At 30.2% G+C, this 72,089-nt stretch overlaps 1 pseudogene; it reads left to right on the top strand.

The window, feature by feature from the left end:
- Nucleotides 1-19,406: 19,406 nt before the first annotated feature.
- Nucleotides 19,407-59,297, top strand: LOC119612570 (annotated as a pseudogene).
- Nucleotides 59,298-72,089: the final 12,792 nt, after the last annotated feature.

The raw sequence follows: 72,089 nt of genomic DNA, 5'->3' as shown, positions 1-72,089 counted from the left end.
AAAAGAGTCCATTTTGGAAAAAAAAGTCAAAAAAGTTTTTGATTTTTCAAAAAAAAAGTAAAAAATTGTATGTCTTGAGTTACAAAACATTTTTTTTATAGATATCCCACTCGCATCCCACTAAGCGACAAAAAGGGTGTTAAAGGAAAACACATAAGCTTTCTTCTGAGCAAAAAAAATTAAAAAATGGGTCCATTTTTTTTAAAAAAGTCAACAAAGTTTTTGATTTTGCAAAAAAAATCAAAAATTTTAAATCTTGAGTTACAAAATATTTTTTTTATAGATATCCCACTCGCATCCCACTAAGCGACCAAAAGGTTTTAAAGGAAAAGACCTAAGCTTTCTTTTGAGAAAAAAAAAAATAATAAAAAAAGAGTCCATTTTGGAAAAAAAGTCAAAAAAGTTTTTGATTTTTCAAAAAAAAAGTAAAAAATAGTATGTCTTGAGTTACAAAACATTTTTTTTTATAGATATCACACTCGCATCCCACTAAGCGACCATATAGGTCGCTTAGGAAAAGACTTAAGCTTTCTAAAAAAAAAGTCAAAAATGTTTTTGATTTAAAAAAAAAAATCAAAAATATTTTATTAAATTTTTTTAATTTTTTTTTCGAAAGATTGCATGAATAGCTATCTTATTTGGGACACATTTTGCTAAGAACAATAGGTAATAGGTTAAATGGATGAGAAAAAAACACCTGCATGGCCAAAATGTCAAATTTTGACCGCCTCTAACTTAGAAAGTTCACGAGCGATCTTGTTGAAAAATTGTGTCTGAATTACTATCCAATAGAACTAACTATGGTGCAAATTTCATCGCGATCGGAAGACATCGATTTCAAAAGTTGGTTCACTTGACGTGAAATGCCCGATATGTATTAATTTTTATTTTATTGTTTAAATAAATATATTACATATACATATGTATATTCTTTTATATATAAATTCTACACATACATATGTATGTGTATTTATATTGAAATCAATAAAAAATATATAAAACTCTTAATATATATTAATTTTTACAAAAAGAAATTATTTGGTGAAAATGTAAGTATTTTGTCGCCCAAATTGTCGTCGATGATCATGTTATTGTTGTTTCCACTATACTGTCACCGACGATACTATGGAAGGATACTGTTGCTAATCAGTCGTCAATGACAAGGTAGCAAAACATTCGTTTATATATTCGTCGATGACAAGTTTATCCACATTGTTACTTATCTGTTCGTCAACGACAATATGCAGGTAATGTCGCTCATATTGTCGGACACGACAAAAGTGCCCTTTGTTCGAAAAAGTCGTCAGTGATTTGCTCCGGCTGTCGCCAACAAGTCATATATGATTTAACACTGTCCTGTACGCAACATCGATGATGTCTTGAAGACATGGCCAACAGGGAGCATATCTTAAGGCGCTATAAAAAAAATAAAAGAAAATGGGGTTTGTAATGTTCAATAAATCTTGGAATTGCAACAGATTTAAGCTGTTTAAATCTTGGGGTTTTTCTATTTAAGACATGAGAAAACTTATTTCTACTAATATTTGATCAATTAGAAAAGTATTAATATAAAAGTAGCTGGTGGAGGGTATTTAAGATTCGGCTCAGCCGAATATAGCACTCTAACTTGTTTGTTAATAACTTCCGTCAGAGTGTTGATATCTTCACAAAATTTTACAAATTAAAATCTTATGTGAATTGAATTCTTTGAGAAAAAAAATTTTCTGGATCGGTCCATAATTGGACATAGCTCCCATACAAGGTCCCCTCCCGAAAATCACTGAAACGCGCATAACTCATTACTAAATTAAGATATCCATATAAAATTTGTAATAAGTATTGCTCATATGCACAAAACTATTACTGTGAAAATTTTTTGCGATCGGTCCATAATTGGTCATAGCTCCCATACAAGGTCCCCTCCCGAAAATCACTTAAACGCATATAACTCATTACTAAATTAAGATATCCATATAAAATTTGGTACAATTATTGCTCTTGCATACCGAAACATTACTATGAAATATTACTACTAAATTAAGATATCCATATAAAATTTGGTACAAGTATTGCTCATATGCACAGAAATATTACTCTGAAAATTTTTTCCGATCGGTCCATAATTGGTCATAGCTCCCATACAAGGACCTCTCCCGAAAATCACTTAAACGCACATAACTCATTACTAAATCAACATATCCATATAAAATTTGGTGTAATTATTGCTCACATATGCAGAAATATTACTATGAAATTTTTTTCCGATCGGTCCATGATTGGTCATAGCTCCCATACAAGGTCCCCTCCCGAAAATCACTTAAACACACATAACTCATTACTAAATTAAAATATCCATATAAAGTTTGGTACAAGTATAGCTCTCACATATAGAAATATTACTACGAATTTTTTTTCCGATCGGTCCATAATTGGTCATAGCTCCCATACAAGGTCCCCTCCCGAAAATCACTTAAACGCACATAACTCATTACAAAATATTGATATCCATACATTTAGCACAAATATTGCTCTTATATATATAAATTACACTATAAAATTGTTTTGCAATCGGTCCATATTTGGTCATAGCTCTCATACTAGCTCCCCTCCAGAAAATCACTTAAATGCACAATATTCATTGCCAAATAATGATATAGATACAGAATTTTGAAATTTTGTCTTTATATACATAATTGGTCATAGCTCCCATACAAGGTCCTTTTATGAAAATCTCTTAAACGCACATTACTCATTACCAAATAAAGCTATTGATACAAAATTTTGAACAAATATTAGTTTGGTATACAAAAATTATATTTCAAGATTTTTTCACGATCGGTCCATAACATGGTGCGGTCGGTCCCATGCAAGTGTCCCTTCAGAAAATCACTTGAACACTCATTACTTATTACTAAATTACGATACAGATACAAAATTTGACTGAAACATAGCTTTTATGCACAGAAATTTTGCTTAAAGAATTTTTTACGATCGGTCTATAATTGGTCATATCTCCCATACTAGGTCCTGCCCCTAAAAGCAATTTAACCGTATTTAACTAGTTGCATTATCAATTTGTGTAGAACAAAATTATATATACATATGTATTTTGAAAATCCTTAAATCTTTCACACACATGCACATTATTAAATACCGTTAAAGCATATCTAAGGGCGCTATAAAAATATAAAAGAAAATGGGGTTTGTAATGTTCAACAAATCATGGAATTGTAATTTAAGACATGAGAAAACTTATTTCTACAAATATTTGATCAATTAAAAAAGTATTAATATAAAAGTAGCTGGTGGAGGGTAGTTAAGATTCGGCTCAGCCGAATATAGCACTCTAACTTGTTGCTACTTAAAATTGTCAAAATGACGATAAATTGTTAAATCTGGCAACAGTGACTGCCACATCGGACTCATACATAAATGTACATAAATTTTCAAAATTTAAATTTGGCTCTATTAGCTTTGCATTAAAGAACCGTACATAGAAGAGAATTTGAATACGAATGAATAAATTTAAAATATCCTTGCAGACTACCTATATAGACTATAGAAGGGCTCTACTTTAATAAGTTCGTCAAAAATGAGTTGACATAGGCAAGCTCGATAATGATTCAAAACTTGTCAATTCAAACTTGTCTTCTAATTTTCGAAGATAATCTACAAATATCTGGGAAACTCGGGTTTAAATGAGTTACATTTGGTGAGTATGTATATTGTGAATAAAAAAAGTCATCTGAACATGTAAGCATTTTATAGATTTTTAGGTGAAAATACCTAGAAACGTTCACAAAGGCACTTCTGTCTAAAAATTTGTGTTTATTTATGGAAAAGTCGATTATAGAATCGTTGGGCGAAACATTTTCGCATTTTCCGTTGACAACGAAGCAAACATAGTGGAGACCAGCGTTTTTGGAAAGAACTAGAAAAATTTCGGCCCATAATTGAAACTGTTTTCCCTGATCCGTTGCGAATTTGGTCAAATGTTCGATGTGATCCTTTGAGATATTCATTAGTCACGCATTAATAATCATAAATATATGTACCTGTGACAGCTGATCCCTTCTCATTAATTATTATTATTGATTTTAAAAATTTTATATAATTGCTCATCAGAACAGTCGAAAACTTTTAAGAGCTTTATAGTTACATACATAGTGGGATGCAAGGGGCTTATGTAAAAAAAATATATTTTAACTCAAAAACTTTTCTTTTCAGTTAAAATATTTTTTTTATAGATATCCCACTAAGTAACCAGAAAGCTCTTAAAGAAAATGGTCTAAGCTTTCTTTTAAGCAAAAAAATACCACAAAAAGTCAATTTGGAAAAAAATAGGGAGAATTAAGTGCCAAATATTAAAAAAATCTAATTCTTGAGTTAAAAAATTTTTTTTTTTACAGATATCCCACTCGCATCCCGTTATGGGACTATAAAGCTCTTAAAGGAAATTGTCTAAGCTTTCTTTTGAGCAAAAAAGGGAGTTTAAAAAAAAAAAAATACATAAGTTAAAAAAAAACACAGAAATAGCTATATGAACTCCTTTGAGAAACTTGACGCGAAATTACCCATACATATATTTTTGAAATTCAGATAACTATTATAGACAAAGAATTATGAAATTGCCTGCGACCAACATCTATGCAGGTCGATCGATTTTCATCGCCGAAATCCTAAAGGCCAATAATATAATCCTGGTTGATACCATAAGTGAAAGTGAACTTTTAACGTCTCCCTCTAAACTTCTCTCTAAATTTCCAGTTGTTTTGGGTAAATTTTCTGCAAACCTATTTGTGGCCAGTCAAACATTGGAGCCAAATACCTATAAACTACTGGCGACATTAACAAAACACCTAAACATCTTATCTTTGTAGCCTGATCATAATGATATGTCTTCGGATCTCTATCATGGTTTTTTAAACACTTATTAAGACATACTAACATTGTCTTCCAGATCTTTGAAGAAACTTCATTTTTGATATTTAAAGCTTTTTCTAAACTTACTTTCTTACACTTATTTTAACATGGTTTTAAGTTTTTTTTCTGCTAAATCTAAACTTCGGAAACGGTCAACTACACTTGTCAACGTTTTCAATCGTATATTCATTTTTGATGAACTACTTGATAAACTTTTTCCGTTTCCATTAGTTTTAAAGCATAGTCATCTAATAATACCCCCAGTTACCAGTTGAAGGACGTAAAATCAGAATGTTTAATTTCATGTTTCTCCATTCAATATCATGGAAAACGAAAAAAGTATCAGCTAATTAACGAAAAGGTTCCAGAAATCTTTTCTTATAGATAATATACATATATTATTAGAAAAAGCAAAAAGTACCAGTAAGTGTTGGACTCACAAGGAAACTCTTGCGCTTGTATTTATAAAAAAATCTTATTTTGCTTTTAATGCACTCAATAGTTAAAGCACACTTTAGCCTTAAAAACCAATTATAAAATTGTGATATTCATAAACAAATAATAAACGTATATTAACTATTGTGCTGATTTATGTTTAAGTTGGCAGCACTGTACAATATGGCTGTCATTTTATGTGTTAGTGTTGCGTACAATTAGGATAAAATATTCGTTGATTCGGTTTTCTTAATTTCATATTTTTGTTTATAATAGATTTTTGACAATAAAAACAAACTTTTAAGAAAAATAAATATATATATATATATATATGGCTTTAATAAATGTCTATTTAATTCAGATGTATAAATATAACATATAATTTCTAATTATTATTAAAAGTATCCGAATAACGGATATTTTGCGACAAAATATACGTCACTATGACACATTTTCTTATTTTTACTTATTTTCCTTGTAATTTTTGATAAATTTTTGCAAATATTGATAAATTTCTTTGATATTTGACTAATTTTAATGCCGGCGAATATATTTTGCATTAGTATAACACTAATCAATATAATTTACATGGTTAATTACTTTATGGCATTATATTTAACCAACAAACTTTGAAAAAGCCAAATCAAATGATTTTGTCCATCATTTGGTTGACAGACGGGCACTTCCAAATTGCCTAAAAATAGTGCTGGACAATTGGAATATTGTCAAATATTCATGCATTAATCCAATAATGCCTAGATTTGAGTTTTTTCCTCAAAATATAATCGTTTAAAAATTTTCTGGGATTTTATTTACAAATTTGTAAACGTTAAAATTAGAATTTTTAGATTTTATTTTAAAAGAAACCATAATTAGTTTTCGCAATCAACCTAAAATTACCGGAAAAATCTTTATCTGAGAAAAAAATTGTTAAAAATCAACTTATTGTTGGCTTAAAGAAGGGTCGAGCCTACAATAAAATTCTTCTAATTGTCAATGGTTTATTGAAGGTGTTTTAAGCTATTTCACGTTTATAAATACGATTTTCCTGAATTTTGCCTAAAATTGTTTAATAAACCTAAAATAAGTTTTTATAAATACAGCCGTTGATTTTTTGTGTGAGAGAAAGAGAAAGAAATATCATTCATCTCTTTCGCGGTACGGAGTTTATCGTACTCGGAAACTGGTTTTGTTTTGTTATTCTTCTCATTCGTACAAATCAATGCAATTAACACGTAGTTGCTGAAACAAAAGTTTTTATGTGTAGACATTAACAGTTGTATTCATAAAAAAATGCTTATTTTAGATTTAAATCACACAATAGTTAAAGTACACTTTAGACCAGTCACGAGCAAAACTGAAATTCTAATGCACGCGTGCATAGGCCAAGAAATTCTGCTGACGCTTTGTTGACACACCTACACTATAAGCTTGTGTGTATTAGTGTGTCTGTGTTTTACTAAAATGACCACTTGTTTGTTGCTTTGTTACGATCTCAGAGATCAAAATCAAATCAGTTGCTGTTCAGCTTTTGTAGAAGCAAGATCACGTTGCGGATTTTTTTATGCTTATGATTTTTTCTCTTTTATTACACCTAGCAAAATGTTTGATATAAATTGGGAAAATGATTTCTTTTTTATAGAAAACATGGACGGTGAGGCACAATGCGTCGTATGTTATAAAATTATATGTAGAAAAGCTTTATTTTTTTTGAAAAGGCATTATGAAACTTGCCATGGACCCTTAAATGACCTTAGGGGACATGACAGAAAAGTAAAGTTGTTGCAATTAAAAGGTTAACCGATCAACACATTGGTGACTTATTGCGTATTAAGGAATATAAAGGAAACATTGATTTGGATAGATTAGTTGAACTTTAAATTAAGTTCAGTTAATATCTCGGTAATATCCCTTAAAAGTTCGAAATCGAATAGAAAGTCGTGATTTTCTTAATGATATTTCAGTAGTTTTATTTAATACTACTTTTTAAAAATACTACTACTTTTCTTAAATGAAAAACTCTTTCCCTTTATTCCATTTTTGTTTAAAATGCCCAAAAGTTCATGAGTTTTTCTCGTCGTAAAAAGTATTTGCAATAGAAAACAAATTTCAAAACTTTTCTCAGTGTACCACCATTTTGTTATAACGTGCAGTCATCTCTCTGCTGCTTAACGCACACAAATATACACATGGTGGTATGTGTTTGCCCATGACTGCTTTAGACTTAAAAGCCATTAATAAAATTGTGGTATTCATAAACAAATAATAATCCAACATTAACTATTGTGTTGTTTATTGTTTAACTTGGCAGCACTGTACAATTTGGCTGTCATTTTCTGTGTTAGTGTTGCGTACAATTAGGATAAAATATTCGTTGATTCGGTTTTCTTAATTTTATATTTTTGGTTATAACACATTTTTGAAAATAAAAACGAACTTTTAAGAAAAATAAATATATACATGGCTACAATAAATATATATTTAGTTCAGATGAATGAATATAACATATATTTTTTTAATTATAATTAAAAGTATTCGAATAACGAATATTTTGTGACAAAATAAACATCACTATGCACATATTGTTATTTTTACTTATTTTTATAGCAATTTTTAATAAATTTTTGCAAATACTGATAAATTTCTTTGATAAAAGACTACATTTTATTGCCGGAGAAGATATTTTGCATTGATAGAATACTAATCAATATAATTTACACTCTTAATTACTTCATGGCTTTTTATTTAGCGAATAAACTATGAAAAAAAACAAATAAAATGATTGTGGCCATGATTTGATTGACAGGCGGGCATTTCCAAATTGCCAAAAATAGTATTGACCAACTATAATATTGTTAAATATTCATCTATTAATCCAATAATGTCTAGATTTTAGTTTTTCCACCAAAATAGAAACTTTTAAAATTTATCTGGAATTTTATTTACATATCAGAATAAAACATGATTAGTTTTCGTCTTCAACCTAAAATTAATGAAAAAAGCTTAATCGGGGACAAAATTTGTAAAAAATCAACTTATTGTTGGCTTAAAGTAGGGGCGAGCGTACAATAAATTTTTTCTATTTGTCATTGGTTTATTGAAAGTATTTTAAGCTATCTGACGTTTATGAATACCATTTTCGTGGATTTTGCCTAATAATGTTTAATAAACCTAAAACAACTTTTTATGAATACAACCCTAAGACTTCAAAAGAGAATTAAGAAAAAGTTTCTCTAAAGGAAACTAAAGTTTCCTTATGTAGACCAAAACTTAAAGAACGAAAAAGTACCAATAAAATAGATTCTCATTGAAATTACACGTTCCGTTGTATTCTCGTGTAGAAATTTCAGCGTTTAAGATTTAAGCGATTAGACTGTGTAATGATGATTCAATCAGTCTGTCAGTGAATCAGCTAGTAACGTTAGAATTCTATGTATGTACACACAAATCTCGTTTTATGCGAATTTTAATTTATGCGGATCGGATTTGCATTAACGCAAGACTGAGAGCTTAATTATTCAAATCCTTTCAAAATTGATAAAATTCCTCATCGTTCCGTCTTTTTAAAGGATGTTGTTTCTTATGACATACATACATACATACATACGTACGTACGTACGTACATATACATACATACATACATACATACATACATACATACATACATACATACATACATACATACATACATACATACATACATACATACATACATACATACATACATACATACATACATACATACATACATACATACATACATACATACATACATACATACATACATACATACATACATACATACATACATACATACATACATACATACATACATACATACATACATACATACATACATACATACATACATACATACATACATACATACATACATACATACATACATACACACATACACACATACACACATAGACACAATACATACAACACATACAATACTTACATTATATACAATTTCTACAACACATTCAATATATACTATACATACAATATTATAATATATAATATAAAGGGGCAGATGTGCATTGAACTGGAGCCTCCGAAGAGGAACATTATTTTCGAAGTCTCAGCTTTCACTGCATCAAATAATCATTTTTTTCTACCTTTGGGTGCAGATTTGTCCCTTGAAGCTTATTCAGCATGAAGCTGAGATATCGCTTCCAACCGCCGTCGACTTCAACAGCTGCAGAGAAGTCTGGCTCCTTCCAAACCAATGTAGTTATTGGTGGCGAAGGAGTCATAGTAGAAATTGACGAATCAAAAATCGGCAGGAGGAAGTACCAAAGGGGACACCATGTCGAAGGACAGTGGATTTTTGTTGGCGTGGAGAGAGAGTCTGGGAAATGTTTTATGGTATCCGTTGAAGATCGCAGTCGGGAGACATTAATGGCCATTATTCATAAATACATTAGGCCAAATTCAGTCATCATCTCCGACTTCTGGAAGGTATTATTTTATTATGTAACTAGCTTTACCCAGTGTGCTTTGCTACCCTAAAAGCAATATAAATAAAAAACCCACTTAAGGATTTTGAAGATTCTAACTGCAATAGTTCTCTAGATTTACAATATGTTACATATTAGAGATGCCAAGCAAATTACTGAAAGTTCGCCAATTTCTATCTATCTATGAAAAATTTGAATAATATAATAGTCTCCAAGATATACGAAATTTTGTATTTAATTCATTTATGTAGTGCCAAGCCCCCAATTGAAAGCTCGCCCGTTATTCTCTAAATGTTCACATGAATGTCAGAGTTTTTTATGTAAAATTTGAAGATTCTAGCTCTAGTAGTTTCCAGATATACAATTATTCTATTTCATTCATGTGGGGGCTTCAAGCTCCCCAGATGAAAGTCCGATCTTTGTCCTCCAAAATATTCAGATGATTATTGAAGTAATTTCTGCAAAATTTGAAGAATCTAGTTCTATTAGTTTCCCAGATAAACGAAATTTTATATTTAAGTCATATGGGAGTTGTCAAGCTCCCCATTGAAAGTCCGCCCGTTATACTCTAATTGTTCAGATGAATGTCAAAGTTTTTCAAGTAAAATTTGAAGATTCTAGCTCTAATAGTTTCTAAGATATACGATTTTTTCTAATTAATTCATATGGGGGATCCACGCCTCCCATATGAAAGTCCGCTCGTTTTCCCCCAAAATGTTCAGTTGAATATTAAAGTAATTTATGCAAAATTTGAAGAATCTAGTTCTATTAGTTTCCCAGATAAATGAATTTTTGTATTTAATTAATATGGGAAGTTATACTCTAATTGTTCAGATGAATGTGAAAGTTCTTCCAGTAAAATTTGAAGATTCTAGGTCTAATAGATTCTCAGATATACGAATTTTTTTATTTAATTCATATGGGGGCTCCAAGCCCCCCCCCCAGATGGAAGTCCGATATTTTTCATCCAAAATGTTCAGACGAATATTTAAGTTCTTAGTGCAAAAGTTGAAGAATTTAGTTCTATTAGTTTCCCAGATAAACGAATTTTTGCATTTAATTAATATGGGACGTGCCGCTCCCCTCATGGGTAGTCCGCCAATTTATTTCCCAAAATGTTAACATGGATGTTAAAGTTATTTGTGCAAAATTTTAAAATTCTAACTGTAGTTGTTTCTAAGATAAACGAATTTTTGTTTTTAATTTATATGGGAGATGCCACGCCCCCTAATGTTAGTTCTAAATAATCATATTGACACTAAAGTGGCTCCGACAAAATTTGAGGACTCTAACTGTTATATTATCTCAAATATACGGATTTAATATTTTCTAATATGAGCGTGGCACCTCGCCCACTTGAAATTTCAAAATAAAAAGTAGCCTATTACCTATTCCAGACATACAGGAATACGCTGTGAAAATTTCAAGAAAATCGGTTCAGCAGTTTTGTAGTCTATAACGTTCAAACATACAAACAAACAAACACACATTCATTTTTATATATATAGATATAAAAATGTATATACTAAAAAAAAATATTTCAGTCCTACGAATGCCTGACTGAGAAAGGATATACCCGTTATACCGTTAACCATTCAGAGGCATTTGTAGACCCCGTATCGCGTCAACATACAAACACTAATGAGGGGTTGTGAAGACACTTAAAAGTTTCCGTACCCCAATATAATAGAAGAAAGGCTTTCTTCAACGGGTATGTCCAGAAATTTATTTTCCTGCGTTGTGTAAAGCAAACAATGTCGACTAATTCCTGGAATTTTGGAAATTTGCGGGGATAATGGATAACTCCATAAATAAAGAGGAGGTCAGAAGAATCAATTACTCGCAAATGGTGATGAAGACATTGATATGTCTTCTGACATTCAAGATTCTTATGACTCCGAAGATGATGTCCCGCCCTTCAATGTTGACGACTCTGGCCACGATACTTACGTAATAGATCCCACCGAACACGAACCCGACCTAAGCGAGGAAATGGCCATAAACTACCACACTATCGGCAATGAACAAGATCCTGGCAATGAAACGGACCCTCTTTAAATTGAAAATTATTTATTGGAGCCGGAAAATATCCCCTGAACAATCCACAGAAGACCCACTTTTGTAGATAAACTAGCTATACCCAGTGTGCTTTGTTACCCTAAAAGCAATGTAAATAAGATTTTGAAAATTCTAACTATAATAGTTTTCAGATATAAATTTTTTACATATTGGGGATGCCATGCAAATTATTGCAAGTTCGCCAATTTCTACAAATGTTAATTTAGATTTTAATGAAACCTATGAAAAATTTTAATAATATGATAATTTCCCAGATATACGAAAATTTTTATTTAATTCATATGGGAGATGCCAAAGTCCCATTGAAAGTCTGCCCATTTTTCTCTAAATGTTTGAATGAATGTCAAAGTTTTTCATGTAAAATTTGAATTTTCTAGCTCTAATAGTTTCTCAGATATACCAATTTTTATATTTAATTCATATGGGAGGTTTCAATTTGCTAGTCCGTCTAGTTATTACCCAAATGTCTAATAGTTTCCCAGACATATGTACGATTTTTCTATTTAATTCATATGGGAAGTTCCAACCACCCCTAATGAAAGTCCGCCCATTTTCCCCAAAATTTTGAAATAAATGTTAAATTTCTTCGTGCAAAATTTGAAGATTTTAGGACTGTTAGTTTGCACGACAAACGACAAATCCAATTTATTACCCAAATGTTCACATGGATGTCAAAATTGTTCTTGCAAAATTTGAGGATTTTAGCACTAATAGTTTCTTAGATATAAGAAATTTTCTATTTAATTCATATGGGGGGTTCCAAGCCTACTAATGAAAGTCCGCCCTCTCAGATATACTTATTTAATGTATTCTTCATATGGAAGGTGCCACGCTCACTATAGCCCACTATATGGATGTCAAAGATGTCCATACAAAATTTAAAGTCTCTAACTGTTGTACTTTCTGAGATATGCGACTTTTAATAGGCACCCCTCCCACTTGAAATTTCGAAATAAAAAGTTGCCTATAGTTCCTTCCAGACATACAGGAAGACACTGTCAAAATTTACATACATACATACATACATACATACATACATACATACATACATACATACATACATAAATACATACATACACACCCTTCAAACATTTAAAAGAGAAAACTATTGCGCATCACCCCCGACGCCACGTCAGAAACACTTCTGGACGATTGTCAGACGAGAACGCACATTTTACAAAAACAAAATACATTGATTTCGAATTTTCGTCTTCTAGAAATATACTTTTAAGTTACTTCCGGATGATAGTTAGAAGAGTGCATACATTTTGCTTAAACAAAAAACCATGTCTGTTAAATTTTTTTCATCTGGAAGTATACGTTTTAGTGACTTCTGTATGAGAGTTGGGTGAGAACACACATTTTACAATAACAAAATACATTGTTTCCTAATTTGTATCTTCTTGATTTGTATGTTTATGTCACTTCTGAAAGTTTGAAGAGTGTTCACATTAATGTTGTATTTTATTCATCTGGAAGTGTGGATTGTAGTCACTTCTGTACAATTGTCAGACGAGAGCACACATTTTACAAAAACAAAATACATTGATTTCTAGTTTTCGCCGTCTGGAAGTATACTTTTAGGTTACTTCCGGATGATAGTAAGAAGAGTACAAAAACAAAAAAATATAAATACTCCATTTTTTAGCGTGAAAAAAAAATAAAAATAAATAATGCAGAAATTTTGCTAAGTTCAGTGATGTTTTGTGTTTTGTTCAGTCATGTTCAGTTTTAATTATTCATCGTAAAACTTAAATGAGTTATTGAATTTAATGTTCATAGAAAAATAGTGTAATTAAAATATTGTGAATCTTAAGTAATAAAAAACAATATGACAGTGTTGTGTTAAAAATCAACTGTTAATAAACATTTAAGAAGGTTTTCTTAATTGGCGAAGTGTATTAAATATATACCAAAAAGTATAAGGAAGGATTATATAAATAAAATTAAAAAGTAAGTTGTCATATTAAAATACTATTTTAGGAATATGTTAACAACTCTAAACGGCTTCCATTTCCATTATGTTTAAAAAAGTCTAATATGTTTAATTAAAAATGTTTTTATATTAAATTTCGACTCTCTCTTAATTCGTTTAGGAAGTATAAGCATTTAAAGACATTTGCATTTTTAACATATTTAGATTTATTTGAGTTAAATCTTAACTTTCAATATTTTTAAAACTATTTGCGCGTTTAGGTCTGGAATCATTATATTGAAATTAATACTACTGTTTTATACATAAATTATTTTTTGACTTGGGTCACTCGACACGAAATTGCCCATATAAGATATTTAATATTGAAATCAGATAGTTTTAAACCCACCTTTTTTAAATAAATACAATTTTATTAATTTTCATATAGCTTTGGATTTAATTATTCTAATTATAGGTACTTTTTTAGTTATTAACACCAGGTCTTTCTATGACCTATCATATGATACTAATATTCTTAATATTTAGCATGCCGTTCCCAAGATATTGAACCTAAGTAGATAGTTTTTGAACGTGTATAACTCCTTAATTAGAAGAGAGCAAAATAGTATTGCAGTATTAGTGTTAGTGACTGTAAATAATTTTAAAAATAATCCATGGCTCGTAATTTCCAATCTTTATAGATGGTTTAATTCCAAGTTATTTAAAAAATGTTCATGAAAGGTAATGTTTTTATTGATTAAAAACAATAAATTAATTAATTAATTTTTAATTATTTTATTTTTTTAGAAAGTAGTAGCTAATATTGTACCCCCTATTAAAATACTTCTAACCGAATTAAAATATAAAAAAGGGATCTGATAAGTTATATATGTCTTATTTCATCACGCGGTTCCATTAAAAACGTCGATTATTTGCAGAAAAAATAAAAAATGGATCTGACAGTTTAAACTTTGGTGGTAAATGTATTGGACATAAGAGAATCCTATTTTATTGCTTCCTAAAGTATAAGAGGTAATTTCAATAAATACAAAAGTATGTATATTCAATATTAATTATAACATTATTTTTATTTATTTTGTTGAAGGATTAATGCGTTCCAAAATATAACTCTTACAATTTGATGGATTGATCATAAAATTTATGAAGAATTACAAAAATATTTTAGAGTCCAACGTTTTACAATTTTTGGAAGTATACCAGTCAGCAGTTGGAATATTAATACAGATTTCCTGAAAATTATCTTATTATAAGGTAATTATTCTAAAATTTTGATACATATGTACATTAGTCCGACTCACTCTGTATGGAAAGCAAAAACGTGTTTTTGTTACCCCTCTCAAAATGTTCCTTGCTTTGTTTTATGATGATTCCCAAAATATTTTAAATCTAGGGATGACCGTTCGTGAGCTGGACCAAATTAAAAAAAGGTATTTTGGAATTATTTTATTTAAATTTTTGTTTGTTTTGAAACAAAATATCCAATACGGGGTATCGTTTAAAAGATATTTTAAAGCCGCGTCCAATGATGTATTAATCATAAATAACCGTCTGCTTATAATTGTCATATTCCAAAATATTTAAAATTGTTAGGTTTTTCACTAAGAAAAATAAAATGTATGCACAATTTTGCGCACCACTAGACTTGGCTTCAAAAAACCTTTCAACTGATACCACATACTATATATATTGTTTAAGAAATACTGTATAATTTAAAACAAAATAACTAAAAAGGGACTTTTTTGTAACCGGTTCAGCTCACGAACGCCATCGAGAGACTAGAAATATTTTGGGAACCATTATAAAACATAACAAAGATTTTTTGAAGCTGGGTTAAAATATTTAATTTAACATGAAGAATCGTGTTCCCATACGATATTTTCTTTAAAACTGTCCAGCTCACGAATGGACAACACTTAACCGAAAATATTTTGGGTAACATCATATTACCCAACTCAAGTACCATTTTTTGTGAGTCGGTCTAATGTACTTATATTCCTTTTTTTGTTAAATCAATTATTTTTTCTACTATTTTAATTTTAATTATTTCAATAAAAACTATAAAATTTCATTTTATTTAGATTTATTTTTAAAGATTTTATTTTGGTGAGTATACAAATAGAAGAAGAGAAAACTCATCTTCTGGAATACGAGAAGAAGAGATAACTCTTCTTCTAGAAGAAGAGAAAATTCATCTTCTAGAAGATAAGATAGGAACACTTCTAGATGATACCAAGTAATCACTTCAAGAAGTGACTTCCTAGTCACATCTAGAAGAGTCTTTGGCAATACCTTTCTTCCAAGAGTCATCTAGAAGTTTCTTCTGCGGGTCTTCCAGAAGTATCTTCCACGTTACTCTTAGACGTTCCCCAGCTCGGCATCAGTTCTTCCCGACTGGTGACAGGAATTCGTATACTTTCGCAACATCGCTGGCGAGCTTTTAGCACGTTTGGAAGTTTCACACGGGTAACTTCCGCAATAGAAAATGTTTGTAGGCGTAGTTTCTGAAACAAAAGTTTCTATGTGTAGACATTAAGGAAACTTTAAAAGAGAATTAAGATAAACTTTCTCAACTAAAGTTTTCGTGTGTGGACCGGCACAAATATGTATATGTATTCTATATTAGTTTTTTTTATAGAAAAACATATACATACATCATATACATGTTTTTCTATAATAAAGTAATATAGAATACATATTTTTCTATACAAAATGGAGCTATACACTCATTTTCTTGCAGAATAACGTTTAAATCTTACCATTTTAATTTATTTTCTTTCTTTCTTTTTTTTGTTAAAAAATTTTGTGGATAAAGTCTTCTTTTAAAAAAATTGGCTTAAGTCGGTTTTAGTGACATTTTTCAAAGCACGTCGAAAATTTCACCACTAATAGAGTTCGTTTGTGAGTGAAATGACGTAAAAATTTGTTGTCGGCCACGCCTACTTTAGGGTGGGCGGGCCTCTAAAGTTCAAAATATTTAGGGCTATATCTCGAAAAATATACATTTGTTTGGACCGATATAAATATCAAATCAAAGACCTTTCCAATGATATGTAACATGATATACAAAAAAGGACCCATTATAGGTCAATTTTGGGAAACATAATTTTTGACCCGATATTTTTGAGGTTTATCTTAAAAATCGGGAAAAATGCCTTTATAGGTAAGTATATAAATTAGATTGTATATTATACCTTAATTGAGCTTTTTATTAAGGTATAATATGATTTTGTAAGTATTATAGTTCCTGAGATATTAATAATTTAATTATGATTTTGCTATTAAGAAAAAAACGTATGTATCTTTATTAAGCGAAACCGGTGTTGGACATACCATAGAGGAGAAAATCCATGCGCCCGGCCGTAGGCCGGCTATTTAGGAAATCTTTATTAAGCGAAGCCGGTGTTGGACATACCATAGAGAAGAAAATCCTTGCGCCCGGCCGTAGGCCGGCTATTCAGGAAATCTTTATTAAGCGAAGCCGGTGTTGGACATACCATAGAGGAGAAAATCCTTGCGCCCGGCCGTAGGCCGGCTATTCAGGAAATCTTTATTAAGCGAAGCCGGTGTTGGACATACCATAGATGAGAAAATCCTTGCGCCCGGCCGTAGGCCGGCTATTTAGGAGATCTTTATTAAGCAAAGCCGTGTAAACAAAAAATATTTTTTAAATGTCCAACCCTGTCTTAAACTTACTAAACATATATTTAGTTTGACATTTATAAATGGTTTTTGAAATTAAATATTTCTTTCATTTGATTAGATACAGAAATGGTTTATACCTTAAATAAAAGCTTAATTCATTGGCTATTAATATATAGAAATTTATAATAGAATTATATAGACATTTTTTCCGATTTCTTTTAGATGAAAAAAAAAGTCGGGTCAAAATATATATTTTCCGGGAAATACCCATGGTCGGTCCATATTATAGTATCATGTTATATATAATTGGAAAGGTATTTTCAATACCTTTAATTTGATGTATAAATTTTTATTGTAAACAAAACAATTTTCGAGATATACACAAAAATGTATTAAACTTTGGAGCCCCGCCCACTCGAAAGTAGGCATGGCCGACAAAAAAAAAATATATCTTTTATCGTCTCAAAACGCTCTATATTGTTTTTTTTTTTTTTTTTTTTTTTGAGAAATGTCACTAAAACCGACTTGTTCCAAAAAAATTTAGTTAAAAGTATTATTTAAAAGCAAACGCTTCAACTCCAAAACTAATTATTTATCAACCAAATGCATAAATTTTTGCCTTCTAAAAACAAAATTTTCTCATGCAAAGCGACTAGCGGAAATATGTTGCATATATCTAGAAGCATTTAACACATTGCAAAGAGTAGGATTTCAAAAATATGTGAAGCATTTGGATTCCAATGCTTCATTTCCTACATCTACCACTGTGGCTACAAGCGCTTTGAATGATGTAACTGTCATTAATATTTGGTTTTTGTATTGATATGAAAATTTAAGCAGGAATTTTTAGAAAAAAAAATTATGTATATGAGCCATTATCAAAGTTTTTTAATTTTAGAGTTAAAAAAATCAAAAAATTTTTTGATGGCACAATCAAAATACTTTGTGTGAATATAAACAGACCCTAACACGTGATGAATACGTTCGCGTTAATCATTTTGATCGAGGGGCGCAAAAGTTATAGCGGTTTTTACCTAAATATTAAAAAAAACTCTTTTAAATAGTATTTTTATATGTTATATTTGAAAAAAATTGCACATAATTGTAAAAATAATTCAAATTCAGTGCAAATTTTTCTTCAAATACTAATACAATATTTTGAAACCAAATTTATACAATTTTACAAAATTTGCAGTTTTTTGGATAGAATATTTGCGGCTCTTCCACTGTTGCCAATTTAGCTATTTCTATTTTCTCAAATCTAGCGATTTTTGAATCCATTTTCCTGGAAAAAATATGATTTAGCTATTAGCTAGTAATCTAGCGATTTTTAAGTTGCTACAAAGTGACACTTATGTATATAACGGTATTATATACGAACAAAAGAAATAAACAAACAACACGAATTATTTTTGTTGTGTTTTTATGTCAATTGTTTGAGTGAAATAAAATTAAAGTTTTAAATAAAGTTTCAAGCTTCTAAAAATAATCTGGAAAACTTTAGGAATGGGTCTTAAATACAATCAAAAATTTCGGAGTGAGTGGCTAAGTCATGAAAAACTGAAATCGTGGGTTGTTCAGGATGAAAAAGATGACTCAAAAGGATTTTGCAAGTATTGCAGATGTTCCCTGTCAGGAAAACTGTACGATCTTTTAAGTCATGCGGAAACTAAAAAGCATAAATCAGCCTCCTCGCTTAGAAGTGCATGCTGGAAAAAGTTAGAATTTGTCCCAAATGCAAATATTGTTGACAATGTTAAAATGCAAGAAGTCGCTTTATCCTTATTTGTCAACATACTTCAAACAATTCGATTGACCACCTAAGTGATGTGTGTAAAAACAATTTTGATGACGCTAATAAAATTCGTATTCATAGAACCAAATGTACTGCAATAATTAGAAACGTTTTAGCGCCCCATTTCATAATGTACAAATACAGTATATTAGTGGATGAATCCACAGATGTTGGTGTCATCAAGTTGTTAGGTGAGTATTTTAATTCAAAAAGTTTATAGATAATCTGAAAATATTATATTTTCAGGTATTGTGATAATTTATTTTAGTACGGAAAAGCAAAAAGTTGTGTCAACATTTTTAAGTTTAACTGAAGTACATGACTCGACGGCTATAGGAATTACACAGGCTATTTTGAGCGTACTAAAAAAGTACAATTTGGAATTGCAAAATCTGCTGGGTATTGGCACAGACAATGCCAATGTTATGGTTGGTAACAGAAAAAGCGTCTACACGGAATTAAAAAAAGTTATTCCATTCCTGGAAACTATGCATGCCAAGTTCTCTTGAGTATCTCATAAACGAAACATACAATTGGTTTTCTCGAAGTTACATAAGGCAACAAAGCTATAAACATATATTTGAAGCAATAAATGATGGAGAGGTATGTATGCTTTTTTTTTGTTTTCTCATATACATATGTAATATTTTTCATTATAGGTTCCTTTAAAAATCACAAATATTTGCGATACTCGTTGGCTTTCTATCGAGGTCTCTATATCAAGAATAACTGCTCAATGGACTGAACTTAAAACACATTTTGGCATAGCGAAAAACTACGAAAAATGTTTTATGGCCCAAAATCTCTACGATTTATATAATGACATTAATCTATACTATTTGATATTTCTTCAACCAATACTGACACGAGTTCAAATTTTAAACAAGAGTTTCCAAAGTAAAAATTGTGACCCAACAAAACTACTAAATGACATGGAATTGACAATAAATTTCTTAAAGCAATTTGTTATAAATCCAATGGTGGAATTCGACATAATAACTTCAGATTTCAAAGAGCATATATGTTACGATTGTTATTTGGGATATAAATTTGAAACTCATATGAAAAGCTTGAAAGATCAAGGTATATTAAGTGAAGAAAAGGAACTAGACATTCGTAATTATTCCATTCAGTTTGTTGTTAATTTAATAATGGAATTGAAAAAAGGTATAATTTAATATATACATCTACATATAATTAATAATATTTAACATTCTATATTTTTACAGGTTACCTGAAAATTATAAAATATTAAAGTTGGTGAATTTACTTTCTGTTGAAAATACATTGAAGCCGAAAAATCATAATCTACTACCACTTTTAGAGATTTTTAATGTTAGTGTTGATTTAATTGATGCAATCAACAGTCAGTATAGTAACATAAGTTATGTCAAATGGACCGAAAATACATCAACGACTTCCTTTTGGTCTGAAGTTAATCTTTTTAAGGATTCTGCAGGAAACAATCCATTTAAGGATCTAGCTAAATTTGCTATTGAGATGTTATCACTCCCATGGTCCAACGCTGATGTTGAAAGGGTTTTTAGCCAACTGAACGTTGTTAAAACTAAATTAAGAAACAGATTAATTACTGATACCGTTAATGTTGTTTTACACGTAAGGTAAGCATTAGAAAATTAATAATCTCAAAATTTACATAATTTTATAGATACGGTTTAAAATTAAACAACAAATGTTGCTATAATTACGAAGTGCCGAAGTCAGTGGTGCACAAAATTGGAACAAATTCCACATACGAAAGTACAAATACAGAGGATTGGCTCACAATTTTCAATTAAATTAATTTTTAATTAAAACTGTTAACTAATTTTATTTTTTTATTGTTATAACTTATAACCATAGAAAAGGTATACATAGAACTGAAACTGAGTATGACAAAACCTAAGTCTGCTGTCAAAAACCTAAGTCGTGAGAATGTATTAGTTGAAAAATATGTAACCCAACAAACACAAACTCTTTCGTTTAAAAATTTCGATATTTTATGAAATAATGTTTTGAATTAGCCATTTTTATTCAATATCAGTTGACCAATGTAAGAAAGATCTTCATTAAAAATTATTCTTAATTTTAAATAAACTCTGTGTTTGCTGGCAAAGAATATAAAGAAATTGGGGCTTGTCAGTTGGTACGTAAAGGAGTTGTCATTCGGTACCTAACTCTAAGTATGTATTGGTAGAATTTTTGTATTAGTATTGGAGCTCCAACCACTTTCACCACACTTTCCAAACATACATACTTGCATAAAATCGTACATAAAAATTTTAGGAAAAATAAATAACATTTAAATTTCTACATTCGCAGATTTGTTAATTTATTTTGCTCACATCTAATCAGTAAACATTTAATAAATATATTTTTCGGACTTAAAATCTCTTTTTTTGCAAAAAAAATAAGTTTATTTTAAATAATTTTTTCATTTTCAATACCAAAATATACAACTTTGTTTTGTCAATTTTAATTTCAACACACAAAAATTAATTGTCAAAAAAATTCAAAAAATATTTTTTTAGTTTGTGAAAAATAAAAATATTTCGGATTGTTAAATGCGATAAAATTGTGTAAAAAATTAATAAATAGTTATGTGTTTGTGAAAAAACGTCGTTCAAGTCCTAATATCCCGGTATTTTCGCGAAAAAGTTTTGAAGTATTGCGAGAGAATTGAGTTCTCACAAGTGTGTTGAATTTACACAGAACTCGTCTGTGAAGAGAAGGAAATGTTATTGTTGTAAAACAATGTCATAGTCCAACTTCTTATTATTCTTTGTTTGCTGGGTTGAGTCAATATTGACACTTGAAAATTATATTAAAAAAATAAAAACGATTGAAAAATTTGTTTCTTCTGAAAATGTTTTCAATAATTTTATAGGAACAACATAACTTTTAGCAGTGTTTATTGCAGCAGCAGGTGCTATTTTGCCAAAGGAATTGTGCTAATGCTAAAATTAACGCTTGATATGAACGATTATTGTTAATTTCAAAGCAGCCCAAATGCAGTCAAAATACACCCTACACCACACTAATGGGAACGACATTTTGTTTATGTCTTAAAGTTTGTAATACCTGCGTCAATGTATTGATGTAATGTGTCCATAAATTAGCCTATTGATCTTTTTTGTAAGCGGTACATGCTATTCAAGAATAGGGTATTTATAAAATTCGACTCAACAAATTTTATATATACGAAATTTTGACTATATATTGTTATAATGAGTAGTACATTCATTAATTAAGCAAACATCAATCTCTTGAATATAACTTCTACATTAAAAAATACTAAATAACTTATTGCTACTTACCCGCAATGTGGTAGGGTATGATGTATTCGGATACATTTTGTACTTTCATATTTTTGTTATTTTATGTACATGTGAGAGAGTAATATTTCTTATTCTCAGTCTCAGTTCTATTTATTTTTCTATGCTTATAACCAGTGTACACTAAACAGGTATATGCAATCGAACAGCTGATAATTTTTTTGTTTTCTTATTTGCATACCTTCTCTGTCAAAATATGTTTTTGTTTATTTGAAACAAAATAAAATTTTAATAATAAAAAAATTTAAAATGTTTAGTTTGTAAAAAAATAATATTGTTTGCACAAAAAATACATTTCAACCATCTTCCGCATTGCGCCCTTTCTGAGATCCGCTGTCTTTAGCCAAACTTCATCCGTTTAGAATAGAACTTTAATGGCACAAATCAGGTCATTCCAGATATCAACTATCCCCCGTATTGCGCACGTTGAGAAGGCTGTTGTCTTTAGCCACACTTTGGTAGCCACAACACAACTTTTTTGGCACAAATCAGGCCAATTCAGATATCAACAATCTTTAGTATTGCGCCCGTTTTCGCCCACTTTCGTTTGCCAAACTTTTGTAGCTAAAGATACAAATTTCGTGGCACAAATCAGGTTATTCCAAAATCTTACTTTTGTCAGGTCCTCTGCCAATTCCTCTATAACATTTACCAATAGCATCCACCTTAATATAAGTATATAAACATGCATATCCCTTAAAATTCCATTTAAAATCACTGCATGTTTTTTGAAATAAAATTAAGAATTTTTTTAAAAGACAAACATCAAAAAATATTTTAATTTATTTTGACATTGAGCTCATACAATTACAAAAACAAAATACATGTTGTTTTTGTATTGTTGTAGTGATGCATATACCTGTTTAGTGTACCCTGCTTATAACTATGTATATACATATACAATGTATATGTTTTCTGAATTTAAATTAATTGTGAGTTTGTTATCATACGTATTTTTCAAAAATTTTGCGATAAATCGCTGACTTTTTGACATAATATTAAAATTCCGAAAAATTTAGCTATTTTTTAAAGTATATTTTCTTCAAAAAATTATAATAACTATTGTTTTAGCTATTTATCGCTAAAGTTTATTTTTTTTTTAATTTAGCTATTTTCTAGCTATTTTTTAGATGACTAGCGATATTTTTCGGAAAAAAGTTGGCAACAGTGGGCTCTTCCGTTATGCAAAATGTATAAATGAAAAAAAGTAGACATTGTAATTACGCGTCGTTTGATGTATACAGTGAATCACAGTGAAAATGGTCCACCAATGAGCAACAACTTGAAAGAGTAAAATACCTTAGAAGTTAACATAAATTTTAAAGAAAAATGGATAAATAATGTAGTTTAATTTATTTAAAATAAAAATTTATAAAAAAATACTTTTTAAATATATTTTTTACAACAAAAAATTACTTTATATGAAATAAGCCACAAATTAACACCACAGTAAAAATGGTCCATAATACAACACTACTATAAATAACGGTATTTTTATACCCTTCACCTTCGTGAGAAGGGTATATATAAGTTTGTCATTCCGTTTGTAATTTCTATAATATAATTTTCCGACCCCATAAAGTATATGCATATATTCTGGATCCTTATAGGTAGCGGAGTTGATTAAGCTATGTCCGTCTGTCTGTCTGTCCGTCTGTGTGTTTGTTGAAATCAGTTTTTAGAGGACTCCAGATGTCGGCGAGATCCGAATCTTCAATAATTCTGTTAGACATGCTTTCGAGAAGATCGCTATTTAAAATCAGCAAAATCGGTCCATAAATACCGGAGATATGAGCAAAAATCCGAGACAACCTCTGAAAATTTCATAAAAGAGACAATTTTTTTCATGCTTTAATATAAGCAACAAGAACAGCATTGCTTATTCATTGAGTATTTCGTTTCATATGTTCGGATGGCTCTGTGTTTCATTGCCTTGTGTATATTGTTTTTGTTTCTTTGTGTATTCATTTTCGTATGTTTGGATGTCTGTTGGTTTCATTGCGTTGTGTATTTTGTTTTTGTTTTTTTTTGAGAATTTCGTTTCGTATGTTTGGATGCCTGTGTGTTTCATTGCCTTCTGTATATTGTTTTTGTTTTTTGGTGCATTCAGTTTCGTATGTTTGGATGTCTGTTGGTTTCATTGCGTGTATATTGTTTTTGTTTCTTGATGTATTCATTTTCGTATGTTTGGATGCTGTTGGTTTTACTGCCTTGTGTATTTTGTTTTTTGTGTGGTTATTTCGTTTAGCGCAGTTGTTGTTCATTTTGTTTTGCTATTGTTATAATAATGATGTAGTCAGAAAAATGAAATATAAATTTTAATAAATTGATATTTATTAAACACACTATGATGAAGGGTATATAAGATTCGGCACAGCCGAATATAGCACTCTTACTTGTTTTATTTATTATTGTGCTTTTGTGTTGTTTACATTAGTTGGTGTACAAACCATAGAAAAATAAATAGAACTGAAACTGAGAATAAGAAATATTACTCTCTCACATGTACAGGTTCTGTGTGAATTTAATACAATTGTATGAGTATTTTTATTTTTTTTTACATAAAATAACAAAAATATGAAAGTACAAAATGTATCCGAATACACCATACCCTACCACATTGCGAGTAAGTAGCAATAAGTTATTTAGTATTTTTTAATGTAGAAGTTATATTCAAGAGATTGATGTTTGCTTAATTAATGAATGTACTACTCATTATAACAATATATAGTCAAAATTTCGTATATATAAAATTTGTTGAGTCGAATTTTATAAATACTCTATTCTTGTATAGCATGTACCGCTTACAAAAAAGTTCAATAGGCTAATTTATGGGCGGATTACATCATTACATCGACGCAGGTGTTACAAACTTTAAGACGTAAACAAAATACCGTTCCCATTAGTGTGGTGTAGGGTGTATTTTGACTGCATTTGGGCTGCTTTGAAATTAACAATAATCGTTCATATCAAGCGTTAATTTTAGCATTAGCACAATTCCTTTGGCAAAATAGCCCCTGCTGCTGCAATAAACACTGCTAAAAGTTATGTTTTCCCATAAAATTATTGAAAACATTTTCAGAAAAAAAAACAAATTTTTCAATCGTTTTTATTTTTTAATATTATTTTCAAGTGTCAATATTGACTCAACCCAGCAACCACAAAGAGTTTATTTAAAATTAAAAATAATTTTTAATGAAGATCTTTCTTACATTGGTCAACTGATATTGAATAAAAATGGCTAATTCAAACCATTATTTCATAAAATATCGAAATATAATATCAAACAAAAATATAAAAACTTTTTAAACGAAAGAGTTTGTGTTTGTTGGGTTACATATTTTTCAACTAATACATTCTCACGACTTAGGTTTTTGACAGCAGACTTAGGTTTTGTCATACTCAGTTTCAGTTCTATGTATAGCTTTTCTATGGTACAAACATTGAAACAAACGCATTTTATATCAGTTCCTCTAGTTACTTGTTAAGAAATTTAAAGATGGGACGACACACTACGCCTGAGCTACGAAATTTAATTACTGAGACGCAGTGTTTTTCATTTTAAGAAAAACTTGTGAAGCACACCCTTCCCGCTAATTAAAATTAATAAAATTATATTCTTTTAGGTTGCTAGTAATGAGATCTATAGCAAAATCTATAAGCCGTTTGAAAAATATAACAATTTTGGATTTAATGTAATTATAAAAAAATGCATTCGAATATATGCATAAATAAATTAAAATAATTTTTAATCTACAACACATAAATGCATAATTTTTTATACCCTACACCACCATAGTGGGGAGGGTATTATACGTCTGTGCTGATGTTTGTAACGCACACAAATACACCCACCTTAAAGTATACCGATCGACTCGGAATCACTTTCCGAGTCGATTAAGCCATGTCCGTCAGTCTGTCCGGCTGGCTGTCCATGTAAACCTTGTGCGTAAGGTACAGGACGCAATTTTCAAGATATTTTGCCGAAATTTGGACCATACGACCCACCGACGAAGCCTATTGAAAATGGTTGATATCGGTCCATTATTTCACCTAGCTCCCATACAACCCTACCCACCGAAAAGGGCTTTTGAGTTCATAATTATGTTAAATATTTTAGTATCTCTACAAAAATCGGCAGAACTTTGTTCTATATACGTCTTAATAATACTACAGATTTTCGTAATTATCGGACTTTATTTGACCCTAGCCCCCATACAAAGTCCTCTTCAGAAAATGACTTGAAAGTCAACAATTCTCTAATAAACACTAGTATTACGATGAAATCCAGCATACATAACTCTAATGTAAACGTAAAGCCATGTACCAAAATCTATAAGGATAGGCCCATATTTACCCTTGCCCCCATATAACCCTTCTTTTAGAAAATCACTTTTTTCAACAAATTGTTAAAATATTTCGGAATTAAGGTAAACAACTTAAATGCTTTGTTATTAAAAATAATCCACATTTTTTGGATATAACCTTCGTTGTGGATTATATCCACGCTTATATTTTTGAGTTTCAGGTAAAAACGTAATTTTGGGAATTTTTTTAAACTGTTAACTTTAAACTTTGGCGGCTTTTACAAAAAATTGTTCACGAGAAGATAATTGCACTTCTAAGATGTTAGACAATGTCCACACAAAATATCGTTGATGTGCTAATAAAAAATTTCATAATTTTTTTGAACCTCAAAATCTAAATTGAAAGGAGAATTTCCCATATACTGAAATTATTGAAAAGTGCGCAAGGAAAAATCCATTTCAAACCACCTCAATTAATGCAAAAGAATTTGAGTCATTGAACCCTTTTCAGCAATTATTTAATAATGTTGTTGAAATGTATATTTACCGCATTTTAATGCTTTATAATATTTCAAATGCATCTGTCACGACATGTGAAGAGGGTGCAATGATATTTTATATAAATGGTGTGGACCTAAAGCACATTTTTGATTTTAAGAAAAGTAAAATAATAATTATACCTATCCTTAGATCTCATCATTTCACATTTGTATACATGGATACTATAAAAAAAGTTTGTTTATATCGACTCAATGAGAAGAAAACATAATTCGAAAGAAACAATAACTTTTTTTTTCATTTTAAAGCAGTTAGGGGAAACTAGCTGGGTAGATGATGAAATAGAGCACCCATATCAAAAGGACACTTATAATTGTGGGGTTTATTGTTGCCAATTCATTGAGTCTCTAGTAACACAAATGGCACACAGTGGTATAGGAAAAAAAAAAAGAGGGAAATAATTCGGTAACTTCTAAACGGTTAATCCGATTTTAATGAAATTTGGTAGGCACAAAGAGGAGGTGTTGTCGAGTTTAGGTTTTGAATTTGGACCTTATAGGCCAACCAGGGGCCCGGCGGGGGTCCTCAAATTAGGACACCTCGGCTATGTTAAATTTTTAAAACGATCCTATTTCTTCATTTGAGTTCCGATTTCGTATATTTCGTATATAGAATCTCCTCATCGAGCACTATAAAAAATGTCGTCGTAGCAGTAAATTATCTCTTATAGTTTAGGAGATATTCGCATTTGAAAATTAAAATTTTAAAATTTTTACCGCCCTTTTTTTTTTGATAATAGCGGGTCCAAATATTTCCGATTTTCGCCATTTTTTTGGGAAAAAAGTATCTTTTTCTTTTTAAGTTATCTAAAAAGTTTCTAAAAAGATGTATATAGAATTTATACTTTTTGGAAAGCTGACTTTACATAAATACGATAAATGAAACAAAACCTAAAAATTTTTGATACCGAGGGGACCAGGTCCATCCAAAAAAACCCTATTTTTTATGGAAAATTCAATTTTGAGCAAAAATTCTCAAATCGCATAGTCGATATCAAATTATAGTGACCTGTTTTATATGACCCAATATGTTCTTAATCATTTTGTAACGGGTTTCGATAACCCCGCCCCTGGTATGGATATAATAGGCAAAAAAACTTTTTTGGGAATTCCGGGATTTCTAATAAGAAAATTCGAAATTTTTATTTAATTTTGGATTTTGAGTAAAAAAATCTACCTAACTGTAAAATTTCATCAAAAAATATTCATAAATAAAATTTTTATTGCAATTTGAAAAATTTGTATCTTCGCAAAAACTTAATAAAAAACATTTTTTATTTTTTTTTTAAAAAGTATTCCGCGAATTTTTTAATTTTCAAAAATTATATACAGTTTTGAAAAATAGACAAAATTACCTTTCCATTGATATATAACATGCCTACCTAATGTTTAAGTGACAAATTAATTAGGGAAAACTCAACATCTTTTAGAGAATTTACCTAGTACTATTATTTTCATCCATACATTTGTTAGACATGTTTTACTACCTAAATTTTTATGAATTTTTACAGCCACTTTTTACGATTAATCTTTTATTCTTTATCCCTAAAAAAATTAACAAGTATTTGTTTTATATAAAAATAGTCTTTATTTATTTTTTTTATAAATTAATATAATTTTGTAAAATAATCGGTATCACAGTAGTCCATATCTAAAAGATAAAGTAAATCTTTAAATTCATGAATATTTTCAAATGCTAACGTTTTGTAGCAAATCCAACGTTTCCTTATAGTAGATAAAACAGGATCAGAAGATAGAATCAGATTATTAAAAATATCTTCATTTTGAGACTGCCTAGAACACTTCCTTGAGCTAAACTGATGAATATGCTTAAAGTCTCTATTCCTCGATTCGTGGGGTTCTTCTGTAAGCTCTCCTAAAGGCAGAATACTATGTTCTATGATGACCTTTCCATGACATAATATCTTGTGAACTGTAGGTGTCATTTCTTTCCAGGGATATAATTCCAAAAGTAATTTAGAAACTTTTGTAGAATACTCTCCAAATTTTGTTGCGTTCACTTTATGCTTGCTATTTATCGCCATTAGAATAATATTGACCATTTGCAGTAAATCCATATTAATTCCGGTTATTTCGGAAGTAGTTTCAAAATGTTTAAAAAAACGTCTAGCGGTATTACCATCGTTTGTGCTTCCATATCCTGTGAGTGGTTTATCAATATTTAATCCCATCCGCTTTTTAAATTCCTCTTGAATTCTTCTTTTCTCACTGGCTCTCATTTCCATTAACTCCTTATTGTTATTTGCACTTTTGTTTGCATTTTCCGGTATGCTTCTGTACTTTAAATCATATGCTAAATGTAGAAAATGTTCCAGAAATCGTATGCGAGCATGTAGGGGGGATATTCCAAATTGTAATGTTTCCTCATTTATTGACCTTTGCTTGGAAATATTCGAAAATTCTGATTTTTATCACCACATATGTAGCAGTACCAAGTAGATGATGTTCCTGTAATGGCATTTCCAACTTTCCCATCAATCATTGTAAGTTTTAAATCATAGGACATGTTAAACGAATAATTTTCTATTTCGATTGTTATAGGTTCCAAGTTTTTAATTTCTGCTTCAATACGATTTATCAAATCTTGAGTTGTTGTTTTGGATTCCTTTATATACTCAAAGCTTATTGGCCTACAAAAAGCTTTGGATCCTGGAGTCGAATTCTTCCAAATATCATCGAAACTGGTTGATGGAGAATCGCTGTCAGCATACTTTCGAATTCTTAATGGAACTAGCGATGCCATAAATACACTTTTATACTCGGAAGATGATTCACTTGTGTTGATTTGTTTATATTCCGAGAGTGCTGATAATCCATCACATCCCCACTTACAAATGAGTTGAAGATCACAAGAATTTATTTTTTTTAGTTGGTCTGAAGAAAAGTCAGAAGCAATCCTTAAAGCAGTATTTTCGAGTAGAGCGCCGAGTCCAATAACAGCCTTCCGATCAGTTATTTCAATAGGAGGTGGTATAATGCTTTTCTTCTTTTCATTTATTTTGTCATATGATGGTAAAACATCCACTCCTTTTTCAGATAGCGCCTTTCTTAACGTTATGTAGTTATCACGACTTAATCCCAGCTGCAACATAAGCGCAATAGCTTCTTCCTCAGTGAACGTTGTATCAGATGATGGTGTGGGTATACTCTTTACAATTCTTTTCAGTCGTCTTGGTGATGCGGTTGGAAGAATATTTGCAATTTTTATGGCATCCAAAGGCTATTTTTCTTTTCTTAACATTGCTTTAAAAGTGTCCGAAACTTCTTCGTTAGATAAGGTTTCTAGTGAAGTTGATAACCTTTTCCTCTTTGATTTTGAGCTCAAATCCTCATACTGCTTACAGGGAGCACCAACAGTTGATACGCAAATAGCAACTTCTACACATTCATCCAGCCAATCAGAAAATTTCGATCGAAATTTACCAATGGAATACCGAACACTCTTCAGATTTATATCAACTGATTTTATAAAATTTTCAATTTTACATATATCAGTTTTATCCACTTTATTTTTATGTGCAGTTTCAATATCAGTTTCGTATCCTTATGTAATGAATTTTTCCTCAATAGGTCACTTTAATAAGCTACCTATTAAAGTGACCTATAGGGGTAAAAATCTTTACAGTTAAAAAAATAATACCTGAAAATTTTTTAATATATGTAACAAATTTAAGAGTTAACCTTATAGATGAAAATAATAGTGCTAGGTAAATTTTCTAAAAGATGTTGAGTTTTCCCTAATTAATTTGTCACTTAAAAAACATTAGGTAGGCATGTTATATATCAATGGAAAGGTAATTTTGTCTATTTTTCAAAACTGTTTTGAAAATTAAAAAATTCGCGGAATACTTTTTTTAAAAAAAAATTAAAAAATGTTTTTTATTCAGTTTTTGCGAAGATACAAATTTTTCAAATTGCAATAAAAATTTTATTTATGAATATTTTTTGATGAAATTTTACAGTTAGGTAGATTTTTTTACTCAAAATCCAAAATTAAATAAAAATTTCGAATTTTCTTATTAGAAATCCCGGAATTCCCAAAAAAGTTTTAAAAAATCCCAAAAATGTGATTTTTTGCCTATTATATCCATACCAGGGGCGGGGTTATCGAAACCCGTTACAAAATGATTAAGAACATATTGGGTCATATAAAACAGGTCACTATAATTTTATATCGACTATGCGATTTGAGAATTTTTGCTCAAAATTGAATTTTCCATAAAAAATAGGGTTTTTTTGGATGGACCTGGTCCCCTCGGTATCAAAAATTTTTAGGTTTTGTTTCATTTATCGTATTTTATGTAAAGTCAGCTTTCCAAAAAGTATAAATTCTATATACATCTTCTTAGAAACTTTTTAGATAACTTAAAAAGAAAAAGATACTTTTTTCCCAAAAAAAATGGCAGAAAATCGCCTTTTTTTAATTTTTTAAATTAAAATGCCTATAACTTTGGACTCAGTCATGATTTTTACATAATTCTTTCACTGCTTGATATATAAACTTGTTGTTTAGCGAATAAAAAAAAATGGCGAAAATCGGGAATATTTGGATCCGCTATTATCAAAAAACTAAAGTAAGGACGGTAAAAATTTTAAAATTTTAATTTTCAAATGCGAATATCTCCTAAACTATAACAGATAATTTACTGCTACGATTTTTTATAGTGCTCGATGAGGAGATTCTATATACGAAATTTTTTTTAAATCGGAACTCAAATGAAGAAATAGGATCGTTTTAAAAATTTAACATAGCCGAGGTGTCCTAATTTGAGGACCCCCCGCCGGACCCCTGGTTGGCCTATAAGGTCCAAATTCAAAACCTAAACTCGAAAACACCTCCTCTTTGTGCATACCAAATCTCATTAAAATCGGATTAACCGTTTAGAAGTTAACGAATTATTTCCCTCTTTTTTTTTTTGATCCCAATAACTACAGAAACAAATGAAAATGTTATTGCTGAAATACAGAAATAATGTAATAATTATTGAAATGCCACACCTGTTTACAATCTGTTGATCCCATATGTTTTAACAATATTATAATTCAAAAAATTCTGTCAAAAATTATTTCAATAATATTTGTGTTTGCATAAGAAGCGTTTTTAACTTAATAGTAAATAATATTGAAAATATACATATGGGTAATTTCTTGACAAGTGGCGCAACTTTTAAAATCGATGTCTTCCAAGGTTAGTAATATTGAATAGTAGACCAAACACAAATTTTCACCTCTATCGGTCAAGAACTACCGGAGTTAGAGGTCGTCAAAGTTGGACATTTCGGACATACAGTTTTTTTTTTCAAATAAGTAAAAATTGTCCAAAGAAGTTTAGATACCTATTTCTTCACTATTTCCAATTTAATTTTTTAAATGGAAAAAAAATGTTTGCTTAAAAGCAAGCTTATACAATTTCCTTTAAGGGTTTTATAGTCGTTTAATTGGATGCGAGTAGAATGTACATTAAAAAATGATTTTTTAACTCAAGAATAAGAGTTTTTAAACATGTGGCTATACCCCTATTTTTTCAAAATTGTTTTTTTTTTTTTTTTTTTGAAAACGACTATAAAGCCCTTAAGGGAAATTGTATAAGCTTTCTTTTGAGCAAAAAAGGTATTAAAAAAATAAAAATAGTGTAGAAATAGCTAGCTAAACTCCTTTAGACAATTTTTACTAGGACCAAAGTTACTCTCATTTGAAAAAAAGTCTGTATGGCCAAAATTTGTGTCTCGCCCACTATCCAATAGTACTAACCTTGACGCAAATCTGAAAGACATGGATTTTAAAAGTTGACACGAAATTGCGAAACATATAAAGGACACTTTTCTAACTTCATTGACAATGAAATAATCATTCATGGTATTATTACTTACGAATGACATTTTGAATATAAAAATATCAATAATTTATGTGCAATCGGAGGTGCCACTTTAAAATTTCTTAAATAAATTATGAAACAATAAATGAAATTGCCTTAAAATGTTGAATAATCTATATAACTAACTTTTGAGAAGATTCCTTCTTTTCGAAATGTTCTGTAAAATTGTCTATAAAAAATTTAAATAATTTATTTTATAGGTTTTTAATTTAATTAAAAAAATTATAAAAGCGGTACTATACGCCCAACAAAGTTTTGAAATGCCAAGACATAAGTAAGTAAAGGATCGAAAAAAAAGTTATATTTTTATATTGATAACGCATTACGGCTATGCATTATTTATTTTTAATATCCTTTTGTTAACTAAATATTAAAAAAATACAAAAGTAAAAAGTTATCAATTATTTTTACTTCAACTGTATACATTTTTCAAAAAAAATGCTGTTCCTATAAAATTATAGTAAATTATAAATATGTTGTTGAGTTGATTAGTGTCACTCTTAGATACTTTTTAGTAAAATATTTAAAATCCAGAAATCTCTTTTAAATTTTTCATATTCATCATCCTGTCAGCTATTTCAGTATTGAGTCTTTTTTAATATTTTCTACATCTCGCAGATTAATAATTTTATTACTGAAAAGATCTGATATTTTGCAACAAGTTTATTTTACTTAAAATTAATTGTTAAAAAGTAATTCATTTATTTCGCTAATTTTAACTATATTTAATATTACTTATCCATTTAAAAGCTAGAATCTAATTTCTATTTATTATTTCCGATCTTCCAAAATTCAGAAATATCCAATATCTTAAAAAATATTTTTATTTTATATTTTAAAACTGTGCATAATTTAAATTTTCATGATGTAGTACATCACATCCTCCTACCAATTTTCATCATTTACTTAAATATGACCAAAAATATTGTAAATTATATTATATTAATATATAAATATCAAAACTGTAAATAATTAAAATTTTTTTCATCTACTTAAATTGCATTACAGAGAAACATTATCATTAGTTATGTGTGTATATATTTTTAATTATTTTTATTTTATTTATAATCAAACAAAAATTCTAATATAAAAAATTACCAAAAAATAAACATATAATAAAAAAATGGGAGTTATCCATTAAATAAAAAATTTCTTAATTTGTATAGGTCTGATCAGGAAAACAGTTCAACCGTTTGGTTACTGACTGATTAGTCTACTATTTCCATCGCCTGCCCCTCCTCTAATAAATTCGTGGAATTTATTATCGTCTTTGAAAATTAATAATAAGTTGCGAAGAACGCTAAACAAACACTGTGTGTAGCTTACATTTTTGAATGTAATGGTCCAAAATATATCTTTGAAATACATTTGTGGAATCTTCGGATAATACTGCAATTTCCGATCTAGGTTTAAAAATTCGGAGCCTTTTTTCAGGTGACATAGTATTTATGAACACCTCAGAATTACTGCATTACGACAGATGCATTCCAGGGATATTGTATGCAGCTTCTTGTCCAGAAACTTCCGAGGCAGATATGAATTTGTTTCCGATGTGCTGAAGTCTTTGTTTGATGCTAAAATTTCCCATCTGTATTTCATTCATTGCCTCTTGTAATAGCCTTCATTCTCCTCTGTTTGACTTATTTATATAGTTCACAATTGAATGTTCACATTAGCTCTTTGCATTGCTAATATTTTAGGGTTAAACGCATTATGCATCTTTTTGCAAAATGCAAAAATACTATATCCCTCCTAGGTTAAGTTAACTCTTACGTCTGCCAAGAAACTTTCAAATCATTCAAATCTATTATCACCCTCATCCGATAAATTTGCGTTAAAATCTTCTGAATCTCTTCATGGTTTTCAAAAATATTTTTATCTATGTCATTTGGAATTGGGAGAAGAATTTCCATATTTGATGAAGGTGGATATGGTATAAGAAATCTGCATATCTGATTATTTTTACCCATGTCATCTGAAAGTGGGAGAAAAATTTATTTATTTGACAAAGGAGGATATGGAATATGAAATATGTATATCTTTTGTCCTTGAATTTCTCTTTGATACGTTCTATTATGATTATGTTTTTGATATGAAACATAATTTGACACTTCCGTTATTGTTAATATATGTATAATTGTCAATAAAATTAATTACTGCTGGGAAAGTACTCTCATCATTTATGTTAAATATTGGTGAATTTGATTGGTGAATTTGATAACTTTATGTTCTCCAGCACTTTTAAAATGTTTAAAGAGATATCGTGAACACGTTATTGGATCAAGTCGTATTAAATTATATTTCTCCTGCGTGGTAAGATTCAACGCTTCTTCTTCAGTAATAACTCTATTTTGCACGACTTTCGCTAAAATAACTAGCAGTTTAGGACATTTCGATTCAGCAATATTACCAAACCAAATTGTCGATTCAACGCTTATTCTTCAGTACATAACTCTATTTTGATAGTTCCAACTTTTTACATATATGAATATAAAATTTTGTCACATCTTGTGTGATATCGCCGTACCTCTGATTTAATAATTTTTACTACTGTATTCTTTTAACTCCACAGTATATCGACAGATATAATAGCTCTTCACCAAGTATCGGATAGCTTATATTATTTTCTTTGGTCTGATTGTTTCAGTCATAAAGCTATGATTAAATTGTAATATTCTTTTAAGATGAACTTGGTGTTCAGTGTTTCTTTAGGATTCATTTCTTCAGGATCGGTTAAATCCACATTATCTTCATTCATTAGCACCTCTACTATAATACTTAACTTAATAAGCATTATAAAGTTAAGCATAAGGCAGTAAGTCCTATGTTAGTCAAAACTTGCAGGAGAGGATTTTTGGTACTATTCCGTTCTATGACATGTACTTTTTGATTGATTGAATATTTTTAAAATGAGACTTTTTGGTATTTTTTCGTTTTACGACACAAATGGATTAGTATGACTATCAAAATATGCTCTTAAATACTTTAGTAAAAAAACAAGTAAGAAATTATAGTCGGGCGAGGCCGACCATATAATACCCTACACCTGTTACAAAAATAAAATGTGATGTAGTTTTCATAATAAAGCATTTAAGTTGAATTGTACCTTGTCTCAGATATACTTAAGCCATTTATTGTTGAATAAAATTGTGGACATTTAAGTCAAATTTTGAAGGAGGCTTTGTATAGGGGCTATGGTCAAATGAGACCCTATAATTAAAAAATTCATGAGAGTCATCTAGGCTAGTATAGAACTTGGTTCTGCAGCTTTTTGTCGAGATACGAGTATGTTAAACATAATTATGAACTTAAAAGCCCTATTCGTCGGGTTCAGTTGTATGGGGGCTAGGTGAAATCATGGACCTATGTTAACCATTTTTAATAGGCTCCCGTACCATAGATCATGTACCGAATTTCATTGAATTATCATCAAAATTGCAACCTGAAGTTTGATTACAAGGTTTACAAGCCATATTTAGGCGTTCAGTTGTATGGGGGCTAGGTGAAATAATGGACCGATATTAACCATTTTCAATAGGCTTCGTTCCAGGGACAATAGAAGATCATGTACCAAATTTCATTGAATTATCTTCAAAATTGCGACCTGTAGTTTTATTACAAGGATTACATTTACGGACAGACGGGCGGACATAGCTAAATCGACTCATAAAATGATTCTAAACATATTGGCATACTTTAAGGTGAGTATAATAGGACCAATATTATTGTGCGTTACAAACATCAGCACAAACCCAATATACCCACCCCACTAAAGTGGTGTAGGGTATAATTAGTATACGTTGTTATCAAAGTACAGGTCGCAATTTTCAATATAATTTCATGAAATTTGGAATACACGTTTGTTTTGACCCAAGCCTGTTGAAAATGGTTAAAATAAAATATAAATAAATAATATATTTGTACGACCATATCTAAAACCCTTATATAAAAAGAATTTAAAATTTTGCACTACTTGCAAAATTATTCTCAAATTTATGTATGTATATCAGATAGAGCTTTTTTGCTACGAAAATTTTCATAAAACCAACAAATAGGGAGTTTTTCATAAAAATATAAAATTTTTATTTGATGTAATATCAATCAATATTATATTTTATGCAATTAAATGGAGTGAAAGAAACCAAATTGTTAAAACAGCACCAGATTATAATGTTTTGGTCCAATATCAACGTTATATGGTTAAACACGACAGTAAAATTATACCAATTAGTGTCATAATGAGCGATATCTCGAAAACTATTAAGCCGATTTTTAATATTTTTACTTATTTGTGTTCAGCATGTCGAAATTAGTAAGAAAATCTGTTTTGCAACAGAAAATTATCCAAAGGGATTGAGTTTAAAGCAATTTTTTGAATAGATAGAGAGTTTTGCATTCAATTTTTTTATTTTTTTAAAATAGAAAAAATTTCAAAATGCTTTAAAATTGACAAAAATATATTTTTGTCTTTGAAATTTATATCACTGATGCGGGATTGTCTGCTGGATATTTTGCCATCAGAATCTCATTTACATGAAAATTACAGATAGCGACTATTGAATATAGTCCCTCGATATGTAAACATGCCACTATCAAAAGAAATGTTACGGTCGCTGACAAAATTGCCGATACATGAAATTATATGATGGAAAATAAAAAAACGGGATCATACTCTAGCTCCATTTGAAGTTACTGATGATTCGTTGGATTGCCAAATACCAATGAGAAGCACAACAGAATAACTCTTTGGGGAGAATCAAAATGTTCAAATTGAAAAAGGACAGTTAAAAATAAAAATTACATAATTGAACATATATAATAAATTTAGACGTTCCTAAAAATGAGAATGTAAAAGCTACAAAGTCATAGAAGATCTGACTGGAGAGGAATATAAAAAACATAACAATGTTTGTATTTTGTGTTTTTATAAGTTCTTTATGCAAAAAAGTAATGTATAGTCGGGCGAGGCCGACCATATAATACCCTACACCTGTTACAAAAATAAAATGTGATGTAGTTTTCATAATAAAGCATTTAAGTTGAATTGTACCTTGTCTCAGATATACTTAAGCCATTTATTGTTGAATAAAATTGTGGACATTTAAGTCAAATTTTGAAGGAGGCTTTGTATAGGGGCTATGGTCAAATGAGACCCTATAATTAAAAAATTCATGAGAGTCATCTAGGCTAGTATAGAACTTGGTTCTGCAGCTTTTTGTCGAGATACGAGTATGTTAAACATAATTATGAACTTAAAAGCCCTATTCGTCGGGTTCAGTTGTATGGGGGCTAGGTGAAATCATGGACCTATGTTAACCATTTTTAATAGGCTCCCGTACCATAGATCATGTACCAAATTTCATTGAATTATCATCAAAATTGCAACCTGAAGTTTGATTACAAGGTTTACAAGCCATATTTAGGCGTTCAGTTGTATGGGGGCTAGGTGAAATAATGGACCGATATTAACCATTTTCAATAGGCTTCGTTCCAGGGACAATAGAAGATCATGTACCAAATTTCATTGAATTATCTTCAAAATTGCGACCTGTAGTTTTATTACAAGGATTACATTTACGGACAGACGGGCGGACATAGCTAAATCGACTCATAAAATGATTCTAAACATATTGGCATACTTTAAGGTGAGTATAATAGGACCAATATTATTGTGCGTTACAAACATCAGCACAAACCCAATATACCCACCCCACTAAAGTGGTGTAGGGTATAATTAGTATACGTTGTTATCAAAGTACAGGTCGCAATTTTCAATATAATTTCATGAAATTTGGAATACACGTTTGTTTTGACCCAAGCCTGTTGAAAATGGTTAAAATAAAATATAAATAAATAATATATTTGTACGACCATATCTAAAACCCTTATATAAAAAGAATTTAAAATTTTGCACTACTTGCAAAATTATTCTCAAATTTATGTATGTATATCAGATAGAGCTTTTTTGCTACGAAAATTTTCATAAAACCAACAAATAGGGAGTTTTTCATAAAAATATAAAATTTTTATTTGATGTAATATCAATCAATATTATATTTTATGCAATTAAATGGAGTGAAAGAAACCAAATTGTTAAAACAGCACCAGATTATAATGTTTTGGTCCAATATCAACGTTATATGGTTAAACACGACAGTAAAATTATACCAATTAGTGTCATAATGAGCGATATCTCGAAAACTATTAAGCCGATTTTTAATATTTTTACTTATTTGTGTTCAGCATGTCGAAATTAGTAAGAAAATCTGTTTTGCAACAGAAAATTATCCAAAGGGATTGAGTTTAAAGCAATTTTTGGAATAGATAGAGAGTTTTGCATTCAATTTTTTTTATTTTTTTAAAATAGAAAAAATTTCAAAATGCTTTAAAATTGACAAAAATATATTTTTGTCTTTGAAATTTATATCACTGATGCGGGATTGTCTGCTGGATATTTTGCCATCAGAATCTCATTTACATGAAAATTACAGATAGCGACTATTGAATATAGTCCCTCGATATGTAAACATGCCACTATCAAAAGAAATGTTACGGTAAATATCGCTGACAAAATTGCCGATACATGAAATTATATGATGGAAAATAAAAAAACGGGATCATACTCTAGCTCCATTTGAAGTTACTGATGATTCGTTGGATTGCCAAATACCAATGAGAAGCACAACAGAATAACTCTTTGGGGAGAATCAAAATGTTCAAATTGAAAAATGACAGTTAAAAATAAAAATTACATGATTGAACATATATAATAAATTTAGACGTTCCTAAAAATGAGAATGTAAAAGCTACAAAGTCATAGAAGATCTGACTGGAGAGGAATATAAAAAACATAACAATGTTTGTATTTTGTGTTTTTATAAGTTCTTTATGCAAAAAAGTAATGTCTCGGTTTATAGAGCAAAATAAATACAACATGCAGACGATGTGCACGTACGGATGGGATCGTCTAAACGCAATAAGCTCTATGGCCACACGTTAAAATTTTGTAAACACATACCAAAAAAGTGAAACAGCTGTTTCCATCTTACTCTGTTATGGTTTTATACCAATCGTGTAAACAGAAAAAATATAAATTATAAGACTTTTATTCTTTTTTTTTTTTGTCATACGGATGGAATTTAATTTGAATTTTTCATTAGACTTTACGAATGTAAAGTACACGGTTACACGTTACATTTAGCAGCTTCAGGAAAAACTTTAAGATGTGTGGAATGTGCCAAAAACAGAGTTAGTTATTCGAAACTAAAAAAATACTGCCTACAGCGAAAGCAATTCTTTCTCGCCATAATCTCACTGAGATTTGTAACTTTTTGGACAGAATAAAATTGTTTATTAATGGGAAGAAAACAAAAAATCTATTGAATTGGCCTAACTGGAAAAGAGTTTGTAATGATGTAAGTGCCGCATTATATGGTGCAGTATTAAAAGCTTGTACTACATTTCTAAATAACTTGAAATGTAATCCAAAATTTAAACCAGATTTTGTTGTTTTGCCCTGGTGCAAATGTCATTACCTACACATAATTTATAAAGAATTGAATTCAAGATTTTGCAAAAATAATTTTTTGAGACACTTAAGAATGCTTTAGTAGCAGTATTCAATTTTACTACAATAGAAGAATGCCAGCGATGGTTTAAACATATTTTTATAATTTTGTTGTCTCCAACAGCTTTTCAATCAAGTTAAAGTTAAGGCCAGATGTCTTCGTAAAGACTAAGTGAATTGATTATCACAGTTCATTAAAAGAATGGCGTTACCGTTACAAAATATTTGGATCTACAAACGATGAAATTGATGACTTAATTCAATTAAGCTACAATGATTTAAATAAAGTTAATGAGAGTAGTGGAATAAATAAAGAGCATTCCTATTTATCTTCTACTCCCATTGATAAAAAAACACATTTTGCTTTATTGACTGAAGTGTCGTAATAATAGAAAAAGAATACAGTTATATTTTAACAGACACTACAGCTAAAACTGAATCTGAGAAGACATGGAGAAAAGTAGACCTAATTAAACGAAAATTAATTAGGCCTACAAAAATGCATGGATCTCATATAGAGAAGAAAATTGCAAAGGTCCGAGAAAATATTGAAAATAATAATTTTGGAAAAAAGGGCGATTTTCGGTTTAAATTTGATATATTATTTTTTGAAGTTAATAATGTTAATTCAATTAATATTGGATTTTATGACTATATACATAGAAATCTCAGATTGGAACCCTTTAAATGATGATCGCGGGTTGAGGAATTTTGTATTTATAAAAGAAAGTAGGACTACTTACTGTTACATTATGCCAGTTCAAGTACAAAATATAGAATTTGACAAAATGTTAACAAAAAATCAGCCAGATTTGTTACTTGTTCTTATCTTATTTTCTAATCCTTAAGTTTTCAACACATGGGTTTATTTATATAAATTCCTTTGTAAGCCAAAGTGTTATAAAACGCATACATGTATATCCGTTTCTGACTAGTTTAGGAAAAAATGCAACCTTGTAGAAATATGAAGAGATTTTTAACAAGGACTTACTAAAAGATACCATTAGTTGTGGAATTTTAGTTTTAATGTAATAGGCAAAAATTCTCAAAAATGAGCTTTTTATACCCTCCACCACCATTAGTGGTGATAGAGGGTATATATAAGTTTGTCGTTCCGTGTGTAACACCAAGAAATATTCATCTAAGACCCAACAAAGTATATATATTCTGGGTCCTTATCAAATTCTGAGTCGATTTAGCTAAGTCCGTCTGTCTGTCTGTGTAAAACACGCTCACGTTAAAACTAAGCAAAGGAAATCAACCAAATTCACCCAAAATATTTATTATTATCCTAAGCAGTTTGGTATTGAAAATCAGCAAAATCGGTTCACAACATCAAAAGTAATGAGTAAAAATTTCAAACTACCTCGAAAAAAAATACGTTTTTTTTCATAATTCTTTTAAAGTTTTCTCAGAAACTACCAAAGATATTTCGATGAATTTTGTCACACATTATTTTTTTATGGCAGTGATCAATTATGTTCAAAATCTTTACAATCGATCCCATATTTCCCATAGCCCCCATACAAAGATATATATTCCCGGAAATTAGTTTATCGTTAATAACTCCCTCAAATATATTGGTATCAACACAAAATTTTGTACTTTTGTAACGTAGACCTCAGTCGGTCCACAATTGGTCATAGCTCCCATATAAGGTCCACTTCCGAAAATCACTTAAACGCATATATTTCATTGATGAATAAAGCTATTGTGATAAATTTCGAGTAGGGTGTGTTTTGTATACATACAAATCATTCTACAACATTTTTTACGGATCGGTCCATTATTGGTCATAGCTCCCATATAAGGCCCACTTCCGAAAATCATTTCAAAGCTCATATTTCATTGTCAACTAAAGCTATTCTGCTGAAATTTGACACAAATATGTTTAGTCTAAATATAAATCACTCTACGAAATTTTTTCCGGATAGGCCCATAATTGGTCATAGCTCCCATATAAGGTCGACTTCCGAAAATCACTTAAACGCGTATATTTCATTGAATTATAAAGCTATCGGGATAAAATTCAACACAAATCTGTTTTATATACATATAAATCATTCTACGAATTTGTTTACGGATCGGTCCATAATTGGTCATAGATCCCATATAAGGTCCACTTCCGAAAATCACTTAAAAGCACATATTTCAATGCTATGTAAAGCTATATTGATAAAATTCGAAACAAATATGTTTTACCTAAACCTGAATCACTTTACGAAGTTTTCTCCGGATAGGCCCATAATTGGTCATAGCTCCCATATAAGGTCCACTTCCGAAAATCACTTAAACGCATATATTTCATTGAATTCTAAAGTTATCGGGATAAAATTCGACAGAAATGTGTTTTGTGTGCATTCAAATCATTGTACTATTTTTTTACGGATCGGTCCATTATTGGTCATAGCTCCCATATAAGGCCAACTTCCGAAAATAAAGCACATATTTCAATGTCAAGTAAAGCTATCTTGACAAAATTCGACACAAATATGTTTTGCCTAAACATGAATCACTCTACGAAATTTTTTCCGGATAGGCCCATAATTGGTCATAGCTCCCATATAAGGTCCACTTTCGAAAATCACTTAAACGCATATATTTCATTGAATTCTAAAGCTATAGGGGTAAAATACGACTTGAATAAGTTTTGTGTACATATGAATCACTCTACCACTTTTTTCTCGGATCGGTCCATTATTGGTCATAGCTCCCATATAAGGTCCACTTCTGAGAGTCACTTAAACACACATATTTCATTGTCACATAAAGTTATCTTGAGAAAATTTGTTTTGTCTTTACATAAATTACTATACGAAATTTTTTCTGGATAGGCATATAAAACATTCTACCAAATTTGTTCTGGATCGATCCATATTTGGTAATAGGACCACTTCAAAAAATCCCTTAAACGCACATATTTCATTATCAAATAAAGATATCTTGATAAAATATGATTTGTGCACATATGGATCACTTAAACGCACATTTTATACATAGATATAAAATTTGACATAAATGTGTATTTTCTATATATGTATATGAATCATTATATGGAATTTTTTGCGGACCGGTTCATAAGTTGTCTTAGCTCCCATATAAGGTTAACTTCTGAAAATCACTTAGTAACACTTAATTCGTTATTAAATTATTATATCCGTAAAAAATTCGACATGAGTATGTTCTGTGTATAGATAAATCATTCTATTAAAATGTTTCGAACTGGCGTATTAATATAAATTTTTCTGGACCTAATCAAAATTAGTTCGACAAAAATTTTGGCAAGTTATCTAAAAATTAGATAGTTAGATGGGTTTCAATAAAAAGTAGCTTGCTGGTGGAGGGTATTTAAGATTCGGCATAGGCGAATATAGCACTCTAACTTGTTTTTTATCAAAATTTTCATATGGATGTGCTCAAAAATTGAGCACTGTAACTGTAGAGTTTGTTTGCTGGATTCCATACTACTGGGGTGGTCGAGGATATTGCCAGCCATGGAGGTAGTTATTAGCCTGCTGCAGGGCAGGTGGAAGATAATTCGCAGGTTGACCCACGTAAACTTCGGGCCCATATCCCGAACCCCAGTAATAATGGTGTTGGGTCCCATCCGGGCCACACCCTTTATAACTTTTGATTGAATAATAATTTTGTTGTGGCAGTAAGGACACTTTAGTGTTCCGAAAAGAATAAAATATTAGATATATAAATATACATAAATATTCTATAGAAAAATGTTTGCGCAACTCATTTTACTATAGAACAAGTTAGAGTGCTATATTCGGCTGAGCCGAATCTTCAATACCCTCCACCAGCTGCTTTTATATTAATACTTTTCTAATTGATCAAATATTTGTAGAAAAAAGTTTTCTCATATCTTAAATAGAAAAATCCGTAGATTCAAACAGCTCAAATCTATTACAATTCCAAGATTTATTGAACATTACCAACGCTTGGCGATTTTTATTAATTTGCATGTATGCATGTGTGTGAAAGATTTAAGGATTATCAAAATACATATATATAATTTTGTTCTACACAAATTGATAATGCAACTAGTTAAATACGGTTTTAGGGGCAGGACCTAGTATGGGAGATATGACCAATTATAGACCGATCGTAAAAAATTCTTTAAGCAAAACTTCTGGAAATGAAAGCTATATTTCAGTAAAATTTTGTATCTATATCGTAATTTAGTAATAAGTAATGTGTGTTATGAACCGATCGTGCAAAAATCTTGAAATAGAATTTTTGTATCAATAGCTTTATTTGGTAATGAGTAATGTGCATTTAAGAGATTTTCGAAAGAGGACCTTGTGTATATAAAAACAAAATTTCAAAATTCTGTATCTATATCATTATTTGGTAATTAATATTGTACATTTAAGTAATTTTCTGGAGGGGGCCTAGTATGAGAGCTATGACCAAGTATGGACCGATCGTAAAACAATTTTATAGTGTAATTTATGTATATAAGAGCAATATTTGTGCTAAATGTATGGATATCAATATTTTGTAATGAGTTATGTGCGTTTATGTGATTTTCGGGAGGGAACCTTGCATGGGAGTTATGACCAAGGATGGACCGATAGGAAAAAAATTTCACAGTAATATTTCTGTGCATTTGAGCAATACTTGTACCAAATTTTATATGGATATCTTAATTTAGTAATAGTTATGCGCGTTTAAGTGATTTTCTGGAAGGGACCTTGTATGGGAGCTATGACCAATTATGAACCCCTCGGAAAAAAATGTCACAGTAATATATCTGTATATGTGAGCAATACCTGTACCAAATTTTATGTGGATATCTTAATTTAGTAATGAGTTATGTACGTTTAAGTGATTTTCGGGAGGGGACCTTGAGTGGGAGCTATGACCAGTTATGAACCGATCGGAAAAAAATTCACAGTAATATTTTTGTGCATATGAGCAATACCTGTACCAAATTTTATATAGATATCTTAATTTGTTAATGAGTTATGTGCGTTTAAGTGATTTTCGGGAGGGGACCGTGTATGGGACCGATCAGAAAAAAAATTTCTCAGTAATATTTCTGTATGTGAGAGTAATACATGTACCAAATTTTATATGGATATCTTAATTTTGTAATGAGTTATGCGCGTTTAAGTGATTTTAGGGATAGGACCTTGTATGGGAGCTATGACCAATAATGGACCGATCGGAAAAAAAATTCACAATAATATTTCTGTGCACATGAGTAATACTTGTACCAAATTGTATATGGATGTCTTATGTTAGTAATGAGTTATGCGCGTTTAAGTGATTTTCGGGAGGGGACCTTGTATGGGAGCTATGACCAATTATGGACCGATGGAAAAAAAAATGTCAAAGTAATACTTCTGTATGTGAGGGCAATACTTGTACCAAATTTTATATAGATAACTTGATTTAGAAATGAATTATGTGCGTTTAAGTTATTTTCGGGAGGGGACCTTGTATGGGAGCTATGTCCAATTATGGACCGATCAAGAAAATTTTTCTCTGAATGATTTCTATTGACATAAGATTTTAATTTGTAAAATTTTGTAAAGATTTCGACATTGTGACGGAAGTTATTAATAAAAAACCCATTTTCCGGGAATATGTACTTTTGTATGGGAGGTATATGAAATTGTGGACCGATTCAGGCAATTTTCAGCGGGAATCAAGCTCTTGTATAGAAACGAATGTATGCTGATTTTCATGGAATTATCATTCACAGTTTTCGAGAAAATTACATCAGAATGTGTAAAAAATGCTTATTTTTTTCGAGGTTGTTTCAAATTTTGATTCATAACTTTTCCCGGTGTGAACCGATTTTGCTCATTTTCAATACCAAACTGCCTAGGACAATAATAAATATTTTGGGTGAATTTCGTTAATTTTTGTTGCTTCGTGTTAACGTGAGAATGTTTTATACAGACAGACAGACGGACGGACGGACGGACGGACGGACAGACGGACATAGCTAAATCGACTCAGAATTTCATAAGGTCCAAGAATATATATACTTTGTTGGGTCTCAGATGAATATTTCTTGGTGTTACACACGGAATGACAAAGTTATATATACCCTCTATCACCACTGATGGTGGTGGAGGGTATAAAAATCCGTAGATTCAAACAGCTCAAATCTATTACAATTCCAAGATTTATTGAACATTACCAACGCTTGGCGATTTTTATTAATTTGCATGTATGCATGTGTGTGAAAGATTTAAGGATTATCAAAATACATATATATAATTTTGTTCTACACAAATTGATAATGCAACTAGTTAAATACGGTTTTAGGGGCAGGACCTAGTATGGGAGATATGACCAATTATAGACCGATCGTAAAAAATTCTTTAAGCAAAACTTCTGGAAATGAAAGCTATATTTCAGTAAAATTTTGTATCTATATCGTAATTTAGTAATAAGTAATGTGTGTTATGAACCGATCGTGCAAAAATCTTGAAATAGAATTTTTGTATCAATAGCTTTATTTGGTAATGAGTAATGTGCATTTAAGAGATTTTCGAAAGAGGACCTTGTGTATATAAAAACAAAATTTCAAAATTCTGTATCTATATCATTATTTGGTAATTAATATTGTACATTTAAGTAATTTTCTGGAGGGGGCCTAGTATGAGAGCTATGACCAAGTATGGACCGATCGTAAAACAATTTTATAGTGTAATTTATGTATATAAGAGCAATATTTGTGCTAAATGTATGGATATCAATATTTTGTAATGAGTTATGTGCGTTTATGTGATTTTCGGGAGGGAACCTTGCATGGGAGTTATGACCAAGGATGGACCGATAGGAAAAAAATTCCACAGTAATATTTCTGTGCATTTGAGCAATACTTGTACCAAATTTTATATGGATATCTTAATTTAGTAATAGTTATGCGCGTTTAAGTGATTTTCTGGAAGGGACCTTGTATGGGAGCTATGACCAATTATGAACCCCTCGGAAAAAAATGTCACAGTAATATATCTGTATATGTGAGCAATACCTGTACCAAATTTTATGTGGATATCTTAATTTAGTAATGAGTTATGTACGATTAAGTGATTTTCGGGAGGGGACCTTGAGTGGGAGCTATGACCAGTTATGAACCGATCGGAAAAAAAATTCACAGTAATATTTTTGTGCATATGAGCAATACCTGTACCAAATTTTATATAGATATCTTAATTTGTTAATGAGTTATGTGCGTTTAAGTGATTTTCGGGAGGGGACCGTGTATGGGACCGATCAGAAAAAAAATTTCTCAGTAATATTTCTGTATGTGAGAGTAATACATGTACCAAATTTTATATGGATATCTTAATTTTGTAATGAGTTATGCGCGTTTAAGTGATTTTAGGGATAGGACCTTGTATGGGAGCTATGACCAATAATGGACCGATCGGAAAAAAAATTCACAATAATATTTCTGTGCACATGAGTAATACTTGTACCAAATTGTATATGGATGTCTTATGTTAGTAATGAGTTATGCGCGTTTAAGTGATTTTCGGGAGGGGACCTTGTATGGGAGCTATGACCAATTATGGACCGATGGAAAAAAAATGTCAAAGTAATACTTCTGTATGTGAGGGCAATACTTGTACCAAATTTTATATAGATAACTTGATTTAGAAATGAATTATGTGCGTTTAAGTTATTTTCGGGAGGGGACCTTGTATGGGAGCTATGTCCAATTATGGACCGATCAAGAAAATTTTTCTCTGAATGATTTCTATTGACATAAGATTTTAATTTGTAAAATTTTGTAAAGATTTCGACATTGTGACGGAAGTTATTAATAAAAAACCCATTTTCCGGGAATATGTACTTTTGTATGGGAGGTATATGAAATTGTGGACCGATTCAGGCAATTTTCAGCGGGAATCAAGCTCTTGTATAGAAACGAATGTATGCTGATTTTCATGGAATTATCATTCACAGTTTTCGAGAAAATTACATCAGAATGTGTAAAAAATGCTTATTTTTTTCGAGGTTGTTTCAAATTTTGATTCATAACTTTTCCCGGTGTGAACCGATTTTGCTCATTTTCAATACCAAACTGCCTAGGACAATAATAAATATTTTGGGTGAATTTCGTTAATTTTTGTTGCTTCGTGTTAACGTGAGAATGTTTTATACAGACAGACAGACAGACGGACGGACGGACGGACAGACGGACATAGCTAAATCGACTCAGAATTTCATAAGGTCCAAGAATATATATACTTTGTTGGGTCTCAGATGAATATTTCTTGGTGTTACACACGGAATGACAAAGTTATATATACCCTCTATCACCACTGATGGTGGTGGAGGGTATAAAAATATGTATTCCATATTAGATTTTTTTTATAGAAAAACATGCATATATTTTCATATACATGTTTTTCTATAATAAAGTAATATAGAATACATATTTTTCTATAGAAAATGGAGCTGTATACTCATTTTACTGTAGAAAAAGTTTAAAACTTAGCATTTTGATTTCTTTTTTACAAAAAATAATAACTTTTAATTTATTAATTGTAGAAATGCATGGAAAATAATATTTATAGGCGTTTTTTTGTTAAAAAATTTTGCGGATAGTCTTCTTTAAAAAAAAAAATTTAAAGTATCATTTAAAAGCAAACACTTCAACCCCAAAACTAATTATTTGCCAACCAAATCCATAAATGTTTTCCTTCTAAAAACAAAATTTTCTCATAGAAAAGCTACTGGCGGAAATATGTTGCATATGTCTAGAAGTATTCAACACTGGCAAAGAATAGGATTTCAAAAATATGTGAAGCATTTGGATTCCAATGCATCATTTCCTACATCTACCACTGTTGCTACAAGCGCTTTGAATGATGTGACTGTCATTAATATTTGGTTTTAGTATTGCTATCTATTGATATGGAAATTTAAGCAGGAATTTTTAGAAAAAAAAAATTATGTATATATTTTTTTATCATTTAACTAAAGCTTCAGTTGTTAGGCGCAATTTACATGAAGACTTTTCAGACGTCTGTTTTTTCCAATTCTCTTTTGAGAATCTTCCAAAAAATCATGAACATTTATACGGTGATTTTTTACATGCAACTATGCATGTCTTTTTTTTGATGTTTAATTGTATAATCCTTTTTAATTACTTATTCGTAATAAAAATAAAATTAAATTTTTAACATAAAAACCATTTAATTTGATTTAAAAAAATTTAATAACACGCTATAGTATTTTTTAATGCAAATTTTAATGTTTTCATGTAAAAAAAAGACATAATTATTTTTTTACATGAGCATAATATCAACAGTACGAATGAGTTTAAAGAGGAATGTCAAAAACAATCATGAAAATCCCAAATCATGTTTGTTTTCTTACCCCCCATTCTTCTCTACCCCGCTCACCACCAATCATCGACAAACATGAAAACAGACGTCTGGGCAAACATGAAAAAAATCATCGTGTAAATTGGGTGTTACATAATTTCTTAAAATATGATTTTAACAAGTTAGAGTGCTATATTCGGCTGAGCCGAATCTTATATACCCTCCACCAGCTACTTTTATATTAATACTTTTCTAATTGATCAAATATTTGTAGAAATAAGTTTTCTCATGTCTTAAATAGAAAAATCCCAAGATTTATTTAATTTTGTAATAAGTTATGAGTATTTATGTGATTTTCTGAAGGGAAACATGTATAGGACCGACCGCACCCATGTTATGAACCGATCGTGAAAAAATCTTGAAATATAATTTTTGTATACAAAACTAATATTTGTGCCAAATTTTGTATCAATAGCTTTATTTGGTAATGAGTAATGTGAGTTTAAGAGATTTTCGGAAAAGGACCTTGTATGTGAGCTATGACCAATTATGTTTATAAAGACAAAATTTCAAAATTCTGTATCTATATCATTATTTGGTAATGAATATTGTGCATTTAAGTGATTTTCTGGAGGGGACCTAGTATGAGAGCCATGACCAAATATGGACCGATTGCAAAACAATTTTATAGTGTAATTTATGTATATAAGAGCAATATTTGTGCTAAATGTTTATATATCAATATTTTGTAATGAGTTATGTGCGTTTAAGTGATTTTCGGGAGGGGACCTTGTATGGGAGCTATGACCAATTATGGACCGATCCGAAAAAAACTTAATAATATTTCTGTATATGTGAACAATACTTGTACCAAATTTTATATGGATATCTTAATTTAGTAATGAGTTATGTGCGTTTAAGTGATTTTCGGAAGGGGACCTTGTACGGGAGCTATGACCAATTATGGACCGATCGGAAAAAAATTCCATAGTAATATTTCTATATGTGAGAGCAATACTTGTACCAAACTTTATATGGATATTTTAATTTAGTAATGAGTTATGTGTGTTTAAGTGATTTTCGGGATTGGACCTTGTATGGGAGCTATGACCAATTATGGACCGATCGGAAAAAAAATTCACAGTAATATTTCTGTGCATATGAGCAATACTTGTACCAAACTTTATATGGATATCTTGATTTTGTAATGAGTTATGTGCGTTTAAGTGATTTTCGGGAGGGGACCTTGTATGGGAGCTATGACCAATTATGGACCGATCGGAAAAAAATTTCACAGTAATATTTCTGTGCATATGAGTAATACTTATTCCAAATTTTATATGGATATCTTAATTTAGTAATGAGTTATGCACGTTTAAGTGATTTTCGGGAAGGGTCCTTGTATGGGAGCTATGACCAATTATGGACCGATTGGAAAAAACTTTCACAGTAATATTTCTGTGCATATGAGCAATACTTATTCCAAATTTTATATGGATATCTTGATTTAGTAATGAGTTATGTGCGTTTAAGTGATTTTCGGGAGGGGACCTTATATGGGAGCTATGACCAATTATGGACCGATCGGAAAAAAATTTCATAGTAATATTTCTGTGCATATGAGTAATACTTATTCCAAATTTTATATTGATATCTTAATTTCGTAATGAGTTATGCACGTTTAAGTGATTTTCGGGAAGGATCCTTGTATGGGAGCTATGACCAATTATGGACCGATCGGAAAAAACTTTCACAGTAATATTTCTGTGCATATGAGCAATACTTATTCCAAATTTTATATGGATATCTTAATTTAGTAATGAGTTATGCGCGTTTAAGTGATTTTCGGGAGGGGACCTTGTATGGGAGCTATGTCCAATTATGGACCGATCCAGAAAATTTTTTCTCTCAATGAATTCTATTAACATAAGATTTTAATTTTAAAATTTTGTGAAGATATCGGCATTCTGACGGAAGTTATTAACAAAAAACTCATTTTCCGGGAATATGCACTTTTGTATGGGAGGTATATGAAATTATGGACCGATGCTGGCCATTTTCAGCAGAAATAAATATCTTGTGTAGAAACGAATGTATGATGACTTTCATGAAATTATCTTGGATAGTTTTCGAGAAAATTACATCAGAATGTGTAAAAAATGCTTTTTTTTTCGAGGTTGTTTTAAATTTTGATTCATAACTTTTCCCAATGTGAACCGATTTTGCTCATTTTCAATACCAAACTGTACCGGATAATAATGAATGTTTTGGGTGAATTTGGTTAAATTATATTGCTTCGTTTTAACGTGAGCGTGTTTTACACAGACAGACAGACAGACGGACGGACGGACGGACAGACGGACATAGCTAAATCGACTCAGAATAATAATAATCATAAGGACCCAGAATATATATACTTTGTTGGGTCTCAGATGAATATTTCTTGGTGTTACACACGGAATGACAAAGTTATATATACCCTCTATCACCACTGATGGTGGTGGAGGGTATAAAAATATAATAATGAGATAATGGCCCATAATCATAGTCAAACACTAAAGTCAGTTCCCTTCTTAACTATAGTGAAAATTAATAATAGTTTTAAGTTGAACCAGCTTTAAGTGGGTGATTAGTAAAATGTTTGAAATTTTGCATACAAACTGGTATAAATACTGTATAAGTGACATCCCTGCACAGCTGATGCAATAAAAGAGCAAAAAAATAAACAAAATATAAATTGTTATTTTAACATTTTAAAGAAAATAATAAAAAATGCTTTGCTATTTTATCAAGCCTATATGTATTACGAAAAAAAAACTCATCAGCGTCCAGCTCAAATGGGCAAAACCTTTCCTTACACAACTTAGGCTTTCTTCCTTCACACAAATCGTAATTCATACAACTTTTGTTTTTGGTTTGTTTTGAATTTGTAATTGTTGATTCACACAGGGAAACCTTTTTTGGGAAACTTTTGATTTTGTATGTGAGAAAAAGAACGAAATATCAACCATCTCTTTTTATACCCTCCACCACCATCAGTGGTGATAGAGGGTATATATAACTTTGTCATTCCGTGTGTAACACCAAGAAATATTCATCTGAGACCCAACAAAGTATATATATTCTGGGTCCTTATGATTATTATTATTCTGAGTCGATTTAGCTATGTCCGTCTGTCCGTCCGTCCGTCCGTCCATCCGTCTGTCTGTCTGTGTAAAACACGCTCACGTTAAAACGAAGCAATATAATTTAACCAAATTCACCCATAACATTCATTATTATCCGGTACAGTTTGGTATTGAAAATGAGCAAAATCGGTTCACATTGGGAAAAGTTATGAATCAAAATTTAAAACAACCTCGAAAAAAAAAGCATTTTTTACACATTCTGATGTAATTTTCTCGAAAACTATCCAAGATAATTTCAGGAAAGTCATCATACATTCGTTTCTACACAAGATATTTATTTCTGCTGAAAATTGCCAGCATCGGTCCATAATTTCATATACCTCCCATACAAAAGTGCATATTCCCGGAAAATGAGTTTTTTGTTAATAACTTCCGTCAGAATGCCGATATCTTCACAAAATTTTAAAATTAAAATCTTATGTTAATAGAATTCATTGAGAGAAAAAATTTTCTGGATCGGTCCATAATTGGACATAGCTCCCATACAAGGTCCCCTCCCGAAAATCACTTAAACGCGCATAACTCATTACTAAATTAAGATATCCATATAAAATTTGGAATAAGTATTGCTCATATGCACAGAAATATTACTGTGAAAGTTTTTTCCGATCGGTCCATAATTGGTCATAGCTCCCATACAAGGATCCTTCCCGAAAATCACTTAAACGTGCATAACTCATTACGAAATTAAGATATCAATATAAAATTTGGAATAAGTATTACTCATATGCACAGAAATATTACTATGAAATTTTTTTCCGATCGGTCCATAATTGGTCATAGCTCCCATATAAGGTCCCCTCCCGAAAATCACTTAAACGCACATAACTCATTACTAAATCAAGATATCCATATAAAATTTGGAATAAGTATTGCTCATATGCACAGAAATATTACTGTGAAAGTTTTTTCCAATCGGTCCATAATTGGTCATAGCTCCCATACAAGGACCCTTCCCGAAAATCACTTAAACGTGCATAACTCATTACTAAATTAAGATATCCATATAAAATTTGGAATAAGTATTACTCATATGCACAGAAATATTACTGTGAAATTTTTTTTCGATCGGTCCATAATTGGTCATAGCTCCCATACAAGGTCCCCTCCCGAAAATCACTTAAACGCGCATAACTCATTACAAAATCAAGATATCCATATAAAGTTTGGTACAAGTATTGCTCATATGCACAGAAATATTACTGTGAATTTTTTTTCCGATCGGTCCATAATTGGTCATAGCTCCCATACAAGGTCCAATCCCGAAAATCACTTAAACACACATAACTCATTACTAAATTAAAATATCCATATAAAGTTTGGTACAAGTATTGCTCTCACATATAGAAATATTACTATGGAATTTTTTTCCGATCGGTCCATAATTGGTCATAGCTCCCGTACAAGGTCCCCTTCCGAAAATCACTTAAACGCACATAACTCATTACTAAATTAAGATATCCATATAAAATTTGGTACAAGTATTGTTCACATATACAGAAATATTATTAAGTTTTTTTCGGATCGGTCCATAATTGGTCATAGCTCCCATACAAGGTCCCCTCCCGAAAATTACTTAAACGCACATAACTCATTACAAAATATTGATATATAAACATTTAGCACAAATATTGCTCTTATATACATAAATTACACTATAAAATTGTTTTGCAATCGGTCCATATTTGGTCATGGCTCTCATACTAGGTCCCCTCCAGAAAATCACTTAAATGCACAATATTCATTACCAAATAATGATATAGATACAGAATTTTGAAATTTTGTCTTTATAAACATAATTGGTCATAGCTCACATACAAGGTCCTTTTCCGAAAATCTCTTAAACTCACATTACTCATTACCAAATAAAGCTATTGATACAAAATTTGGCACAAATATTAGTTTTGTATACAAAAATTATATTTCAAGATTTTTTCACGATCGGTTCATAACATGGGTGCGGTCGGTCCTATACATGTTTCCCTTCAGAAAATCACATAAATACTCATAACTTATTACAAAATAAATAAATCTTGGGATTTTTCTATTTAAGACATGAGAAAACTTATTTCTACAAATATTTGATCAATTAGAAAAGTATTAATATAAAAGTAGCTGGTGGAGGGTATATAAGATTCGGCTCAGCCGAATGTAGCACTCTAACTTGTTTCCACACACAAAATCAAAAGTATTCCAAAAAAAGTTTACCTGTGTGAACCACCACTAACTTTTGATAAATGACAAACAGCTGATAGAGTTAAAGTGATGTTAACTTTGTAAAAATCAACTTCAGCTTGTTTTAAGTCTAAAACTGACTTTAGCGGAAAAAAGTAAGCTTTTTTCGATACTTAAAGTAGACTTTTTTGAAAACTATGAATATGGCCCAATATTTTTATATAATCTACCTCGATTTTATCCCATTCTTCTTGCAGTCTATTTTTGTGCTCATTTTTAGATGAAATTGGACTTTGCTAACTAAATCATTCCATAATTTTTCTGTGGCATTCATGTTGAGAGATTGGCCTAGCGTTTCAATTACTTTTGGACCATTCACGGACAACATGCCATTTATATTTAGATTAGTTATCTTGGTAAAATTTAAATGTTTATTCAGTTTCTTCAAATCTTTGTTCATGGTAATGTCGATAAAAATTAGGTTTCCGACTCCATTTGATAATATCACATGTCCTCCTTCGTGTTTTATTATGAAAGTAATGTTTTTTAAATTCAGATCTTCATTTGGTTTCCGTTACACCATTGTTCTTCGTCTTACCAACTTACATCTTTTTGGGTCCTCGGTACGTTCAATTCTTTATATTTAAAATCAATTTCTTAGACCTGGTGCACACTAGGAAACTTTTGTTGAGAAACTTTTTCTTAATTCTCTTTTGAAGTTTCCTTAATGTCCACACATAGAAACTTTTGTTTCAGAAACTACGTATTAATTGCATTGATTTGTTGTTGTACGAATGAGAAGAATAACAAAACAAGTTTCCGAGTACGAGAAACTCCGTACCGCGAGAGAGATGAATGATATTCTTTCTTTTTCTCTCTCATGCAAAATCAAAAGTTTCCCAAAAAAAGTTTCCTAGTGTGGACCGGCAGTTACTAGACGCTCGGCCATTATATTTTGACTTTTAACCCATTAATGCCCACGGCGCACAGTGTCAGATTTTGCAATTTTAGGGGGACTTAATTCTGAATATTGAAATTATTAAACATAAAGCTAGAATCACAAAAAGGGGGAAAACGGGTAAAATTAGTAATTTCTTCTATAATGTTAATTTTTTATTCTAACGTGGAAATATTTGTGTTTTATCTCTCAAAGCTTTTAAATATGTGTATTAGTAAAGTACTTTTGCGACTGCCAATCATTCAGGGTGTAAAAACGTGCCTATTTTGCCCGGAATTCTACATTCATTTGTGACGGTCTATACAGAGAAAGTTTTTTTTGGGAAACTTTTGATTTTATGTGTAAGAGAATGAGAAGAGGATATCACGATTGATATATTTTTCTACACACAAAATCAAAAGTTTCCCAAAAAGAAAAAATCCGTGTGTAGACATTCTCTAAAAACCGATTTGTGTTACCTTTGGCCTCCAATATCTCGCTTAGCGTACACGATATTTTCGGTGACTTTTAATCTCTTATTATGCTAGAGATCCGCAGCAAAATCCTTACTTAATGGAATGCGACCAATTACATAATTTACATAGTTATGGGAGACTGGGGCAGCTTCGGCATTGGGGTACTTTCGGCAATGACGTTATTGATGTGAAGCTCTCATTGTACATCACTATGTTTGATGTATATGTATCGAATATCAAAATAAATAATTGCCGCAAAGTTTGCCACTTCTAGCTAATAAGCTTATTTAGCTGCTTGTGTTTTAATATTTTTATAGGTGTTCTTGTAATATTTCATTCCATTTGGTAAGTATTTCGTATATAAAATTTTTAAACTATAAAATTTTCAAACTTTTCTTACATAAATAAGTCAAATCATAAAGTTTTTTTAAGACTAATAGAAAAAAGAAAAACTAAAGAAAGTGCTTTCGGGGTAGATTCAGCGATTTAATTCCTATAATTATTTTTTGGTTTGTCTTTTAAAAATCCTTTAATTTGGTTCGAAATTACAAGCCAAAGACCCAAGACCCAAGCCAAAGACCCAATTGACAAAAATGCGATGGGAAAATCTGTTTCTGATGTTTTGTGTGGCCTTGACACGCCAACGTCCGCTGCTAGAAAAAAAAAATAGCCTTAATCATCAAACAATTGAATCTCGTATTAAAAAAATAGATCCTTTAGAGGATCTAAATTCCAACCAGACTGCAAGCAATGATAATTATAAGTCTAAGTTTACTTCGAACGAAGTATTTACCAAAAAGGAAGAGCTTGAATTGGTTAAATACATAAAGAAATGTGTGTAATGACTTATAAGGCTTTCCGGAAATAAGCTTATGAATATGCCAATCTTAACGAAAAGTCTTTTCCTGAGAAATGGAACATTATGAAAGAAGCAGGCGAAGATTGGCTTGTTGGTTTTATGGAGCGAAACCCAACAATAACGGTTCGAAAACTAGCTTAGCAAGACAATATATTTCACGTTTAAAGAAAAGAAATGTGTTTATTTTATATTAATTTTCTTCAACTTATAAATAAATACTGAATTACCGTGTCTAACTTTTTATTAAATGGAGTTTTACTTTATAATCCTCTTTGGGAATGTGGGCGACGAATGTGCCCCATCAAATGCCACAGCTACCCCGCTTAGGGGCAGCTTTGGCGAATCTGACTGTTTTGACAAACTCTAAAAATATGTAACTAACACTAATTTATCATATGTTTTTGGTACGAGTTTTTATCATGCATTATCTTAGAACAATAGTTTCCCAAAAAAAAGTTTCCCAGTGTGAACCAGGTCTGAGAATACTCAAGTTTAGTTTTATGTATTTTCTTTGTATATGAAATTCTTATGTGAGAAATTAAGCTTGGACTTTTTAATTGTGTTTTTACAAACTTATCAGGTTTTATTTTTGAATGGCAAATCTATAAATACATTTTAAAATCTGTAGCTCTTAATATAATTACTTTAAACACTGTACAGTTCACATGTATAAATATTTTAAATTTATTTTTAATTTTAGTTGTTGCGTCAACAACACTGGCTGGACATACACCACAGGTGACTACTTCTGTTTTGGATGGTAAGTAGAAGTTAAAATTTCTTTAGAAATCAGATATTATAAATAAAATATCTAAATTAACAGGATTTGCGGATGGCTTGAATGTACAGCCATTTGTAAGAGTTGGAGACAAACTCTATCATTTTGGTCAAAGCAAGGTAAGAATCAATAAATAATTTTATTAAATTTTTAATGAGTTTTTCCTTTAGCCTATCTAAAGGTTTCTTGGTATAAGGCATTTTTGATTTGTCGTTCTTTGGGTGGTTTTTTAGCCTCGTTCGATTCTCAAGATGAATTGACTGCCTTATCCGATTATATGATTGCAAAGTACCCTTTAGATCGTTGGTGGTGGTTGTCTGGCTCTGATATAGATTCAGAAGGTGATTTCTATTGGTATAAAAAATTGGCGAACGTTTAAGTTATGCTGATTGGTCTGCTGGTCAACCAGATAACAACGGAGGTCATGAGAATTGTGTACATTTATTGTAATAAAACCAAAATATCAAATGAATGACTGGAGGTGCAATCAGCTGGCGTATTATGTTTGTGAAGCTGATAAACCAAAAACTATAGTTGTGAGTGTGTTCTAAGTTGGGCGTTATTTAGAAATAATTGAATAATATGAATATTTTAATACATAGGAATTATATTTCATATTTTATAAATTGAAACTTGTGCTTTTATAATACAAAAACATAACAAAATATATACTTTTTGAAATGTTAAACTAAAATAAAATTATCGTCATTATATGTATGTATTATAATTTGAAGAATACATAAAGTTGTTTTAATGCTTTTTAATATAGTTAGAACTAGTTCTGGATATGGAGATTTCAAATTATTGCAGAAAAAAACACATTATGACACATAAAAAAAAATTTCACACTTTTTAATTGTAAGCTATAGAACCATTTTATGAAATGATGCCACTGAAGCTGTGTTAGTAATATATTCCAGAAATCATTGAAGCAGAAGAAACATAACAACACGTACACAAATTTTGATCAACATTTTAACGTGTGGCCATACAGCTGAAGAGCTATTTTGATGTAGGACACCACAACAATTTATCATGTTCCAAACGAAATACTTTTGTATAATTTTGTTTAAGAATTACAGTTCTAAATGCTTATTTGGTGGACCTATAAACATTAAATAGCCTATTATATCATTCTCGTTGATACTGCTTATTAACATTTAAAAATTTTCTTTTTTATCTTCGTTATATGAAAATAGACCATGTTCATACGAAAATATACCATGTTTTCACAAAAATCATATTAATCAGATTTTCAAATTTTTTTTCTCAAATTTGCATAGGCCACTATTGGCCAGACTAGTTGCGGCCACGGCTGTTGGGGCCTATATAGTTGGGCTCATTGTTGTTGATGCTACTAGAAGGAGAATATGTATAAAATAAATATGTAGATATAAAACCAAAAAGTTAAATAAGAATGTGATAAAAAAAATTAAAATACTTTACTTACCTCCTAGACAATTTGTCCCCGTCTACCGTATCTTCACTACTGCTACTACCATGTCCACCGGTACGCCCTTCACAACCGCCACTTCCACCTCTACGGCGGGAATTTCTCAATAAGAGGGAAAAAAAAAGAAAAAAGCTTTAATTTATGCTTACTTTTGATTCGCGGTCAATTTTTTATTAACGTTTTTTAGGGCTTTATTCCATTACATTTCTAGATTTCCCTGAAACTTACCTAGGAATTGAATTTACGCAGAAAAAACTACCCGTAAAGTCGACTTTTAGTGCAAAATATTATGTTTGAAATTCCATTTTCATCCATCATTCTATCATCTGGAACAATGAAATTAATAAAATTGGAATAAAGATTTCTTTTTCATTTTGAAGGGAAAAGAGATCCTAGAGGAAAACCACAATTTATAAAGAAAAATAATTATTCTATATAAATATAAATAATAAATAAATATAAATAAAATAATAAACATATTAAAATATATTTATATATGATAATTATGGAAACTTTGACCTGGTCTACACTTTTTCTTAATTCTCTTTTGAAATTAAGAAAAAATTTCTCTTTTGAAATTAAGAAAAAATTTCCCTGTGTGAACCGGCACTTACAAAAAAATAATAAAATTTGGTAGTAATATTTTGACTAATATAAAGCTTCTTGATCAATCTCATGTACATAGGAATACCTTTCAATCGATGCAAATTAATATACAGAATACGAGAAAAATACAAAATATATTTTAGAATAGTCCTCCTTCTTCGAATAATACAAACCTCAAGATAATTTGTAAAAGAAAAATATCTCCGATTTCAAATCAAATAATTGAGAGGTAGGGCCTGTTCGGAAATGCATCACAAAAATGTACGATGCACAAAAAACGTCGAATGTGTATGAGTAAGTTTGCCTACGCATCAGATGATTTGCTCAGCATCGTAAACTAATCATCAGATGCAGTGCAGTGATGCATTTCCCGTATTCTTACAGAAAAGTTTTCCCTAATTAAACTACATACATACTTACAAAAAACTAGGGTTAGACAATATCATTCTTTTGTGAGATTCTGTTGGAAAATAAGATGCAAATATGTACTTCAAACTTAGATTTTAGTGCTGCCATAGCCATTTGCAGAAGGACTTCGAAGCTTTATTTTCGACACAGAACCCACATATATTAAGAGTGTCTCAATTAATGGTGCTTTTGACCGAAGTAATATACATATGTATATACCCAGTAAGCAATTTTTTCAAACATGTCTGATGTCAGAAATTTTCTGAAATAATTGTTATACTTCATCAGAATTTTTAACGAATTTCTAAATTTCCTTTAGATATTTTACAGAATAATCGACAAACTGATTGTTAAACTTTTCTGCACATTTTCTGAAGTATTTAACGATTAATATCAGACTTGTCTGCACATTGTCGAAAGGGAATTTCAGTGTTACGACAATTATGATACCAATCTGCACATTGGCGGAAGACTGTTTTTTTTATTCCTATATTATATTTTAGACATAAAGGAGAATAGTCTGTACATTTTCTGAAATAAAATATAAAATGGCTTAAGAATTATATCCGATAAATCTGCACATAATCTGAAGAGATTTGTTTTTGTAACTTCGTCAGTCAATTAAGCGAATAATATAAATTTCCTTTAGATCAAAATGTATTAATTATAAGGTAGTGTCGTCGGCGAATTCAGAAATACGGAGCGAATTCATTTTATTTTTTATATATTGAGTTTGACAGTATGCCTACACTTCAAAGTGCCAGCACACTGTCAAACTACATATCCTGATTTAAAACACAATTTAATACAATGACTGTGCTCTTTCATTCCAATATAATTTTTATATTAAAAAGTTTAAGATTGTGCATTTTTTATGGAAATGCACTTTTTGAATGCATTTTTGAAATCGTTCTCCCTGTTTAAAATTTTTTAAAAGTCGGTACGAATTCGAATTGTTTAGTGGGTACATACATGGAAACACACAGGGAAACTTTTTTTTTTGAAACTTTTGATTTTGTGTGTGGGAGAAAGAGATGTTTGACATTTCGTTCTCTTTTTCTCACACACAAAATTAAAAGTTTCCTTGTGTGAACCGGCAAATACTTAGAACAACGAATTTTACCAAAAATGATTGAAAAATCTGTATGTGCATATTATGTATATTTGCAAATATGTACAATAAATATGTTAATATGTGTGGAGAATATTAAATTTCCCTTTTTACGGGAAGTATAATCCTGTATTTCATTTATCATTTCATGTAGGAAGTAAGTAATCCTCCAAAAATAACACTATTAGGTTTCTTTGAGTTATGTAAATAGTATATTTCACTAATATACTCGGAAATACCGAAATATAAATAAAATTTTTAAATAAAATAGCGCAGAAAGTCAATTGATGGATTAGGACGAGTTTATACTATTCATCCAAATATCTCTGAATGTTTTTATCTGAGATTACTACTACATGTAATGATGGGTCCAACATATTATGTACATTTAAAGACAGTTAATGGTGAATTATATTATGCATTCATATTTACGCTTCAGTCAACCTGTTTAGCTTTGAGTTTGCTGGACCATGCACTAGAAGTATCATTATGCGATCACCACTGTGACATTTTTGCAGTTAATTGAAAAACGACAACTTTCAAATGCTTTCGATCTTTGAGAAAAGGGCTAAGATAATTTTTCAGAAGACATAAAAGGAAAGGGGAAAGATAACGCAACATATGGATACAGTGTATACCGTTCTTCTACTTTGTACAATATGCTTTACCGACATCCCATAGATTAAACATCACTGAACCAAATATAGAATATCTTGCTGAAATTTTTGCTGTAAATTTATTAGAAGTATAATCACACATGCTGCTATTCTAGAAAATTTTAATATTCTAGAAAATTTCTGACATCAGACATGTCTGCAAAATTGTTTACTAGATGGCCACAAAGTGTTCATTCACGCAGTTTTGGTAGAGCACTTTCTTCAACAAAATTTTATGATATTCTGGTTACAGTAACAGACAACTTATTAATATATCTAAACCATTACACAATGTTGGATAAATGCGGATAGTTGTATCCGACGAAGTAACAAGAAAAAGTCAGTATGAAAATTATGAAGTATTAATTAATAAATAATTTCAATATTGCTGTTAAAGTCGAATTTTATTTTTGTAAAGATTTTTACTGATGCAAAGAAAATAGCTCATCCCATTAATAGTCATACGACCCAACAGATTAGATCAGTTAGACGTAAAGTAACAAAACGAGAAATGAAAAAATTTATCGAAATCGACAATTTATTGATCTATCTAAACCTTTTCACAATGTTGGATAAATGCAAATAAAATTCAGTATGAATACGGAAAAAGGTTACATAGGGATAATGTTACAATAATCTACCGTGTTTTTTGTAGAAAGATAAAGAATGCAAAAAGTATCCAACCAAATGGGAATATATTTGTTTTCAAATAAACAATTAAAATTGACGCAAATAGTAAAAAACTACTAAAAATTAGTAAAGATTCTCTATTTATAGACTCCACGGTAGGCATATTTTTCCAAACTGTCACATAGATCTCAATGTTATCAATGCAAACTGTAAAGATTATACCTCGAATAATTTCCCAGATATACAATTTTGTTTATTTATTCGAGCTCTAATAATATCTCCAGTATAAAAATTGTTGTATTTAATTCCCATGAGAGGTGACACGCCTACTGCTAGTTCGCCAATTTTTTACCCCAAATGTTTCCACGGATGTCAAAGTAATTTGTGCAAAATTAGTGGATTCTAGCTCTAATATTTTTCCAGATATACGAATTTTTGTGTTTAATTCACACGGTGTGGCACGCCCCCAATTGCAAGTTTTTGTCTTAAATATTCAAAGTGATACACAGTACATGCATATGTATGGTTAATTCATAAGTTTTTATACTAAATATAGAATTTTTTGTTTTATTTCTGTTATTCCTTTAATTATATAGAGCATTATTCAAATAGAGGGTGTTTTTTCGAATTTTTGAACTTTGGTGTTAAATTGTTCCCAAGTGCCTTAAAGGGTTAATCTAACTTTTTTCACTCTATTTTAAATATCGGACTATAACCGATAAATTTCAGTCATTTTTGGTAAAGATGGCCGACAAATAAATATTATTTCGAATTATGGGTTAAGAATGTCTGATTTTAATAAAACTTTGGATATAGACTCCCGCTCACTTAAATAGGTTCACTATTTTGTTTACATTCAAATTAATTTTTTGCAAAAAATAATGGACTAATTGGTTATATTAAAATTTTAATTAATAGCATAATGTCTTATGTATCACTAGATAGACAAACATTAATAACCGATTTTTAAAAATTTTTTTTCTAAAACACTACGTTTTTGAACAATATTTTTTTGGCTCATTTGAATAGGTTCATCATCTTTAATTTACAAAAACAACAACAAAATGCAATTTTCAATAGACTTTTTTATTTTTATAAATATTTTTACAAGGTTTTAGAAAAGATTGAGTAAGAAACATATCCGCCGTTACTTGAGATAACTTCGAGGAAATTTCGGTCCAAGCCTTTTTAGTTCCTTCAATTTAGGCTTCTTTTGTGTTATACTGTCTACCCGACCTATACACTTTACGAGAAAGAATATCCGAAACATTTTCAATAATAAATAGGTGAGAAGATTTTGGAGGCTATTCCAAAATTTTTACATTCTGGCATCGAATCCATCCATTTACAGCCCTGGCGGTATGGATCGGGGCATTATATTTTTGAAATATCTACGGCAAGGGTTCAAAGATATCCGAAAATGTGAAAAAAGCTGTTTCCAGTATGGCATAATTATTACAATTCCTACTAGATGAAAGAAATTTAAGCTCACATGTTTCATAATACGAAATTGCCCCCCAATACATCCAACATTCTCCACAGCTATGCAGACAACACAGGTAGAGCTCTTAATTTAAAAAATCATAAAAATAATTATTGTATCGATCTGGACCTTCTAAATTAAACTTTTTTTCATCCGAAAAAACAAGATGTTGATATTGCTTTTTATAACCATGTGTTATGTGCAAACTGAAGAGGATTTTCATTACGAGTGGCAATTGGAAAGGCTTTTATTAATTTTTTAATATTGTTAAAGCCTTGGCCCTTCTTACAATACGTTTTACTGCAGCTAGGCTTGCTGTAACACCCACTTTTTATTCAATTTTTGCTGCAGAATCACTTGACTTGAAGCCAGATTTTATGAAATCTCTTCTGTATTCTTTTGTTATGACTCCATATGTACGTTTATTAATGTTTTCTTAATATTCAGACTGTTTTCTTATAAAATTGCGAATAACATTCTGAATTTGCCCAATTTTTTGGCAAATTCCTGTGATTTTGGACAAAAAATCTAAAATTTTGCCATTTTATTCTTCAGTCAATGGCTTACCGCGGCCTATTTTTTGAAAAATATATGTCTATATTCACAGCAGAGATACAAGCCGATGCAAAGTAATCGGCGGCGGCGGCGCGACCATTTTTGGTCGGCGGCGGCGGCTCCTGACCGACATTATCGGTGGCGGCTAAAATGTCGGCTCAATTTTAAATATAATGAAAATCATTAACTGAAACCATTTTTTATTTGAATATATATATAAAACACCATTATTAAGCCGCATTTACATTTCGTATCACAAGTAAAACACGTTAAAAAACTGTGATAAAATATTAAAGCATAATATTTTGAAATAATGTATTCAAATTTTAAAAATGTTCAGAGAAAAAACTGAAAAACTACTTCAATTTCCAAAACCTTATTTTATTTATTGAAGTTCAATATATGTGTAACAAAAATTGTATATTTAATTACATACTATTTCTTATTGATTTCATGGGAATTTTTATTGTTATTTAAAACGTACACAGAAAAAAATAATTAAAAAAATTTTCAATTAAACGATTAATCAAAAATTTAAAAAGTGTTCAATTTATTTTGTGTTTAAATCATAAAAATGTATAATCAAATACGAATTTAACAACAACAATAATAGAAAAAATAAAAATTTTGTTTACGAGATCAATTCGAGAAGAATTGAATATACAACTTTTGTTATAGGTTGAATTTCAATAATTAAATTGTTGAAATCATTTTTCAGTTTTTTCTGTCTATTGAGCTTACAATTTTATAATTCAAATACAAAAAAATTTAAACTCGTTTAAAATTTTTGATTTATCGTTTTATTGGAAAATTTTTTAAATTAGTTTTTTCTGTGTTAAATGAATAAAATGAACCAATTTGTAAACAAATTATGCTTAAAAATATCTTATATTTATATTATGTTAATATCACATTTTTATTATTTTGTTATATAAATGATTAAACGAATAAAAGAAAATTGAATAATAACATGTGTATTATTTATAACTTTTAAAATAACACAATTAAATAAATACATAACTTATTATATTATAAATAATAATTAAATTAAGAGTTATTAAACATTAAAATAAAAAAAAAAACATAAACAGAAAACGATATTAGGAAAACGAAATTTTCCTATAAGAGCGTATGTATTGTTATAACATTTTTATATTAAAAGGATATTATTTCAAATGAAATAATTTAAATACAAACATTTTTTAACTTTTTAATTTTTTAAATTAAATTATTTTTAGAAATTTCTAAAATTTTTTAATTTTAGAATAATCCTTAATATTTGTCTTATTTTTTTTTTTTTAATATTATTTAAATTACTTTTATTAATTTCATACATATAATTACCTCCTTTTTTGCAGGTGGCTCTTCAGGAATATTTATTTCAATACCATATTTCTTTATTTCCTGTAAGATCAAGTTTTCTTTTGTGATGTAGTTTTCGACTTCATTCTCCAAAACAAATGTATCCGGCACGTCTACATTTGCTGGAATTTTTTTAATATATTTCATTAAACTTGACCAGTTTTTCTGACAGGGGTCCATTAGAGCAGAAACTAGGTGTAATTTGGTTATTTTGAATCGTTTACAAAAGTTTTGTTTTGCAAAGTTGTGTAAATGTATAATAATGCCAAATGAAGAGTTCTCGCCTTTTTGTAATAAGGTTGTGTAAATATTTTCATAAAAATATATAGCAGTAGATGTCGTTGCATATTCCAGGCCTTGCATGTATGTAGTAGCTTCTGCGAAAATTTCCAGAAAATCCGCAAACTCTTTAATTAGCTCCCCTTGCATTGCAGGAATTAGTAATTCTTCTTTTTTATTTTTAAAAGTACTATGTTTATAACTTCACAATTCAGGGAAAAGCTTTTTATCATATTTAGAAGGGAGTTCCATCTTGTTTCCACAGAATTTTTTAAAGTTGGTAAATGTGGATTTTTTAAAACTGCCTCGATTTCACTTTCTATGTCACTAAACACAATGTTTTCATCGCATTCAATGCAGTTTGTTATATTTTGAATCTTTGTTAGCATGGCAAATAATTTTTCGTTTTGTTTTAGTTGTTGTATTTCTAAAATATCCTCACCTCTATACGTTAAAGCACGAAATATTTGTTTAATTTTTGAAATAATTTTATTTAAGTCTTCAAACAGAGTATTATTTAGGATATCATGAGATATGAATCGGTGTAGGGAATGAGCCATGCAATTGAAACGCTCAATGTTTTTAATTTTCATTGCCGCCACTATATTAGAACCTCCATCTGAAATAACTTTTATATTTCTATTCTCCAATCCAAAATATTTTATAGTTTCCATTAGTCTTTCAGCAATCGCTTTTCCTGTATGTGGGTGTGGAAAATGTTCCGTTTTTAAGGAAATACATTTTAAATTGAAATTTTCGGATATATGTACTTTTATATTTATGTATGATATTTTTTTATATTTATCCGTCCACATATCTAAAACTATATTAATATTTTTTGGGCATGTTGACAATGTTTTTTTCACGGATGTAAGATATACATCATATACATCATTTAATGCATTTGTGGCCACAGTTGTTGATGTTGGAAATGAAGCATTTGGGTCAATATGTTTAACATATTTTTGAAACCCTACTCTTTGACAAGTATTAAAAGCTTGTATATCAATGCAACACATTTCCGCCAGGCGCCTTGCATGTGAAAATTTAGTTTTTAAAAAACATGAGGTTAGGCATTTAGAAGTTAAAGCTTTTGTTTTAATGTAGTTTTGACTTTTGATGTCTATGTCATGACATATCCTAAGGTGGTTCGTATAATTTGTAGTTGATGTTGTTGCGCTAAACCTATGATAAATAATTAAACAATAATAATATACACACATAATTTCTGAAAATGTTTACTACACAGAACAAACCAATTTTAAAACATTTTTAATTAAACGAATAATTAATAATTTTAAAATGATTCAATTCATTTTGTATTTGAATCATAAAATAATGAAATACGTATTTAACAACAACAAAAATAGAAAATGAAATTTGTCATACATAACTTTAATATAAACAACATACACAAAACTATACTTTTATAACTGGTATAGGGTATCCTATGGTCGACCATGTCCAACTATACTTTCTTCTGTTCTTTCATTTTCTTAAGAAAAAAAGGCTCTTTTCCATTAAGCATAGAATAACAGTATTGAAGATACACACCCTTTTAATAAAACTTCTTCGGAATCTAAGCAGATTTTACAAAATTTGTAATTTTTTAAAACAAGTTTGTTGGACACATGTAAGTGTCCAAAATAGCGCCAACATACCGCCCCATCACTTTTTGTTATTATACTAGCAACTCCTTTTGCTCTTTCTTTTAATTTTATTAATTTTTCATAATAATTTATATCTTTGTTTATATTCAATTCAGAATCTGAACTTAGTTCAGATTCTGATACAGAATCATTGATATTTTTAAAAAAATCGGTTACACTTTTTTGCATTTTTTACTTTTTTAAAATTATTTTTTCCAAAATAACATAAAAACAACAGCACCTTTATGTAGAAAAAAAATGGAAACATTGCAAAAAAAAAAGTATTATTTTCCAAGACATTTGGAAAATACTACATTAATTTTACAAGTATGTTGTTCTAAAAAATCATACCTTAAAAATAAAACGGCCAGCCGCCGCCGATTTGAGCCGATTCGGCTTGTATCTCTGATTCACAGACACCAGAATATGAATAGATTTTTTCCACTGCCAGCAATAAAATGATTTTATTCGGAATGAACCTAATCAAGTGAACCAAAAAAAATATAGGTAAAAAACGTAGTATGTTAGAAAAAAATTACTCAAAATCAGCTATTAGGTATTTCGCTAATTTTTGTCTTACTAGTGATACCAAAGACATCATCATGTTATTATCTAAAATTATAAAATTACTAATTAGTCCTTTACTTTTTGCAAATAATTAATTTGAATGTGAACAAAACAGTGAACCTATTGAAGTGAGCGGGAGTGTATATATTTTGTATTATCTAGACTATAAATAATACTTTATTTAAAATGTGCAATTAATACGTATTCTCTTAAATATTACAAAAAAGTGCGATTTTCCCGAAATCCGCCGAGTTCAAACCGCAGGTACAGCTAAACGGTAAGAAATATTGATCTATTTTTTTTACTGTTTAATAGCCTAATCTATTGACCATAAATCCCCATGAGATCTCCTAAAAATTTTGAAATTTGTTTAACAAAGATTCAAAAAAACTGAAATTGGAGATTTGAAACGGCCGTTGAAAAAAATCTAACTTTTTTTGACCATAGCTGAGAACGAGTTAGCGTTATCTTTTAAGGGCAAAAACTAATATTCGAGTAATTATATATTTTAAGTAACAAAATAATTTTTTAGAATATATCCCAAAAAAAGTAAATTTTTTTGTCACTTTTCGAATTTATGTGCTGTGAGACACGTTAATGGCCTGGGGAATTTGCAATAACTTTTAAAGGTTTCAAGCAATTTTTGTGTTTTATATCTTTCCGAAATGCTGTGCACATTACGATTCCTTTACAATAAAGTTAAAAATTTATTACTAAATGGCCAAAATTGAGCAAAAACTGAAAAAAAATCGATATTTTCCCCTTGTAAATGCACTTGAAAACTTCAGAGCCGTTGCGGCACATGTTAACGTTATCCAATCAGCCTAAATTTTTGTATGACATAGTTTTACAACCCATAGAACAATTCTAGAGGGGGGACGGCCTGTCAGACAAAATTTTTTTTCATTCATACAAGCTTGAATCACTATAATGTACATATTATATGTATTGTATGTACATATGTATTTTATAATATGTGTATAGAATATATTGCAGATGTTGGAAAATGTACCCCCATTCCAAAGGCAAAAAGGGGCAGATGTGCATTTAACTTGAGCCTCCGAAGAGGAACATTCTTTTCGAAGTCTCAGCTTTCACTGCATCAAATAATAATTTTTTGCTACCTTTGGGTGCGGAATTGTCCCTTGAAGCTTATTCAGCATGAAGCTGAGATATCGCTTCCAACCGCCGTCGACTTCAACACCTTCTGCAGAGAAGTCTGTCTCTATATCTCTTTCCAAACCAATGTAGTTATTGGTGGCGAAGTAGGTATAGTAGAAATTGACGAATCAAAAATCGGCAGGAGGAAGTACCAAAGGGGACACTATGTCGAAGGATAGTGGATTTTTGCTGGCGTGGAGAGAGTCCGGGAAATGTTTTATGGTGTCCGTTGAAGATCGCAGTCGGGAGACATTAATGGCCATTATTCATGAATACATTAGGCCAAATTCAGTAATCATCTCCGACTGCTGGAAGGTTTTATTTAATTATGCAATATAAAAATTTATATACTAGAAAAATTAATTTCAGTCCTACGAATGCTTGCCTGAGGAAGGGTATACCCATTATACTGGTAACCATTCAGAGGCATTTGTAGACCCCGTATCGCGTCAACATACAAACACTATTGAGGGGTTATGGAGACACTTAAAAATTTCCATACCCCAATATAATAGAAGAAAGGCGTTCTTCAACGGGTATGGCCAGAAATTTATTTTCCTGCGCTGGTGTAAAGCAAACAATGCCGACAAATTCCTGGAATATTGGAAATTTGCGGGGATAATGTATAACCCCATAACTCCACTGGATGAAGAGGAGATCAAAAGAATACAATTACTCACAAATGGTGATGAAGACATTGATATGTCTTCAGACATTCCAGATTCTTCTGACTCCGAAGATGATGTCCCGCCCTTAAATGTTGACGACTCTGGCCATGACACTTATGTAACAGATCCCACCGAACACGAACCCGACTTATGCGAGGAAACGGCATTAAACTACCACACTATCGGCAATAAACAAAGCTCTGACAATGAAACGGACTCTCTTCAAATTTAAAATTATTTATTGGAACCGGAAATCGACCACGGCATATCCCCTGAACAATCCACAGAAGAGCCACTTTTATAGATAAATAGTTTACAAAGTCTTTGCATCTATTTATCTATAAATATAGTTAATTTATTAATTAGAAATCAATTTAAAAAAATTGTTTGGTTTTTGTTGTAAATGTTTTTCTTAATTTCTAATTAGATATCTATAGCTGTATAGCCGCGGATAAGACATCGATTCAAATTCTCGGAAGATACTTTTGTTATTTTTGGTAACAATGTTTATATACGAGATTCAAATATATATCTTATCTTGCTTTGGGTACCGATGAGTGAAGGTGGCGCTTCATGAAATAGCTATAAACATTTATTCACACACTAGATTTTTGTACTTAAGTATTCTCTCGTCAGAGTAAACTAAAGAATCTGCTTTATGTCCATAGATAAATTTCTAAATTATTTCAACATTCAGAAATATAAAAATTTCGTTGACATAGCATTTACGAAATAAAAAAAATTACTCATTTTACCCCTCACTAAGAGATTACTTCACAATTTTTTTTTGCAAAATTATAATTCTGATACTATCTAGTTAGGTAAAACTATAATATAGA

The sequence above is a fragment of the Lucilia sericata genome, unplaced genomic scaffold (assembly GCF_015586225.1).
Source record: "Lucilia sericata isolate MDLA Ls3-8-SP2 unplaced genomic scaffold, ASM1558622v1 Contig001735F_arrow, whole genome shotgun sequence".
Taxonomy (NCBI): Eukaryota; Metazoa; Arthropoda; class Insecta; order Diptera; family Calliphoridae; genus Lucilia; species Lucilia sericata.
The sequence above is the reverse complement of the archived record's forward strand: the minus strand, read 5'-3'. Positions and strand labels throughout refer to the sequence as shown.